The sequence below is a fragment of the Oncorhynchus kisutch genome, linkage group LG1 (genome assembly GCF_002021735.2).
Source record: "Oncorhynchus kisutch isolate 150728-3 linkage group LG1, Okis_V2, whole genome shotgun sequence".
In the NCBI taxonomy this organism is placed as follows: domain Eukaryota; kingdom Metazoa; phylum Chordata; class Actinopteri; order Salmoniformes; family Salmonidae; genus Oncorhynchus; species Oncorhynchus kisutch.
The window spans coordinates 42,306,717-42,378,805 of NC_034174.2; the positions used below are offsets into that span (position 1 = coordinate 42,306,717).

The window sequence follows — 72,089 nt, forward strand, 5'->3', positions numbered from 1 at the left end:
AGGCCCAAGAAGAAAATATAATAATAATAATTTAAAAAATAATTTAAAAAAAAAAAAAATAATAAAAAAAATTGTCCGATTGTCTATTCAGATAGCAGCCGGTAAGACAGCTAACGGTTAGCAGGCCGCAGATGGGCGTTCAGGTAACGTCGCGACGGAGGAGCCGGCCGAATAACTCCTTCGGGTAGATAACGTCGGCAGTCCAGTTGTGAAGGCCCGGTGGGGCTCCGCGAAGGCAGTAAAACGGGTCCGGATAGGTGACTGCAGCCCAGGTGTGATTGATGGAACTCAGGAGTGATTGACGGAGCTTGCTAGCTCCGATGGTCACACGGATAGCAGCTAGCTAGCTGTGAGATCCGGGTATGAATGTCCAGGGACATGGAGAGAAAAATTGGTCCGGTATGTTCCGTTCCGAGCCGCGCTGCGCCGTACAGAACTGGCGATAGATTTTCGAGCTAAAGGATAGCTGATGACCACAAAACGATTTGCCAGTAAAGGAGCTAACTAGCTTCTGAACTAGCTTCTGGATTAGCTTCTGGCTAGTTTCAGGCTAGCTTCTTGGAGTTTCTGGCTAGCTTCTTGGAGGATTACAGATCTGAGGTAAATAATACTTTTTTATAAATATACATTGGTGAGGCGGGTTGCAGGAGAGTGTTTTGAAGATGAGTTGATGGAAAATAAAAATAAAATGTATGTGAAAAAGTTGTAAATATATATATATACAGGACACGACAAGACGAGGACAAAAGACGTCTGAACTGCTATGCCACCTTGGAGTGGCTTGCAGCCCTAAGATTGCAGCCCTAAGCCTACCTCTTCCCCTTCATCTCCACTGCTTGAAGTGGATTTAATAAGTGACATCAATAAGGGATCATAGCTTTCACCTGGATTCACCTGGTCAGTCAATGTCATGGAAAGAGAAGGTGTCCTTAATGTTTTGAATACTCAGTGTATATTCCACCTGAGGACTACAAGAACACCAAGCTGGCACTCTGTATGAGGCTATAAAAATTATCAGGAAACAATGCACCTGGAGACTGCTTTTCTTGTTGCTGGTGAATGTAATTATGCGTCACTAAGACGTGATGCCAAACCCGGAGGCTATGGCTGAGGACACAAACACATACAAGAAGTTACACTACGACCATCAAACAGGCAAAAGGACAATATAGGAACGAGGTTGAATCCTATTAAACTGGCTCCAACGCTCGTCACATGTCGCATGGGCAACAATCCATTATGGATTACATAGGAAGACATAGTTTCAATCTATCCAATAATGCCTCTCTACCTGACAAACTCAATGAATTCTATTCATGCTTCGACAAAAACAACACAGAGCTGTGCATGGGGCCCCCCGTTGTCCCAGAGGACTGGGTGATGTGAGGCAAGTTTAATTAGGTCAACACTTGTACAGCCATGGGCCAGACAGTATTGCAGGGAACGTTCACAGAGCATGGGCAGACCAGCTGACAGGCGTCTTCACTGTAATTTTCAACCTCTCCCAGTCTGTAATCCCCACATATCTCAATCATTTATGTTCCCAAGAACTCTAAGGCTACCTGCCATAATTACTACCGCCCTGTAGCACTAACATCTGTAATTATGAAGTACTTTGAAAGGCTGGTCAGTGCACACATCACCTTTATCATCCCAGACACCCTAGACCCACTCCAATTTGCATACCGTCCCAACAGATCTACAGACGATGCAATCTCAATTGCACTCCACACTGTCCTCTCCCACCTGGACAAGAGGAATACCTTTGTGAGAATGCTGTTCATCGACTACAGCTCAGCGTTCAACATCTTAGTGCCCTCCAAGTTCAAGACCCTGGGACTGAACACCCCTCCATGTGGAATGGTCCCTCAGATGCTCAGGAACATTTACAGCTGTACCATAGAGAGCATTCTAACTGGTTGTATCACCATCTGGCAAGGCAACTGCACCGCCCACGTCCGGAAGGCCCTACACAGTGTGGTGCAGACGGCCCAGCGATTCACTGGGGGTGAGCCAGATGGTGTCTGACTCCAGCCAACCGAGACATGGGCTGTTCTCCATGCTCCCATACGACATAAGACTCAGACAAACAGAATACTAAATAGCTTCTTTACCCTGGCTAACAACTACTGCTCTCTCTCTCCCACAGATTATGCACACTGACTCTATGCTCATCCACAGGTCTCTGCCCACTCAGACACAACCTACGCTGCTGCTAAAATTATTATTGATTACATTTATTACTCCATTACGTTGCTGTCCATTGGTTATTGAGTGCCATTATCATTAGTATTTACCTATTTATCCTACTAACAGTCACTATTATGCATGTTTACGTGCATTTATTTCCATTACCATAAGTATTTATTTATTCCTGCCTCCAGTCACTTTTCAGCTCTGTTTACATGTATGTCCTACTACCAGTCACTTTTTATGTATAAACCCATCTCAACCACTCCAGTATCCATGCACATTGAATAAGGTACTGGCACTGACCTGTATATACTTGCATTCTCCTATTCTTTGACTCTCATCGTAGTTCTTGTGTGGTTTTTATTCATACTTAATTTTTTTACTTGATGAATCTAGGGGTAATTTTTTTATTTTTGGAAAAATAACGTTCCCGACGTAAACGGGCTATTTTTCAGGAGCAGAAAATAGAATATGCATATAATTGACAGCTTATGATAGAAAACACTCTAAAGTTTCCAAAACTGTAAAGATATTGTCTGTGAGTATAACAGAACTGATATTGCAGGCAGAAGAATGAGAAAAATCCAATCAGGAACGCAGCAGTTTCTAAATAAGAGTCCCTTCCTATGATTCCCTATTGAGCAGTGAATGGGATATCAATGAAATTCATTTTTCTATGGTAACCTTAATGTGTCTAGTATCACAAGACATAGTTTCAGGCTTTTATTTTGAAAAATGACCGTGTAACAACAACATTGCGTCAGTGTCCACCTGATGGCTCTTTTCTCGCGCAAAAGACAGAGGTAGCCATTTTTCCACCCGGTCTTACTGAAAAAAGCTTTGTCCCAGTTGATATATTATCAATAGATATTTGAAAAACACCTTGAGGATTGATTATAAACAACGTTTGCCATGTTTCTGTTGATATTATGGAGCTAATTTGGAATATTTTCCGGCCAGGTTGTTTTCTCAGCCAAACCTGAAGAACTAACGCTATTTTTGGCTACAAAAAAATAAATCTATAAACTTACACAAATGCTTGTCTTGCTTTGGCTGTAAAGCATATTTTCAAAACCTGAGATGACAGGGTCATTAACAAAAGGCTAAGCTGTGTTTGAATATATTTCACTTATGATTTCATGAATATGAATATTTTCTAGTAAGATTTTTTGTCCGTTGTGTTATGCTACTTAGTGTCAGTTGATGACAATTCTCCCGGATCCGGGATGGGTAGATCCAAGAGGTTTTAAATAATATTTTCTATTATTATCCATATTATTATTATTATCAGGGTATTGTTAGGAAAGAGCTCTCATGGTAAGAATTTCACTGTACTGTTTTAAACCTGTTGTATCCTGTGCACGTGACAAATATACTTTGAAACTTTGAGAATATGTCTCCACAATGAACACACATTTGGTTATCGGTTGGGTAACGCATTTAATACACATCTATAAGCGTTTCATGAATGTGTTATAGCAGGTCCCAACCACATTATTAAAGGTTAAGTAAATATAGCCATACCAAAACTCTAGAGCCTTCATGTCATGCAAGAGCTCCTATTTAGGTATCTTAATAGATGCATTATTACAATGACAGCACAGGGTTATCAATATGTCTGTTCTCAAAAGTGCTTCTGTTAGTGAATATGCCAAAAGGCCAAACCACCTTTGAAAATGATGCTGCTATATAGCCTGAACCATCCATATTTCCCCCACTGGCCAGTAAAGGCCCATGACTTACCTTCTTCTTCTCACTGAGGTCAATGGTGCATGAAAATCCCCACATGGTTGAATCTTCAGGGTAACTTTTACAGATCAAATTGTGTAGTTGAGGGTCATATCATAACTATTTCTCTCACATTAACAACCTCCCTCCACATCACAATTAAGTTGGTCAATACCAACTTATAACACACGGTCAAAGTAAAGTCAAATCTATTCATTCATAAAGCATTTATAGCTAAACACTTTATGGTAATTAACTGTGCAGTTTGCCAATGATCTATAACACCACATTAAATGTCGATGTTTGAATTCTATGCAGTCAATTTAATGTCATTTATATTTTCCCATTTTTAAAGCATTTTCCAGATGTAGTAAATAAAACAATTGCTGAGCACATCCCCGAAAAATCTAACTATTGACATTTTTCTGTTTGAATTTTCTTAAATAGATTTAACAAATGTTAATATTCAATGCATTCAAATTCAATTCCCAGTTTCAGACTCATAGCTAGTAAGAAATATTTTGGTGAGAAAAAATAAGAATCATGTATACATTTACATCAATAGATAGGTAGAGACTTCAACATTCTCTTCATTTGTACATTATATAATTCCAAAAAGACATAAAATGAAGGCATGGCACGTTGCACAAGCCCTGCACTTTTAAAATGGCTGTGTTCCAAAGGGAATTTTATGATGTGTAGAGCACAACCATCAGGTAAATGATCTGATTCCTCTTGGTAAAGGGGACATATTTGGGGACATTTTATTTCCAACCTAGACTTTCAAATCTCTTATTCCCCAACATGAAGAAAATTGTGACCCCAACCCTGAGAGACCAGAAGGTCATTGTTGGGCTGCAGCCTTTACACACTTTAGTTGACCCTTTTCTTCTTGGAGTATGGGCGATATTCATTTGGAACAAAACCAGGAGCAAACGGGACAAAACAGGGAGAGACTACTTGAACTTGTCAATTAAGAATGCTAGTTTTCATTTTCCGTTGCAAAGCGTTACGCTACGTATGCAATATTGAGTACGACCCTGAACTGGTTTACAATACCTTCCTGTGGGAACCGGGCCAGGTAAAGTTACCACTTCTAATAAGTCACAGAGTGCAGGGCGGGCTAATCACCACTTAGGTTACGCGTTCTTGTGATATCGTTGGCTATCTAAGTGTGTTTGTGAGATCCTGTTGCCATATCACTATGATATTCATATCACAATTTTGGCTCACTCTACAAAGCTTTGTGTGCTAATTGTTTCTTCTTTCTCCTTTCCATATCAAGTGGAAAGTGACTTTTTTTACTTCTGTTCATACATTTTTGCAAGTCAAAACCAGGACCCTATTGAGTTGTCATTGTCCTCTGTAATGTAAAGTCTCTATTGGATCAGATGAGTCGATCCGTCTATAATCATAGAAGCAGGCAGAACATAGTTTCCTCTCTAGGTATTTATATCCTGCAGCAGTGAGGGTCTCTCCCCTCTCCCTGGGCCTGAGCCTGGGTATGGGGAAGTGATCCACACACCAGAGCCCCTTTGAAAATTCCAGCCAGCCCAGTCTCACTTTCCCAATATAACCCACTTGCTGCTGACCACGCCCGTGTAAACAGCCTGGTTGGTCACCCTCTGCCTTAGAGTGTCACAGTTTGACAGTGTGTGTGAGTGTGTAGGTATTTTTGTGGGTGGAGCGAGTCTATTTCTGGCCCTGGGCTTGTGAGTCCTGTTGCTCTCTCGTGTTTGAATACTTTTTTTCTTCAGTTCAAATCAATTCGAAAAACCTTTTGTTTGTTCTTTTGAATGGGCACCATGATGAGGGAAACAGATCCAGTGGGGACAGAGATTGACCTAGGAGACTCTGATGATGAAGACCTTGCCGAAGACCTGGACGAGGACCGTGAGGAGCCTCAGCTGCTATGGAAGGCTGAACTGGGAGATGGAATGGATGAAGAGGAGGCTGTGTCCCCGTTAGTTGACGTTAGTGACACCAAGCCCCTGCTGAAAGAAAGAGACCCTAGAGGAGTCAACGACTGTCTGAAGGTATTTCACACAACCATGCATCAATGCATCCACGCAGGCGCTAACTGCTAACAAGACCGCATTTGTTGTGTTAATTTGCATGACTTCATGAATGAGTTCTTTGTGATTTCTGGATTGTCATCTGAAAGGAGTAATGCTGTCACAATAGTAATATTAGGTGATGTGGGGTCAAGCATATAATCTGTCTTAACCCAATTAGTCAAACCTAATTACTAAAACTAGCAAACAGATCTGAAACATGTTATAGTTCTACAGTAATACAGTCTGTGGTTTGTCACAGTTGGTTTTCTATGCTTGTACTGCCCTCTTGTGGGCATGTTATTGACTGCACTTATCCATATTTCTTTGAGTGGCTGAAATGTGCAGTAGTTTGAAAGGAAACTGTGGGAACGTCCACCCTGTGACTATGACTCTGCCTTTAGGTGACCTTTGAGGATGTGATAGCGGAGCCGGTGTCAGTGCGTAGCGGAGACAGAGTGTGGATCTGGAGTAATGCCCTGTTCGAGGTCACCAGGGTCTGGATCTACCGGATAGTAACTGTCTTGCTGGCCGTCCCTATATCCATCATCACTGCACTGCTCTTCGCCATCCTCAGCTTCCTACACATATGGTAGGTATATAATATCAGTTCAAGGCGCACTGATAGTATATGAACCATAAATGTTGAAACATGTTGAATTCTCTTCTCTTTTCTTCTCGTCTTCTCTTTTCTTCTGTTCCTCCATGTATTCTCTATCTAACCGTGATAGGTTCTTCAGCCCATGCGTCCATTACATCCTTATTATCACATACTGGCTGCAGAGCCTATGGAGCATCGTACTGGACATTGGTGTCCGCCCATTCCTCACTAGTGCTGCAAGGTGCCACAGTGGAATCAGACTTCGCCTGACACAGGAATGAAGGAATGATAGAACTTCACACAGGGATAATGGGGAAAAACAGGATTGGGAATATGGGATTGTTTATAACATTACCCTACTATGGAATGCCCTCTGGGGAGACTGTCAGTGCTGGACTAAGCTTTGTAGGATGCTCTAGGATCCGACCAGGGGCACAACTACAGGCCTTTTGGTGGATCATGGAACCTTACAGCTGAACTGAGATCAGTGTGATTGATCAAGACTGAAGAAAAGTGTTTATCAAGCTCCAACAAGAAGATTGGTTACCTATTTGAGAAGTTGTCACAAGTGAAGGTGAAAAGGAGAATGTGTAAAGGATGCACAATCATTTAGGGTCAAATTTATATCTAGTATAAACTGGAAGTGTGCTTTGAAGTGTACTTTTTCCGCATTATGTGATAGCGTTTAGATGATTCACTTGTTTGATGACAACATTTAATATAATTCAGATACGGAACTGGAATAATGTGTTGTCTTCATCAAATTTGACCACGCAGTTCAAAATCTGCCTCTGCTATTTTTGTTGTATTGCAGAAAATGTCAAGTTTGTCTTCATCTATTCTGATAAAAATGAAATATATCTTAAATAAAGTGTCATAGATTATGATCAACATATCAATATCAGACCTGTTTTCTTACACAAAATCAATCCATTGAAATATCGCTCCTCTTCAAAGAGACACACCCTTTTCTGAATATCAATGTTGTACTGAGTACAGAAACTAGATTCAAATAGATGGGTAAAAGAGGCTCTTGTTCATGAATGGTGGTTCAATCCAAATCTTGAATTTATTCATTCACACCCAATCTGCTTGCAGGTGACCTCATTACGTATGATTCGCCTTTCTCATGCTAACATCCAGTAGGATGAACTCCTTGGCCCTCCCTTCATCTTCACTTCACAGCTCAGGGTCTGGACGCATCTCTCTTCATCCTGGAAAGACATCTGCCTTCACCAAAATAGTACATGGGCAGTTCAATGAATTCAACAATAGCACAGGCAAACTCACTGTATTTGAAGTGAACCATGTTTCACAAATTCATAATTTTTTGTTGTATTTGTATCTATTACGGATCCCCGTTAGCTGCTACCAAGGTAGCTACTCTTCCTGGGGTCTGGCAAAATGAAGGCAGTTATGCAATTTTAAAAACATTACAATACATTCATAACAGATTTCACAACACACTAAGTGTGTACCCTCAGGCCCCTACTCCACTACTACATATCTACAACACAAAATCCATGTGTACGTGTGCGTATAGTGCGTATGTTATCATGTGTGTCAATGCATGTGTCTGTGCCTATGTTTGTTTTGCTTCGCAATCCCCGATGTTCCACAAGGTGTATTTTAATCAGTTTTTTAAAATCTGATTCTACTGCCTGCATCAGTTACCTGATGTGGAATAGAGTTCCATGAGGTCATCACTCTATGTAGTAGTCTGCGCCTCCCATGGTCTGTTCTGGACTTGGAAGAGACCTCTGGTGGCATGTCTTGTGGGGTATGCATGGGTGTCTGAGCTGTGTGCTTTCAACATGTAAATACCTCTCACAAATACAAGTAGTGATGAATTCAATCTCTCCTGCACTTTGAGCCAGGAGAGATTGACATGCATTTTATTAATGTTTGCTCTCTGTGTACATCCAAGGGCCAGCCGTGCTGCCCTGTTCTGAGCCAATTGCAATTTTCCTACGTCCCTCTTTGTGGCACCTGACCACACGACTGAACAGTAGTCCAGGTGCGACAAAACTAGAGCCTGTAGGACCTGCCTTGTTGTAGTGCTGTTAAGAAGGTAGAGCAGCGCTTTATTATGGACAGACTTCTCCCCAACTTAGCTCCTGTTGTATCAATATGTTTTGACCATCACAGTTTACAATCCAAGGTAACTCCAAGTAGTTTAGTCACCTGACCTTGCTCAATTTCCACATTATTTCTTACAATATTTAGTTGAGGTTTAGGGTTTAGTGAATGATTTGTCCCAAATTCAATGCTTTTAGTTTTTGAAATATTTAGGACTAACTTATTCCTTGCCACCCAATCTGAAACTAACTGCAGCTCTTTGTTAAGTGTTGCAGTCATTTCAGTCGTTGTAGTAGCTGATGTGTATAGTGTTGAGTCATCTGCATACATAGACACACTGGCTTTACTCAAAGCCAGTGGCATGTCATTAGTAAAGTTAGAAAAAAGTAAGACAGCTGCACTGGGGAATTCCTGTTTCTATTATGTTGGAGAGCCTTTCATTAAAGAACACCCTCTGTGTTCTGTTAGACAGGTAACTCTTTATCCACAATATAGCAGGTGGTGTAAAGCCGTAACACATACATTTTTCCAGCAGCAGACTATGATCAATAATGTCGAAGGCTGCACTGAAGTCTAAAAAAAACAGCCCCCACAATCTTTTTAGAATCAATTTCTCTCAGCTAATCATCTGCCATTGGTATAAATGCTGTGTATGTTGAATATCCATCCCTATAAGTGTACTGAAAGTCTTTTGTCAATTTGTTTACTGTAAAATAGATATGTAACTGGTCAAACTACATTTTTTCCAAAACTTTACTAAGGGTTGGTAACAGGCTGATTGGTTGTGCTATTCTTGGGTAGTGGAATGACTTTTGCTTCCCTCCAGGCCTTAGCGCACACCATTTCTAGCAGACCTAAATTTAAGATATTTCAAATAGGAGTGGCAATATTGTCTGCTATTATAATCAGTAATTTTCCATCCAAGTTGTCAGACCCCGGTGGCTTGTCATTATGGATAGACAACAATAATTTTTTCAACTCTTCCACACTCACTTTACAGAATTCAACATTACAATACTTGTCTTTCATAATTTGGTCAGATATACTTGGGTGTGTAGTGTCAGTGTTTGTTGCTGGCATGTCATGCCTAAGTTTGCTAATCTTGACAGTTGAAAAATGATTAAAGTAGTTGGCAAAATCAGTCAGTTTTATGATGAATGAGCCATCTGACTCAATGAATGTGTCACACCCTGACCTTAAAGATCCTTTATTCTCTATTTTGGTTAGGTCGGGGTGTGACTCGGGTGGGCATTCTAGTTGCTTTATTTCTAGGTTGGCTTGGTATGGTTCCCAATCAGAGGCAGCTGTCTATCGTTGTCTCTGATTGGGGATCATATTTAGGCAGCTTTTTCCCACCTGTTTGTTGTGGGATCTTGTTTGTGTATAGTTGCCTTGAGCACTGCACTGCACTGCACGTTCGTTTCTTTCTTCTTTATTATTTTCTTTGCCGGTTCACATTAACTTCTTTGGGGGAGGGGGCAGTATTTTCACGTCCGGATGAAAAGCATGCCCAGAGTAAAGTGCCTGCTACTCAGGCCCAGATGCTAGGATATGCATATTATTAGTAGATTTGGATAGAAAACACTCTGAATGTTCTACGACTGTTTGAATGATGTCTGTGAGTATAACAGAACTCATATGACAGGCAAAAACCATGTGGCCATGTGCTCAGTCAGGCGTGCGCCGGTGAGAGTTTTCAAGTCTACAGACAACGGAATTCTCCGGTTGAAACATTATTGAAGTTTATGATAAAAACATCCTAAAGATGTATTATATACGTTGTTTGACATGTTTCTACAAACTGTAATATAACTTTTTAGAATTTGTCTGGACCTAGTGCCTGCGCATTTGGATTACTGTACTAAATGCGTGAACAAAAAGAAGGTATTTGGACATAAATGATGGACTTTATCGAACAAAACTAACATTTATTGTGGAACTGGGATTACTGGGAGTGCATTCTGATGAAGATCATCAAAGGTAAGTGAATATTTATAATGCTATTTTTGACTTTTGTTGACTCCATAACATGGCAGGTATCTGTTTTGCTTGTTTTGGTCTCTGAGCGCTGTACTCGGATTACTCCATAGAGTGCTTTTTCCGTAAAGCTTTTTTGAAATCTGACACAAAAGGTTGCATTAAGGAGAAGTATGTCTTCAATCCCATGCATAACAGTTGTATTGTCATCAACATTTAGGATGAGTATTTCTTTAAATTGACGTAGCTCTCTGCACTTTCACCGGATGTTTTGGAGGCAAAACATAACAACGTGCCAATGTAAACAGAGATTGTTGGATATAAATATGAACTTTATCAAACAAAACATACATGTATTGTGTAACATGAAGTCCTATGAGTGCCATCTGATGAAGATCATCAAAGGTTAGTGATTCATTTTATCTCTATTTCTGCTTCTTGTGACTCCTCTCTTTAGCTAGAAAAATGGCTGTGTTTTTGTGACTAGGTACTGACCTAACATAATCGCAAGGTGTGCTTTTGTCGTAAAGCCTTTTTGAAATCGGACACTGTGGTGTGATTAACAAGAAGGTTATCTTTAAAATGGTGTATAATACATGTATGTTTGAGGAATTTTATTTATGAGATTTCTGTTTGAATTTGGCGCTCTGCACTTTCACTGGATGTTGGTCAGGTGGGACGTTAGCGTCCCACGTACCCTAGAGAGGTTAAATAAAGATGATGAACCCAAACCATGCTGCAGTTTGGACCGATTCTTACATCAACGATCGTGTCAGAAGATCCCACCACCCACGGACCAAGCAGTGTGCCCAGGGGGAGCAGGGATCCTGGGTCTGGGAGGAAAGCCAGGAGTGGAGGACATCCTGGACTTGGGATGAAATAATGGCAGGAGACAAAAGCCTGCCATGGAAGCAGGCGGAAGCAGCATAGGAGGGACAGCGGCGACACCAGGGTTCGCGGCCACGACGTAAGCCCAAGAAGCAGCCTCAAAACAACTTTCGGGGGGCACACGGGATGGTCGGGGCACAAGGGGTGGTCGGCGACGCTGAATCAGAGACCATGGAGGAAGCGTTGGATAGATTGAGGGAGGGTGAACAGAGGGGCGAGATAGAGACCTTTGAGGAGTGGTTGGAGAAATGTGAAGAGAGTGAAGCGGAAGAGCTGTTGGTTTGGCTGGAGAGGCAAGACAGTCGCCCTGAGGAGTGTGTTAGCCGTCCGACGCCTCCTGTGCCAGCTCTCCGCACTCGCTTTGAGGAGAGTGTCATTGTTGCGGTACAATGTGTGCCGGTTCTCCGCACCGTGTCTCCAGTGCGCCTCCACAGCCCGGTACATCCTGTGCCAGCTCCCTGCACTTGCCGTGCGATGGTTGTCATCTGTCCCGGACACGTTGTGCCAGCTCTACGCTCCAGACCTCCAGGACACCTCCATGGCCCAGTACGTCCTGCGCCGGTTCTAAGCACCATGTCTCCAGTGCGCCTCCACAGCCCGGTATGTCCTTTCCCAGCTCCCCGCACTTGCCGTGCGAAGGTTATCATCTTTCCAGGATGCTCCTCATTACACACCATGGACCAACAAATATTCTTTACATCAACAACATAGGAATCACTACAAAACTTATTGTATGACCTTTTATACACTAAATTAGGCCCAGCCTTTGGAACTTTGGTTTTCCTAAATATAGCTACTATATTGTGATCATTGCTTTCAAGAACATTTCTGCAGCATTAGTAAAGATGTGATCAATACATGTTGATTCCATTCCTGTCCTGTTTGTAACTACCCTGGTAGGTTGACTGATAACCTGGCACTGGTTACAGTTTTAATGTTTTTCTTAAGTGGGCAGCTTGATTAAAGCCAGTCAATATATAAATCACCCAGAAAATATACCTCTCTGTTGATATCACATACATTATCAAGCATTTCACACATGTTATCCAGATAGCACTTGGTGGTCTATAGCAGCCTACCACAAGAATGGGCTTTAGTTGAGGCAGATGAACCTGTAGCCATATTACTTCAGCAGTATTGAACACATGATCCTCTTTAATCTTCACAGGAATGTGGTTCTGAATATAAACAGCAACACCACCACCACTGGCATTTCTGTATTTTCTGTAAATGTTATAACGTTGTATTGCTACTACTTTCATCAAAGGTATTCTCTATGGGGGTCTCACAGATCTCACAGTCAGAATATGAATCTCATCTGTTACTAGCAAGTTATTAATTTCATGAACCTTGTTTCTTAAGCTACATATGATTACAACATAATGGTAGTGATTAACTGATCTGGGCTTGGGTCATTGATAAGTCATTGTCTCAACGCAGCCTTATAAGGCTGTGAAAGGATCCAGGGACCCAAATGATTTGGGTGGATCCCATCCTCATAAAACTTGTTTTGTTTCCAAAAGGTATCGAAATTGTCAACAAAAGTTACACCCGTTGAGCTGCAATAATCACGTAGGCAGTGAAGAAAGAGATTCCTGCTAAAACATACAAAGCCACGATTCAGAGAGGGCACAGGGCCAGATATGATGGGTATTTTATTAGTGTCTAGCAGAGAGTCAATCAGCTCTTTGAAATTCTGTTTTTCAGCTGTTGAGAGTTGCCCTTCATAATGTCATTAAAACTCACTACGATAGAATCGATGTCCATGTCTTGGTGTAGTACATTTGGAAGCAGCATAGTAATGTCATTTACTTGAGTTCTGGGAGAGGACATTGTTTTTGCACCAGGAACAGTCACATTTCTTACCATAGATCTGCCAAAATCAGAGCTGGAGAGAAGGACAAGGAAATCCACTCCCACGTTTCACAGGATGGTGCAGGCCTCAGACAGATGGAGAAACCCGCTCGATCCAGAGCAGGGACGGAAGGTTGCCGACATCGACTTCGAATTGGTGGAGAAGGAGTAGGAGTAGGCACAACTGTCACAGACACAGGTACCCCACAGCAACGAAGTTGCAAGCTCCAGGGCGGCAAAACTATTCGTTGTTTGTATCCGCTCCAGGACTCTCGTTTGGAGTCTAGACTGCTTTGCGTGAGGCCGCTGTCTTCAGCTTCCACAGCTCTTGACATGCGACCATCGTTGATCGCCAGGCTCCTCTTGCTGTGCTCCTTCGACTCCGCTATCAGATGGCGGAGGAGAGGCAGGAGATGGCTCCCCTGGCAAAACCAATTCCGGGCAACACCGGCCAGTCAGATAACGACAAACGACAAGACAGCGATGGGTCCAACATGCGTGAAAGGCATCGAGCTGCTGGTGTAGAAAAGGTAAACATTCCACTCTGCGTTTTCAAATATTTCTTACGTAGGCTGTCTACCTGCGTGATCAAGGAAGCCACCTCAAGCCTATAATCCTCGGCAAGCAATCAATTGCCGCGTTGGAACTCTGAGTGATCCAGTTTGTTCCCGAAACAAAGCATAGTAGATACAGCTCCTACAGTGCTGGAACTGTTAATTAACTTTTCCATTGGATAATTCATATGGGACTAACTTCGTGAGCATGATGGCTAATGTTAGCAGCTTGCCAAGGTTAGTGGCTCTTTCAAGCAGACTTTAACTTAACAACTAAGCGGGATTCCCGGACAAGCAATAGCAGTCTTTTTTTATTTTTTATTTCACCTTTATTTAACCAGGTAGGCCAGTTGAGAACAAGTTCTCATTTACAAGTGCGACCTGGCCAAGATAAAGCAAACCAATGCAACAAAAACAACAACACAGAGGTACTCATAAACAAAAGTACAGTCAATAACACAATAGAAAAATCTATGTACAGTGTGTGCAAATGTAGAAGAGTAGACCATAAAGGCAAAATAATTACAACGTAGCATTAACAATGGAATGATAGATGTGCAGATGATTATGTGGAAGTAGAGATACTGGGGTGCAAAAGATCAAGAGGGTAAGTAACAATATGGGAATGAGGTAGTTGGGTGTGCTATTTACAGATGGGCTGTGTACAGGTACAGTAATCGGTAAGCTGCTCTGACAGCTGATGCTTAAAGTTAGAGAGGGAGATATAAGACTCCAGCTTCAGTGATTTTTGCAATTCGCTCCAGTCATTGGCAGCAGAGAACTGGAAGGAAAGGCGGCAAAAGGTAGTGTTGGCTTTGGGGATGACCAGTGAAATATACCCGCTGGAGCGCGTGCTACGGGAGGTGCTGCTATGGTGACCAGTGAGCTGAGATAAGGTGGGGCTTTACCTAGCAAAGACTTATAGATGACCTGGGGCCAGTGGGTTTGGCAACGAATATGTAGTGAGGGTCAGCCAACGAGAGCATACAGGTCGCAGTGGTGGGTAGTATATGGGGCTTTGGTGACAAAACGGATGGCACTGTGTTAGACTACATCCAGTTTCCTGAGTAGAGTGTTGGAGGATATTTTGTAAACAACATCGACGAAGTCAAGGATTGGTAGGATAGTTAGTTTTACGAGGGTATGTTTGGCAGCATGAGTGGAGGAGGCTTTGTTGTGAGATGCTTAATGTGAGTCTGGAAGGGGAGTCTACAGTCTAACCAGACACCTAGGTATTTGTAGTTGTCCACATATTCCAAGTCAGAACCATCCAGAGTAGTGATGCTAGGCGGGCGGGAAGGTGCGGGCAGCAATAGGTTGGAGAGCATGCCCTTAGTTTTACTCACATTGTAAAGCAGTTCGAGGCAACGGAAGGAGTGTTGTATGGCATTGAAATTAGTTTGGAGGTTTGTTAGCACAGTGTCCAAAGAAGGGCCAGATGTATACAGAATGGTGTCGTCTACGTAGGTGTGGATCAGAGAATCAACAGCAGCAAGAGCGACTTCATTGATATATACAGAGAAAAGAGTCGGCCCGAGAATTGAACCCTGTGGCACCCCCATAGAGACTGCCAGAGGTCCGGACAAAAAGCCCTCCGATTTGACACACTGAACTCTATCTGTGAAGTAGTTGGTGAACCAGGCGAGACAGTCATTTGAGAAGCCAAGTCTGTTGAGTCTGCCGATAGGAATGTGGTGATTGACAGAGTAGAATGCCTTGGCCAGGTCGATGAAGACGACTGCACAGTACTGTCTTTTATCGATGGTGATTATCATATCGTTTAGGACCTCGAGCGTGGCTGAGATGCACTCATTACCAGCTTGGAAACCAGATTGCATAGTGGAGAAGGTACGGTGGGATTCAACATTTTCTGTGATTTGTTTGTTAACTTGGCTTTCGAAGATTTTAGAAAGGTAGGGCAGGATGGATATAGTTCTATAATGGTTTGGGTCTAGAATGTCCCCCCCTTTGAAGAGGGAGATGACCGCGGCAGCTTTAGAATCTTAGGGGATCTCAGACCATTTCGAAGATTGAACAGACTAGTAATGGGGGTTGCAACAATTTCGGCTGATAATTTTAGAAACACAGGGTCAAGATTGTCTAGCCCAGCTGATTTGTAGGGATCTTTCAGAATATCAGCTGTCTGGATTTGGCTGAAGAAGAAGCGGGGAGGAGGGGGGGACCTGGGCAAGTTGCAGGAGGGGGTGCTGAGATGTTGGCCGGGGTAGGGATAGCCAGGTGGAAAGCATGGCCAGCCTTAGGAAAATGCTTATTGAAATTATTGATTATCGTAGATTTATTGGTAGTGACAGTGTTTCCTAGCCTCAGTAAAATGGGCAGCTGGGGGGGGTGCTATTTTTCTCCATAGACTTTACAGTGTCCCAAAACATTTTGGAATTAGTGCTACGGGATGCAAATTTCTGTTTGAAAACGCTTTTCTTAGCTTTCCTAACTACCTGAGTATATTGGTTCCTGACTTACCTGAAAAGTTGCATATCACAAGAGCTATTCGTTGCTAATGCAGAACGCCCCAGGATGTCAAGGGCAGTCAAGTCTGGGGTGAACCCAGGGCTATACCTGTTCTTATTTCTACATTTTTTGAATGGGGCATGCTTATTTAAGATGGTGAGGAAAGCACTTTTAAAGAGCAACCAGGAATCCTCTACTGACGGAATGAGGTCAATATCCTTCCAGGATACCCGGGCCAGGTCGATTAGAAAGGCCTGCTCGCTGAAGTGTTTTAGGGAGCGTTTGACTGTGATGAGGGGTGGTCATTTGACCGCAGACCCATTACGCACACAGGCAATGAGGCAGTGATTGCTGAGATCCTGGTTGAAGACAGCAGAGGTGTATTTAGAGGGCAAGTTGGTCAGTATGATATCTAAGAGGGTGCCCATGGTTACGGATTTAGGGTGGTACCTGGTAGGTTCCTTGATAATTTGTGTGAGATTGATGGCATCTAGCTTAGATTGTAGGACGGCCGGGGTGTTAAGCATCTGCCATTTTAGGTCACCTAACAAACTCTGAAGATAGATGGGGGGCAATCAATTCACATATGGTGTCCAGGGCACAACTGGGGATGAAGGGGGTCTATAACAAGTGGCAACAGTGAGAGTCTTGTTTCTGGAAAGGTGAATTTTTAATAGTAGAAGCTTGAGTTGTTTGGGAACAGACCTGGATAGTATGACAGAATTCTGCAGACTATCTCTGCAGTAGATTGCCACTCCACCCCCTTTGGCAGTTGTATCTTGTGGGAAAATGTTTTAGTTAGTGATGGAAATTTCAGGATTTTTGGTGGCCTTCCTAAGCCAGGCTTCAGACAAGGCTAGGACGTCCGGGTTGGCAGAGTGTGCTAAAGCAGTGAATAAAGCAAACTTAGGGAGCAGGCTTCTATTGTTAACATGCATTAAATGAAGGATGTTATGGTTACAGAAGTCAACAAATGAGAGCGCCTGGGGAATGGGAGTGGTGATGGGGGCTGCAGGGCCCGGGTTAACCTTTACATCACCAGAGAAACAGTAGGATAAGGGTACGGCTAAAGGCTATAAGAACTGGTCGTCTAGTGCATTCGGAACAGAGAGTAAAAGAAGTAGATTTCTCTGCGCGGAAGAATAAATTCAAGGCATAATGTACAGACAAGGGTATGGTAGGATGTGAGTACAGTGGAGGTAAATATAGGTATTGAGTGACGATGAGAGAGGTTTTGTCTCTAGAGGCACCATTTAAGCCAGGTGAGGTATGTGTGGGGGGGTGGAACAAAAGGGCTAGCTTAGGCATATTGAGCAGGGCTGGAGGCTCTACAGTGAAATAATACAATAATCACTAACCAAAACAGCAATAGACAAGGCATATTGACATGTGGCATGTGTAGCTGAGTGATCATAGGGTCCGGTGAGTAGCAATAGATGAGTCAGGGAGCCAATTCAGTAGTCGCTAATATGCTAGGCGAGCTGGAGACCCGGCGATTCAGACAGCTAGCGGGCTGGGGCTAGCAGATGGGCCTCCGGGGACGTCGCAACGGAAGAGGCTGTTGAATCCACCTCGGACGGTTACGTCGGCCGACCAGTCGTGATGGATCGGTGGGGCTCCGTGTCGGCAGTAAAGGGTCCTGGCCAATTGGCAAAAGAGGTATTGTAGCCCAAGAATTGGCTGATGGACCTCTTCGGCTAGCCGGGAGATGGGCCTAGCTCGAGGCTAACTGGTGCTTGCTTCGGGACAGAGACATTAGCCAGGAGTAGCCACTCAGATAGCAGCTAGCTAGCTGTGATGATACTGTGTAATGGTTCAGCGCTTGCTGTAGGAATCCGGAGATGTGGTAGAGAAAAACCAGTCCAATATGCTCTGGGTTGATATCACGCTGTGCAGACTGGCAGGAATTGACTGGGCTGAGGCTGGCTGATGTCCGAGTTAACGGTGATGACCGCTAGCAGTGGCTAACTGACTACTAGCTAGTAGCTAGTTAGCTGACTAGCTCTGATGGGGGTTCCGGTTCTAAAGTATAACAAATAGCAGATCCGTACCACATTGGGTGAGGCGGATAGCAGGAGAGTATGTTCAGTCCGTTGATGGAAATTGAGATTACGTAGCCGGATTCCATGCAAAAACAAGTTTGAATGTGGCTGGTTTGAATGTGATTTGCTTGACAATACTGTTCCTGGTAGGCCGTCATTGTAAAATAAGCATTTGTTCTTAACTGGCTTGCCTAGTTAAATAAAGGTTAAATAAAAAAAATACCCAAATTAGCTGCAATACTCCAGACCTCCTCTATGAGGAGAGGAGGTTGTACTGTACTGATGTTAGCATAAAAAGGCTTGATTTTACATAATCAGATAAGCATGGGTGTGAAGGAATAAATCAAACATTTTGTTTATACGGTACCACTTTTAAAAAACAAAGCAAAATATCATGTTACCCAACCCCATGGATATTATAATCAAGCGAAAGGGGAAACTGTGATTGAAATAAAGCAGATATATTTTTGTTGTTGTTGTAAAGTCATCCTACCATTTTATAACTGTATACTGCAATGGCGATGAAAAGAGTGTCACTTAATTAATGACATGGTTGCTGTGGAAACACAGGTGTGAGTGACAAGAAAAAAACAGGCAGATATTCATGGTATATTCCATCATCAGCAGCATGCTACATCTCCTGCCAAGTTGTGTTTTAGATTAAGGTAAATAATTGTTATGTTGTTTATCACCACACTCTGCTCCCAACTGAAGGTGTAGGAGTCAATGTATCATACTGCATAGGCCTACATGTCAGTCTCAGATCATTGCACAGTTCTCTGTCCCAGCAGCAGATCCACCCGCTCAGACATATACTACAAGTCTCTCCATAGAGGGAATAACCAGAACATATCTTGGTAGTGTATCACAAGGCACTATGAATAGATCCCTCATAGAAAGTGTCAAGTTTCAAGTTTTCATAGTTGTATGGGATACGCATGGTATACACCGTCCACTGAAATGATTACTTGCAGGTTCTTTCGCATCAACGCAACAACAATAAGAAATAAGAAAAGACAAGAATATGAACAAGAATATGAGCATAGAGTAAATGGCACAGTAGAATTGAATAAACATTTTAGCATGAGTATAATACATTGAATGTCACACCGGTGTGTGTTTGTGTGTGTGTTTACAATATATTGTCAACACAGCATATGTAGGAAAGGGGACAGGGAATGCATTCAACCAAAATGTGTCTTCCACATTTAACCCAACCCCTCTGAATCAGAGAAGTGGGGCTGACTTAGTCAATGTTCACGGAGCAATTGTTGGGGATTAACTGCCTTGCTCAAGGGCAGAACGGCAGATTTCAGGGTTTCGAACCAGCGACCTTTCAGTTACTGGCCCAACACTCTTAACTGCTAGGCTACCTGCTGCCCCTGTAGTCTATGTGTGTTTGTGTGTTTATGCTATTCTATGGCTACAGTGGCTACAGTCTGACAGGACATCTAGGGGCTGTCAGTAGTTGCAGCTGCCTGCTGGGTGCTGCTGGAATTCCAGGAGTGACATCACGTGATTGGTGATCCAGAAGCCTGGGCACAGCCACTCCCTGTCCCACTCCCCACTCTGCCCCTTTGACTACTACATCTACTACTGCCCAGCTCCAGGATAGGTAACAGCCCTGCTCAGACCACTCTTCTCAGACCCCTGTACTCTTCCAGGACCTGGGCCCTGCCTTGTACCTCTCTGCCCCCCTCCTCTGACTATCCTATGACCGTGACCATGGCTGACATCAACAACGGTTATGAACAGAAGTTCCAGATGGACAGACATCATAAAGAGATTGACCTGATCAACAGAGACCCCAAGCAAGTCAACGAGGATGTAGTGAAGGTAGGCTACATTACATGTGTGCGTGCGTGTGTGCACCAGATAGCTAAGTATGGGCCCATTGAAGTATTGTCGCCCCGGACTGGACTTGGAAATACCTTTTTTTGTGTCAGTGACAGAGCTTCTGGTTTTGCAATTTGTTGTCTCATTGAATAGAGGGTTCCGAGTCAGGTTGGAAGGAGAAGGACTGGAATCACTGTTATATGCGCACATTGGTCTATGTTAATGATTTATTCAGTTATTATTTATTGCTCGTGCTATGGAGTAGCCAGGTGGATATCTTGAGCTGGCAGTGTATCCTTTGGGTTATGATTGTGCCCCATCAAAATGTTCCCTGAAATAGCCTGTATTCCTATAGCGTTTTACCAGCCCAGCTACAGATAGTAGCTCTATTTCTGGGAAGGCCAATGTAAGGGCGTGAGATGCAGTTAAACATGTTTATCTGCCAATACTGCCATCATTGAATTTGTTCTAATCTTGTTATTTTAACATAATGTCTTTGATGGTTTTCTGTGGTATTCTTTGATCTGCTCATTAAGCATTGGCCAGGTCGCAGTTGCAAATGGCAACTTGTTCTCAACTAGCCTACCTGGTTAAATAAAGGTGAAATAAAATAAAAAATTCAGCCTTTGTGGTTTTTAAAGCACACATGGGCCTCTGTAGAGATATACAGTAAGTGCATTCATAAGTACCGTTAGTGATATCAGATACGGTTCCATTAATTAGATCTGTGACTTTAAAATAGGCAGGATGTTAGAAAGAGAACATCTATGTGTTCATGCTGTGAGAATGTATCCAATTGGCCTGTCTTAAGTGATTTCTTAAAGAAACTGTTCAGTGTCTCTAGATTTTTATGAAATATGACCTAGAATGAATGACCATATAAGTGAAATAATTTTCCTTACAAAAATTGGCAAATATGTATATTAAAAAGCTTCTCCTGTGTTGGATTAGTCTGGGCGTACTTCAACAACAGAATGGTGTGGGCATATACTGGTCATTAAAATATTAATACGAGTAGACCGCTGATTGGCCAGCTCATCCTCCTCACGAGGATAACATCATCCTCTGAGGAAATAAAAGTTTGAGGTCAGGCTTTTAAAGTGGTTTTTTTTGTCCTCTAAAATGTATACTTTGGCCACAAATATGAGTATAGGATGAGAAAAAACTATTTTTGTTTGATATTTTCACTGGACAGTTACTTTAAGGTATTTGCTCATGATATAAGTATTTGCATTGGACAGTGAGAGGTATCACACAATATAATGATGGTTAAGCAACAGTTTTGCGCAAAAATGATTTATCTAAAAGAAGCTGTGGATGGCTGGAGCATGATGTACTACAATACCCATAATGCTTTGAGTAAGACATGAGGTTTTATTTTAGTACAGATGTGCCTGAAGCTAGCATAATGGTGTCTTGTCTAATTGGCATTTGTGTCAGAAGTGGAATCCTGATATCAATTACAAGGGCCTCTCATTCTCCAACTGCAGGTGGACTTTGAGGACGTGATCGCTGAGCCTGACGGGACTCACAGTCTGGACGGGGTGTGGAAGGCCAGTTACACCACCTTCACTGTGTCCAAATACTGGTGCTACCGTATCCTGTCTGCCATTTTGGGGATCCCCATGGCTCTACTGTGGGGCTTCCTATTTGCCTGCCTCTCCTTCTGCCACATCTGGGCTGTGGTGCCGTGCATTAAGAGTTGCATGATAGAGTCCCAGTGTTTCAGCCGTATCTACTCCCTGGCCATACACATCTTCTGCGACCCGCTATTTGAAGCCCTGGGAAAGATATTCTCAAGTGTTCGGGTGGTGCTACAGAAGGATGTGTAAGGTTCAGAAGCATGGGTCAGATTAATAATTGGATAGGGTAGTGATGGTGCTGCACTGTCTACTCTCCACTCTAAAGTAGGCCACTTCCCTGGCCACATGTCTGTTTGCTGATGCTGGGTCTGAGTCTGACTCATTTTCCAAAAAGAGCTTGTGATTGATAGAGATTAGTGTGTTCAATCGGAAGACAAAAAGAATAGTGCTCTTAATTTGACCTCTCTTTTCTTGCTGAGAATTGCAAATGTTTAGTGTATTCAAGTTTAAAATGCCTTCTAAAAATTTAATTGACTTTAAAAATGTTTCAAGTTCCTGTTGTTGCAGGATTATTTTCCTGCTGTGGCAAACTGCCTTAAAATAAGGTCCTACTGTACATTTGTACATGTAGATGGGGGGTCAATCATGGTCTATACAACATGGTACACTACAAAAAACACTCATCCATGATTGATTTAATGGTATTCCATACTTAATTTTACAAACTTTATAATAAAAAAATATATATATTGTGTTTTCTTTTTAGTCATTTTTCACACATTGATTCTACAACAAATGAATTGTTTATTGTTACAGTTAGCTGTTATGTCAGTCTTTAGTGCTAGTTGTGACTTGCCTACAGTACGTAATTGATATAGAAAATATTTAGTGAATGAATTCCCAGTATGTTCAGGCAAGGGTGAGGCCAGATGGATCTACACACTCATGTCTTAGTACCAATGGGAAACATTATATCTAATGTATCTATTTGTTGAATGATATGGAAATGCAATCTATAGGAACTGACAGCATGTTTAGCCATAACAGAAAAGAATCTTATGACCCAGAGATGAAATGTATAAAGACGCCACGTTTGGTCTTATTCAACCCAGGTAACCATCAACAAAGGATGAGGAATATTCTGTTATCTGATCCAACAATTCAACAAAACAAAACAATTCAATTCACATTTGCGCATAATCACAGAGGTGCATATGGTCATAACGGGTTATATACATACAAATCTGTACAAGTTCCCACACAACAGTAAACAAATGAGATTACATTGGAAACTGTTGGAATACCCGCCCATATGACCAATATGCGCATGACAAGTGGTGGCAGTAGATATAATTAGAGTGACCTATTTCAAAAAAAACTTGTGTACCTCTAATCATTTTATATGAATGAGATGGGCACATGTAGTAAATACAGAAAATCTAATATATACATATTTACAAAATCACCAAGTGGAGACATAGTGTCATCACTCCATGGTACGCTCCAAACATGGACCTGTAAGCACAGATTAAAGGTTATAACCGACCCCCGGGTCATGTTCATTAGGCATCAAATGGGAAAAAAGGATTGAAACACGGAGTGACTACCTGGACTTGTCCAATATGAAACAGTCATTTTAGTTTTTCATTGCAAAACATTTAGCATTGCGTGCCCCAAAGAACACTACCCAGCTTCAGAGTAAATCCACACTTTTTTTTGAAAGACATAAACCTTTTTGGCCACTAGGTAGAACTACATGGTACGTTTTCCAGCCACTACATGTTGTTCAATGCTATCTGGCAGGGAGTGACTTGATCTGAATCATAGAAATTGAGAGGACTTGAGTAAAACAAGACCTTTACAAACATGACACCTTATTCATTCATTCGTTCATTCATTCATTCATACTGACAACAATCTGACTACTTATTAACTTATTTAGTGTGGATGGACCAAGCTCCTCTATCCATGCATTAAGAAGAACAGAAAATTAAGCACACACAAATCCTTTATTTTTTTCTCATACATTAGTGATACATTTATTCTATTTACATTGAAATAAATAATTGATATAAAGGGAATCTTTACTTTCTGAATATATTGTGAACACTGTACGGCAGAGGTCTCCAACAGGTAGATCGCTAGCTACCAATTAGCTCTCAGCCCACCTATGAGTATCTCGCCAAGCAATTCTGAAAGTACATGCATTTTTTTTATGTGTTCCATCACAAACTTCCATCAACACAAAGCTACTATCCAATCAAAGCCAAATTGACATTATCCCACTACTGGTTAGCCTCTATTGCTTGTAAAGCCAATGGTAACACAATATCTACCACTTCATTTCCAGCAATATTTCCCGTCTGTCCATTTAGTGCTTGCATTTGGCTATCATCCTGTATGTAGCCAGTTATCGATGCTAATGATAACCATCTAGTGGGTAGTTAACTGCAAAGTAGGCTTACCGCTGCAACCTGGTCTCAGAGCATTTTGTTTTATTCTGTACTTAAATCCAGGACACCCCATTTAGTATGATATGTTATGTTTCGAATGGTATTTATTAATTTGTGGATGTATATCACCAATTTCGTATTGTATGTTACGAATTACAATTTGTATTATATGTTACTAATTTGCAAAACATATGATATGTTACGAATTCTAGCTAGGTGGTGAGGTGGCTATCGTCTGCTAGCTTGCTAACATTAGCTAGGCTAGGGGTTAGGGGTTAGGGTTAAGTTTATGAGTTATGAGTTAGGTTAAAGGGTTAAGGTTAGGGGAAGGGTTGGCTAAAAGAGTTAAGGTTAGGGTTAGGGGAAGAGTTAGCTAAAAGGGTTAAGGTTAGGGTTAGGGTTCGTGGGAAGGGTTGGCTAGCATGCTAAGTAATTGCAAAGTAGCTAAACAGTATTAAGTAGTTGATTCAAGCTCACAACCTTTGGGTTGCTAGACATTCGCTTTATACGCCTACCCCACTTTCGTTGTTGCCTTAAGTAACCATCTGTCTTATGTAACCATACCAAACGTAACATACGGATTTACATTTACTATGTTACCTCTAGTCTATAAGACCAGGCTGGCTTACCTGATATAAAGATAGTATGACAATTTGCATCAATTGGGTGGCCCTTGTTTTGAAAACTCCGCCATGACATGTGCTGCAGCACTACACTTAACAGGAGAAGATCGCTAGACCAACACATTCCTCTCCTACTTAAAAACAGATACATTGGACCTTTATCTCAAAATCAAATCATTTCTGAGTAACAATTAAGTACCTTGCTGTGATTGTTTCCGAATTAAATATTCAAAAATAAAATAAAATAGCTTCTTAACAAAGACCAGTTTCTCGAGCAATAATTTAACTAGGACTGTCTAGGAGTGGTCTGAGTGGGGAGGGGAAAACTGAAAATTTGCTGTTATTGACAGAAAGGTTTGGAAATATCTTTCTTATTGGTCTATTAACTAATTGCCTGCATGGTTATGTCACCATGGAAGGTCAAAATAGTCTGAAATTTCAGGCAGTCTTACAAATAATTTTCAACATTTTATCGGCCACCATTAGAGTTGTTTATTAACCATTATTTTTTAAGGTATATTGACAAAAAAAAACACATGTCTTGTACACCGAGGAGTAAAACGAATAGTCTATTTAAAAGCTATGAATTTCAATTGTAGCTCGCGACGTTTCATAAAAAAATAAAATAAAGTAGCTCTCACGCTAGAAAAAGTTGGCGAAACCTACTGGAAAGGTGAATGAGCAGATACATATATACACAAAATAACACCTGCGTTGATCTACTGTATTCACCCACACAACAATAAAGAACAAATATACATGTGTTGGAGCACATTTCAAAGCATATGCACGTTTATTATTTTACAATGCTACAGTGTAACTTACATTGCGTCAGAAATTGAGCCCTATTCCTCTACACTACATTTTTACCAGAACCCTATACGCCCAGGTCAAAAGTAGTGCAGTGTATAGGGAAAAAGGTGCAAATTGGGACACACAGCCTTAGATAAATAACAATAAAGTGTCTTTAATATCCCCTCCATGGTTTGAAGATATAGGCAATCTAATCTAACATCTCTCTGTGTAGAGATCAATAACAATGCAATATCCCTGGCTGAGCAGTAAGGTCACCAAGAGAACAGGTTTCATTCTATTTCCCATTTTGTTATTGTGGTGACTGAAAGGTCAGCTTGGTGTGTGAATAAGCTCTGCTGAGTTTCTCTACCTAGACCTGAGAAATACAGAGAGTAATAGAGCTGTGTGTAGAAACAAATCTTACGTCAAGTGAACATAATAAGAATTCAATGTAACCTTTTTGCTGAAGAAGAGTAGGAGGGGAAAGGTTTGCGCGGAACCACAGTCTCTTTTAAAAGTTTCCTTAAAAAGCCATACAGGTGGAGATGAAATCATTTGATTTATGGTACACATTGACTGACAGTCTGATCATCAGCTGTACAGTATATGGAAAACTAAAATGAAACAGGAATGAATATGTGTGCTACAAAGACATACCATAACTTGAACTATGGGCAACAACTTATGGGCAAAATACATTTCTTCCTCAGAAAATGTTCATGTTAGAGGGATTTCAGTAACGTGCTGGAGAGGTTTGTGAGACTAAAACACAGAGTAAATGTTATAACCGACGATAACAAGCATACACTACCCATAACATGATGCAGAACCACCATGTTTGAAATATGAAAAGTGGTACTAAGTGAGGTGTTGGATTTGCACCAAACATAACACTTCGTATTCAGGACATAGAGTTAATTTCTTGGCCAAAATTTTGCAGTTTTACTTTTAGTGCCATATAGCAATAAGGACACATGTTTTGGAATATTTTATTCTGTACATGCTTCCTTCTTTTCACTGTCATTTAAGTTAGTATTGTGGAGTAACTACAATGTGGTTGATCCATCCTCAGTTTTCTCGTATCACAGCCATTAAACTCTGTAACTGTTTTAAAATCACCATTGGCCTCATGGTGACATCCCTAAGTGGTTTCCTTCCTCTTCTGCAACTGAGTTATGAAGGATGCCTGTATCTTTGTAGTGACTGGTTGTATTGATACAGCATCCAAAGTGTAATTAATAACTTCATCATACTAAAAGGGATATTCAATGTCTGCTTTTTTTATTTTTTACCCATCTACCAATAGGTGTCCTTCTTTGCGAGGAATTGGAAAACCGCATGATCTCTGTGGTTGAATCTGTGTTTGAAATTCACTGCTCGACTGAGGGACTTTACAGATAATTGCACACAAAGTGGCTCGTTGCAAATTATTATGTGACTTATTAAGCACATTTTTACTCCTGAACTTATTTAGACTTGCCATAACAAAGTGGTTGAATACTTATTGACTCAAAACATTTTAGCTTTTCATTGTTTATGCATTTTCAAAAGCACAATTCCACTTTGATATTATGGGATATTTCAAATCTGGCTGTAGCACAACAAAATGTGGAAAAAAGTCAAGGGGTGTGAACATTTTCTGAAGGCACTGAATAGGCCCATGTAGCCTATTTATCTTTCAATTAAGTCATCTCAGTTTTAATTTGAAGCATTGTTTTATCCTCCACTTATAACAATGGCAAATACTTGGGCAACGTTATATCTGTATTGAACTTCGTTCAGAAGTTATCGGCGGTCACAGTCAGACAGAGAGCTGAACATAGAATCAAGATCTTTAGGCTAAGATATTCTGTGAATAAAAGGGCAATGCACACTAACGATGCACTTAGCTGTTCTATGAGTGGTCTGAGGCATTTGGAAACGAATGAGGGTTTTCAAGTGCAATTTTCGTAATGATGGTTTTGGGAAACAGCTTGGCTACTAAAGATACATCGTAAGATCATTCTAACGATGATCTTAACGCTACAAAGGCTCTGGGAAATGAGGCCCTGGTCTTACAGCGGTACCTGGCCCACACCAAGCCTCGGATGAAGGTCTTTCAGGTTTAGAGTACGCAGCTTAACCTCTCTTCATGGTCTTATGTGCTGGAGATCTGTGTGCTGCACCTCTTGCTGGTATCTGGCCCACCCCATCGATAAGCATTGCATGGTGAAGATCTAAGTCTTCACCATGCAACCCCCTCTTTGACTGATATGAAGAAGGGCTTTCGGGAGTAGTGAGTTCCTGTTTCACCCCAACTCATCTCCTCCATGGTCCTCACTCCTCATGTGCTGGTGGTCTGAGTGATGCTCCTCTGACTACTATGGTTCTTGATGACGAAGGTGGAGGTGGAGACGCTCCTGCGGCTCTGCTGGCGGTCACACCCTCCGCACTGTGAGGCCTTCAGGTACTGTGAGGAGCAGCAGATGAAGCACCTCATCAGGTCATGGAACAGGTGGCCAGCGAAGAACATATAGATCCACGGGTTACAGCAGCTGTTCAGACTGGCCAGCAGCATGGCAATGATGAACGCCATGTCTAGGATAAAGAGAGAGAGAAGGAAGGCTTTATAGATACCGTCATTTTCACCTGTCGACAGCTTTCAATACACAGGTCACTGCCAAAATAAAGGAAACACCAACATAAAGTGTCTTAAACACCTGCATTGCTTGCTGTTTGGGGTTTTAGGCTGGGTTTCTGTACAGCATTTTGAGATATCAGCTGATGTACGAAGGGCTATATAAATAAATTTGATTTGATTTGATTTGATCTTAATAGGGCGTTGGTCCACCACGAACCAGAACAGCTTCAATGCACTTTGGTATAGATTGTACAAGTGTCTGGAGCTCTATTCGACGGATGCGACACCATTCCTCCACAAGAAATTCCATCATGTCGTGTTTTATTGTTGGCAGAAATCGCACCAGAATTTCCCATGAGTGTTCAATAGGATTGAGATTTTGTGACTGAGACAGCCATTGCATATGGTTTACATTGTTTTCATGCAAACCATTCAGTGAACACTCGTGCCCTGTAGCCACGGTAGCCAAAATAATGGCCTGCCCAGCATCTTTATACATGACCCTACATGCTGACCACACCAGTCACGTCGCGTGCGTAAACTCTGCAAAATCAATTTACACATACATGTTATTCAATCATTGCACCCACACTGCTCGTGCGCACCAACGAGCGTCTGAGTTGCTAGGTGCTAAAATAATAAATTAGGAGAGTTGAGAGCTGAACAGCTGAACAGGTGTCAATTATAAGTCACCATGGGCGTACCCATGTATTAATAGTTTTCTCCTACTCATGTATTAATCATGCACAGAGAGAGACTCTTGTCAGGTGCACTCATTATTCCTGAAATCATCCAATTAATATTGTGTTGTGCTACCTCCACTAGGGGAGAGAGAGAGAGAGAGAGAGAGAGAGAGAGAGAGAGAGAGAGAGAGAGAGAGAGAGAGAGAGAGAGAGAGAGAGAGAGAGAGAGAGAGAGAGAGAGAGAGAGAGAGAGAGAGAGAGAGAGAGAGAGAGAGAGAGAGAGAGAGAGAGAGAGAGAGAGAGAGAGAGAGAGAGAGAGAGAGAGGCCATCTCGCTGGATGTTGTCATTAAGACTGTAGATCCTTCTCTGGTCTTGGATCTTAATTTGTGCAAAGACACAGGCCTTTTCTCAATTAGATTAGCTCAACTCTGCATCCTCCTCCTCTGTCCTCTCTGGCTTCCTTTTGAAAAAAGGTCAAAGGTAATCTCAGAGAGGCGGCCAGGAGAGGGAAAGTGAACGAAAATGCGCTTGTATGAAATGAGACTCCTTGTCGTGCTCCCTCAGGAAAATTACGTTTACAGGTTGGAATCCCAAAATAAATGTATAAAGTGATAAAAACAAATACAGTTTGTTGTGCAGACATCGTATAGATAAAGGGATAAGTAGCATATTGTTTTTAAATGTTTGCATGCTTTTCTCCTTCATGAAAACAATAGCTGATTCAACGTGGGTTTTGGCAGATTTAAAACTCTTCTGGGAAGGACTCGGTTTCCGGGTCATGGAGGAGAGAGCATGGAGGAGAGAGCACGGAGAATGGACTTTTGCCCAAATAAGGCCTTGAATTTTAGATTAGCTTGGCGCAGGAGGCCATGGCCATTATGAAGCATGGACCAGCTCATGATTCTCACCATCCAGAGAATGAATCACACGCCAAATGACATAGTCATACAGTATATCCACTGTTCTATTTCCTCAACATTAATGGCCTTGACAGGCGTTCAGAGCGAAGCTGACAAATAGGCTCACTGTGACAACTCAGGCAGACACCGGTGCAAATCATTGCCACAGACACCATCTGTATCACTTATGGACCGAAGGCCTAAGGAATGGCCATGACCACAAGACATCAGACCTAAGTTCAAAAAAGTGTTTAAATGTTTCTATTACATAGATGTTTTGCTTTAGCATGCCTGGAGTACCAGGTGGGCGGGGTTCGCATTTTGCTATTGGTTCATTACAACATGCAAGCTACATTAAATCAAGCATACTTTTACATTTATCAAAGGATCTTATCCAGATCAACTTACAGTACGTGCATTCATCTTAAGACAGCTAGGTGATACAATCACATATCACAGTCGAAGTATGTGAAAGTATTACAAATAGTATTTGAACCCAGACCGGTGGAAAATCCCATTTTACTGATGAATGGGTAAACAAAAGAGGGGGCTGAAGCTTTCAAACACTTTTTGGTTGGCTGAAGGAGACATTTTTACACTGATAGGCCATGTCAAGAACATACATTTCATTTTTATATTTGACTTTTCAAATTACAGTGCTCATTCACAACCTGAGTTGCTCCCAGCCTCCCCCACGTCCAGAGGTCCCAAGGCTGACACATTGATGTCACAGTACATTTACCCCCCCTTAACGCTCAACGGGCTCTGCAGGGCTATTGGAATGTATAACTGCTACTTTCTCCTCCTCATCCCCTAATTTGGTTGTTTCCATTTTGAGGTGTATCTATGGATTGTATTTAAAGCTTTTGTGCGGCTGCTCGGCCATTGAAACCCATTTCATCAAGCTCCCGACGAACAGTTATTTTGCTGACTTTGCTTCCAGAGGCTGTTTGGAACTCATTAGTGAGTGATGCAATCAAGGACAGATGATTTTTACGTGCTACGGGCTTCAGCACTTGGTGGTCCGGGTCTTTGTGCTTGTGTCCTACCACTTTGCGGCTCAGACGTTGTTGCTGCTAGACTTTCCGCTTCCCAAAAACAGCACTTACAGTTGATCGGAGCAGCTCTAGCAGGGCAGAAATTACACAAACTGACTACTTGGAAAGGTGGCATCCTATGACTGTGCCACGTTGAAAGTCACTGAGTTCTTCAGTAACGCCATTCTACTGCCAATGTTTGTTTATGGAGATTGCATGGCTGTGTGCTCGATTTTATACACCTCTCAGCTACGGATGTGGCTGAAATAGCTGAATCCTCTCATTTGAAAGGGTGTCCATATCCTTTACTATTATTATTTATGTATTACCTTTATTTAACTAGGCAAGTCAGGAACAAATTCTTATTTACAATGACAGCCTACACCGGCTAAACCTGGACGACGCTGGGCCAATTGTGCGCCGCCCTATGGGACTCCAAATCACTGCCGGTTGTGATTATATTATACATGTTGGCATTTGTGACTCATTTAAGAAAACTAGGCATATGTCGCGTGTCACTACTTTACAGGAGAGGCATTTGAACAAAAACGTAAATGTTTTATCAAAATGCGTTTTTTGGCAGAAATGCCTGGAACATGTGAACTTTCATGTGCCTTAATAACACAATTGTATGCCATGTGTTAATACAAATAAAATGGTTAAATTACGATCATAGTTGGTTTAGCCACTGAAAAAGACAGGAATCTTCCCTCTTGCCATGATTGGCTTAGATAATGGATGGGCTGGACATGCAGATAATGAGTTTGGATAGGTCTGACATGTAGCACGCTCCTGTCTATAATTTGAGCTGCTCAGTATGTGTAGGTAATCCCTCATAACACGGCTTTTGGAAATATATCACGAAGAACTGCAAAAGTGTTTGATTGCAAATATGGGAAGGGAGTCGAAAAAATTATGCACAAAAGGCTTTTGTAAAGAACACCTGTCTCCGGATTACATCTTCAAACTAAGGGCAACCATGGCATCTGTGACAGAGAGGGAGAAGTTTTTTTTCCATTTATTCGGGTAAGATAGTCTAGCTAGATTTTCAGATACTATACGTTTCTAAATTTGTCAGAAAGTAATTTTCATTGCAAGTTAAAGCATACTGTTAGCTAGCTAGATAACGTTAGCTGGCTGGCACGCTAGCTAACGTTATGTGTACGTTCTGTGTAGTAATATTATTGGTATCTCAGAACCATTTGCATTGCTAGTTATAGCCCAATGTTAGCTAGCTAGCTAACATTGAACCTAGTTGATTAGCTTTAGCTACAGATTCATGCAGGATAGTAACATTATGAGTTGGGATTATGGTTCATTGTTTAGCTAACTAGTTAATTACATTTCTAAACAAAAGACTATGCAAGTAACCATTTCACTGTACCATTTACACCTTCTATATCCTGTGCATGTGACAAATAAACTTTGATTTATTTGATACAGTGTGTGTGTTTACCAGAGACGGTTTTGTGAAGAACAACATGACCTGCACTAAAGTCAAATTGGGATATAACTTTAGCCCAACGAGACAGTGTCTAAGTTCAAAATTTTTCCAGTAGAATGCCCTGCTTTTATTTTGTCACACTCACAACCGTAAGCTATTTTCTGCAATTAGCTCGCCATTAACTTTTAAATAAGGATCTTGCTGTGAGTTTATTTTCCTGTAATAATGAATACAAATTAGCTAAAGTTAAGGTGTTGTAAGCTATATGATATGGTCATTATTTGAACTGGCTAGCCAGCTAACTTAACATTAGCTAGCTAGCTAACAAGCTAGAAACAAACAAAAACATGGTTAGAAAGTTGCTTTTATTTGCCTGGTTTTCAAGATTGACATATACTAAATTCATTTTTAAACAGATGGGTTTATTGGTGTTAAAATATACCTGCTTTCTTTGGACCACCAGGCTGTTGATGTCATGCAGCCCGTCATTTTTGTGTTCATACTTTTTCATAACGACAAAGACAAGTTTGATGTCGGACGACAATAGAATGGACAACAATAGAATGTTCATAATGTAACTGTATCAGTCATAATGTAACTGTTTACAGACGTAGTTAAAACCAGCTTTTAGTCTTGAAATCTTTGGTTGTTTAGTACACCACCGTACTCACTCTGTTTAGCACATGGCCTCACATGTGAATCCTTAAAGAGATGGGTGGGGATCGGGTTTAAGAGGGTGTGAATGGTTCTGAATGGGTGTAGAGAAAGAAGAGCTCTCTAAAACATTCAATGGCCATTTTCTCAAAAGTGGGGTTACAAGTTTATCAACTTTCAAAGCAGAATTACTTTTCCATTGTTCCTCAACTGTAGTGTATAATATACCATTTTCTAGCTCTGAGTCTCTACTTTTATCCAATGTAAAAAATAAAAAATAAATCAAATTTTGCTACATAAGACAGAATTGAGCCAGTCATTTGATCCGGATCAAAAAGCAAATCTGCTTATGAGCAAATCCATAACTCTCTTACTAAAACAACATTTGACTTGTTCAGATAGTGACAAATAGCACCAGGAGAGAGACAGGAGAAAAATAAATTCTCCAACTAATGACATGTCACTCTCTGTGCCTCCCTCCTTATAACCCCAACCATATATAAAGCAGTGTGTAATGCATGCATAAAGCCGTTTATAGTTTACCTTCTCTGGGTGCAGCAGGGTCCCATGCCGACCACATTTGTACGAAGAAAAAAGGAGTCCAACAAACAATATAAGCTACGACAATGACAAAAGTCATTTTGACAGTTCGGATCTTCGCTTTTGATATGAGCCTCACGCTGCTCACCCGAGAGAGCGCTGCACCTTTCGACGTCCGCGGTGTCAGAGACATACACTGATCCCGTCTGGTTTTCATTTTAAAGTTTTGCCATATTTTAAAACTTATCAGGCCATAGCAAATACTTAAAATAGCCACTGGAATGATGTAGATTGTAAGACTAATCCATGTAATGTACGCCTTGGCGCCCCAGGGTTCTACGAAGTCTCCCCAACAGTCATAAACTCCGTTGCCCACCTCCCTCAAGGAAAATATGTACACTTGTGGGGTACTGAAAACCAGACTAAGCATCCAACAAGCAATCACATAAAAACAGTCCTTCCTCTTGTGCAGAGAGCGGAGGGGCTGACATATCGCCAAGCATCTGTCTATGGACATTAGAACAAGCATGTAGGTGGACGCGAACATCCCGACAACCTGTAGGTACTTCACCAGCCTGCACAGTAAATCAGACCCGTAGAAGCGAAATGTAATGTCCCATATGAGCTGCGGGAGGACCTGGAATATTGCCACCACCAGGTCCGCAATACTGAGGTGCTTCATGAAGTAGTACATTCGAGAGTGGCTGTGCTTGCTCGTATGTATAGCCAAGAGGACGCAAAGGTTACCGGCCAACGCGAGCAGCAGGACGAGGACAAGAACGGTCACCTCCACTTTGGCCACCTCCTCGTTCCGCTTCAGGGGGTTAACGCCGGTCTGGTTCCTGGTACCCGTCTCGTTTCCACCGCGACTCGAGTTGGTCCATGAATCGTTCATCATCGCCCACAGGTCTTGGTCTCGCTGGTCCTCCATCATTCATTCGTTAACTGGCCACTAAAGCGTTTCACCCTGAGCGCAAAAACACTGCTTCCAGCACCAGAGATCAGTGAGGTGAGAGACTTACTGGATACTCATCTGTTCCTTGTTCATTTGTTTATAATTTCCCGTTTTTCAAAAGTTTAACAAGTTTGTTTTCCGTTTACATGTTTCGACGGTAGGCCTATAAAGGCTAAATTAATTCCAATCGTAAGGAGGTGTCCCAATTAGGCGTAGTCTATGAGAGATAGAACCACGTTCTAGGTAAACAAAAACAAAAATAATGTTTACCAGTCAAAGTGACAAAAAAAAATCGAACATGGATGAATTAATACATAAATATGATATGCGCAATGTGCAATTATACTTGCGAAATCAATTAATCAATCAATGTCGACAATATTAATAGGCTACAAATAATATACTAATTATAATAATCACAATAATCTTACTAATTATAATTTCAATCATACATGCTAATCATGATCAAAATGATAACTTTAGAATAATTAATATTCCTTTACATACCGTATTATAAAGTCTGAGACCTTCCAACCTTACACAACTCGTGTGCAGAGATTTTTTCAAGAAAGGCTTTTGCTTACCGCATCCCTATGTGTCTGTGCAGCGTGCATGAGGTCTAATGAAATGCTTCAAGCACAGTATACCAAGTTGAAGAAGCTTCGAACCGCCCTCTGCCCGCGCGCAATGTGTCCCGCATCCTTATTGGTAGCACTATCGTCTCGGCGGAGGAGCGGCTGAGATACTAACGGCCATCGCTAGATGGCTATGCAAGCCACGGTATGAATGATCTTCCAATCTGTAATTAACGCAGGACATGCATTTTTTGTTTTGACAGTAATTAAAACAAAATGCGTTATCAGTGGATTCACCAATAGATGTTTAACTGGGACACTGTTTTACGCATGAAAAGTATTTGCTCTATTCAGTATCAATTCATACAGAGAAGGTTACCTCGACATCTCTAGGCTACAATCAATCTCCAGACGCCACAATTTTATTTTCAACAGTGTTTTCTGGATGTGCGTTAGGGGTTTATCAGTGAGAAACGTAATTTGCATGCAGGGATAGCAACAATCACATGTATCCATTTATTGAACTGTAGTTCAATGAATAAAATCAAATAAATACACTTAAATGTTTTATTTGAACCTTTATTTAACTAGGCAAGTCAGTTAAGAACAAATTATTATTTACAATGATGGCGTACCCCGGCCAAACCCGAACGACGCTGAGCCAATTGTGTGCCGCCCTATGGGACTCCCAATAACGGCCGGATGTGATACAACCTGGATCCAAACCAGGGACTGTAGTGATGCTTTTTGCACTGAGATGCAGTGACTTAGAGCACTGCACCACTCAGGAGCCCTACTAGGCCTATGTACTCTATTACTAGGCCTATGTACTCTATTACTAGGCCTATGTACTCTATTACTAGGCCTATGTACTTTATGAAAGCCCTTAATCCAATCATTCCAGTGCATGCATACAGTATACCAACACATGGCTAATAACCTCAAATGTAACTTCAACCTGAAACTTAAACTGAGCAGATTTAATAGACAAACCATGTTAGGGGAATAGAATATGAATATGATAATTCAATCATTTTACATAACTCCTCTTCCCCTGCCTCCATTTGTCCTTATTTTAACAAATAAAAGGCCACACCCATTGACCTCTTGTTTAGTCTGATTCTAACTGTTTTTAATGTACTGCCATGAAAGTCCCGAGGGTGTGAAACTCAATTATCCCTGGTATTGTTAATGAGGGACAATTCAATTCACAACCTCAGAATAGGAAAAGTACTCTCACATCTCCATCGGCTTGCGTGGGTATCAAACAAATATTAACTCCAGCACCATACCTGTGTCAATATACTTTATTTATACAATGGGTGGGTCTAATCCTGAATGCTGATTGGTTAAAACCTCATTCCAGCCTGTGTCTATTCCACAAGTTACCACCAGCTAAATGTATTACGTTAACATTTATTCTGTTCCATCTGACTGCGCAATCCACTGTCTCATCAGCCCAGCAACTTTGTGAACTTCATCTCCACCATAAAAATCATCTAGACATTATCTTACATTTCTTTTAGACTAACATTTAGTTTTCAACAGTGGAGATTTGTATAAACCTTACGAACAACACCCATGACAATATATTCGCTAAACACCAGCTTCTCTGCCAATGTCACTTAAATAAATAAAAACAGCGTTTTTTTATGTTTTCTAGTCAAACACATAAGAACATTTCCTAAGAAAACTACCCCCTATGATGTTCTAGGATGTTATATGCTATCCATGAACTGATTAACTTAATGTGATTACTGTATATTGTGCCAATTCCAAACAGTAAGATTTTGTTCCAAATAGCAACCTATTCCCTACATAGTGCACTACTTTTGGCCAGTGCCCTATGGGCCCCATAAAGGGAAAAGGAGTGCCCTATAGGGAAACTGGTGCTATTTGGGATGCTTTCTCAACTTCTACTTCATGGAAACACTCCGACCATTTAATTTCAATTTGAGAGGGTTGCATAGCACCTTATTATTACTTATGCATTTTCATACCAATGTATTCTAAATCATTATTTGCTCAATGTTCCAAGTGTCTAAGAGTCAATGTCCTGTGTTACTGTTGAAAAGTTTGTAAGGTACTCTTTGAAAACTGGCACAGAATGTAGAACTGCACTACACACGGAGTGCACTCCACTCCCAGAGCTGAGAAAGTGCAATTTATTTGAGTGGTGGAGGTACAACATGCCTAAAAGCCTTATACTTACAGCAAAAGAAAATAGTGCAATTTAATGGCAAATTGGGTGAAATGGATGTGTTGATTCCATTAAAACAAAGCACAGCTACTATACAGGATCAGTGGGACTACTGAATGTGTCAGTCAGCCTGTGTCTGAAAATAGATATTTACTTTGTGCTGTTGTGAGAAGAACTCCAGGTGACTCACAGTCCTCTCTAGTTTTCCTCCTTCAATTGACCACAACAAGTCTGCTTTGTGTCTGATTAAACATTTTGTTTCCTATCCCTCACGCTCTCTCACATTTGGCTCTTAAGCATAATCAGGATGCAGAGAACATCATAGAAAATGCTGCCAATCTTTCCCCTCAAAAATAAACATAAAAAATATTAGATTAGATTTAGTCCCACAGGTGGATGGAGAGTTAAGGGGGAGTGGGGACGTGACAAGGTTTACCATCTGGGCTTGGATCACAATCACATTCTCACTGGACGTGTGCCAAGGTTTTAAAGTTGTAGAACTGTAAAACATTATCACAGTAAACCTCCACCCTGGAGAATATGTAAATCAAAGCACTATCAAACATTATATTTGGCTGTTACAAATTCCAGGAAAAAACATATCGATGAGCAATATTCGAAGAGTTTATTTCCGAAACGCTATATACACCAGTTTTTCCACATTTGTGTCTTTTCATCAGAAATGATTGCTTATGGGTACATTCATGTGTGTGAAAAGTAGATTTTTATTCATGGATATATCTCCATTGTTAAGCTGGAATGGGATGTTTGTATAATGTATAGTTGACTGTGGTTGTCGCACCTAGCTATCTTAAGATGAATGCACAAATTGTAAGTCGCTCTGGATAAGAGCATCTGCTCTGTGTCAAATGTAGATGTTTTACATTCAAATCTAATATTACTGTATCGATTCTCTTAATTAAAAAATATTTTCACTTGTATCATATTATGTACAGTTCTTTATTAAAAAATGTAGTTACTTGTTACATTTGCCTGTGTAAAACCTAGCTGTACTAATTATTTATCTGAGAGGGAGGTGGATATATAGCATATAGTCTCTCTGCAATGAAACCATCAAATGATAGATTTCAAACTAATATAATATGCCACGATTAGATAGTGAAACAATGATAATCATTTTAGTGTGTGAAATTTAGCAAAATGGTGTGTCTGGTACCAAAATCCCTGTCATGTCTGCTCTTAGGAGTGTGTGGAGATATCACACAGTGGCTCCTTTCCTTGCTCCTCACATCTCGCTCAAATTCAAGGCTTCTCTCTGAGGTAAAAAAAAAAACAAGACAGATTATAGATAACTTTTAGATAACATTCTGTGTCAATTATAGCTCCTACTTTGTTTACACCACAATCAATGTCCATCATACATATACAACCACAAAGCACCAATATTTACATACAACCACAAAGCACCAACCCTCATATTCAGTATGACCTTTCAAATTAATCTATGCTCTTATCTTGTATCTTCTCTTTTCATCTCTCTTTTCCTCTCTTTGGTTTATTTGTTCTGTCTCCTCTAACGATGCTCTGAACATCCATTAGAGCCAATGTTTTGATGTACTTTTCTGTGGTCAGTCATCCTCTCTTATGATCTGATGGTCTTTGCTGTGATTACTTTGGTACAGAGTGTTGTAGAAAAAGGTTATTTGGTCTTTGTTCTGATGATTTTGGTACAGCGTGCTGCGGAAAAAACATCTGTTGGTCTTTGCTGTGATGATTTTAGTACAGAGTGGTGTCATTGGCAAAATCCAATTGCTAAATAGTACCTCTAGAAATATGGAATTATAGTTCCTGATGACAGTACAGTAGTAGCATGATAGGGGATTGTGTGTGTGTGTGTGTGTGTGTGTGTGTGTGTGTGTGTGTGTGTGTGTGTGTGTGTGTGTGTGTGTGTGTGTGTGTGTGTGTGTGTGTGTGTGTGTGTGTGTGTGTGTGTGTGTGTGTGTGTGTGTGTGTGTGTGTGCGTGTGTGTGTGAGAGTGTGTGAGAGCTTTCCACATCTGGATTGTGCAACATTTGCCCAATATTATTTTCAAAATTCTTCCAACACTGTCAAATTGGTTGTTGATCATTGCTAGACAACCATTTTCAGGTCTTGCCATATATTTTCAAGTAGATTTAAGTGAAGACTGTAACTAGGCCACTTGGCCCTGGAGAATATGGAGTAGCATGATAGGGGATTGTGTGTGTGTGTGTGTGTGTGTGTGTGTGTGTGTGTGTGTGTGTGTGTGTGTGTGTGTGTGTGTGTGTGTGTGTGTGTGTGTGTGTGTGTGTGTGTGTGCGTGTGTGTGTGAGAGTGTGTGAGAGCTTTCCACATCTGGATTGTGCAACATTTGCCCAATATTATTTTCAAAATTCTTCCAACACTGTCAAATTGGTTGTTGATCATTGCTAGACAACCATTTTCAGGTCTTGCCATATATTTTCAAGTAGATTTAAGTGAAGACTGTAACTAGGCCACTTGGCCACATTCACTGTCTACTTGGCAAGCAACTCCGGCATAAATGTGGCCTTGTGTTTTAGGTTATCGTCTTGCTGAAAGGTGAATTCATCTTTCAGTCTCTGGTGGAAAGCACACTCAAACAGGTTTTCCTCTAGGATTTTGCCTGTGCTTAGCTCCATTCAGTTTTATGCTGACAAACTCCCCAGTCCTTAACAATCATAAGTATATACATAACATGATGCAGCCACCACCATGCTTGAAAATATGAAGAGTGGTACTCAGTGATGTGTTGTATTGCCCCAAACATAACACTTTGTATTCAGGACCAAAAAATAATTGATTTTCCACGTTCTTTGCAGTATTACTTCAGTGCCTTGTTGCAAATAGAATGCAAAAATTTTGGATTTTTTAAATTCTCTACAGGTTTCCTTCTTTTCATCTGTCAATTAAGTTAGCATTGTGGCGCAACTACAATGTTGTTGAACCATTCTCAGTTTTCTCCTATCACTGCCATTAAACTCTGTAATTGTTTTAAAATCACCATTGGCCTCATGGTGAAATCCCTATGCGGTGTCCTTCCTCTTCTGTAACTGAGTTAAGAAGGATGCCTGTATCTTTGTAGTGACTGTAGTATTGATATACCATCCAAAGTGTAATGAATAACATCACCATGTGCAAAAGGATATTCAATGTCGGGGTGGGGGGGGTCTTTGTTGTTGAATCTGTTTTTGAAATTCATAATAGATAATAGATAATTTTATGTATGGGGTACAGAGATGAGGTAGTCATTCATGTTAAACACTATTATTGCACACAGAGTGAGCCCATGCAACTTATTTTTACTCCTGAATTTATTTAGGCTTAATTGCCAACAAATGGGTTGAATTGACTTTAGGCATGTTAGCTTTTCATTTGTAATTCATTTGTAAAAAATGTCTAAAACCTAATACCGATTTGACATTATGGGTTATTATGTGTAGGCCAGTGACAAACAATCTCAATTTAATCGATTTTAAATTTAGTAATGCAACAAAATGCGGAAAATGTCAAGGGATGTGAATATTTTCTGAAGGCACTGTATAGGACCTTCCAACCCACGGGATCATTTTTGTATTTTGCACTGACTCTATGCACACTCACAAGACTACACACACACACACACACACACACACACACACACACACACACACACACACACACACACACACACACACACACACACACACACACACACACACACACACACACACACACACACACACACACACACACACACACACACACACCTTTATATATCCACCTCTACCACTCCAGTATCCCTGCACATTGTAAATATGGTATTGGAACTGACCCTGGATATAGCTAACTTACTTTCTTGTGTTCTTCTCATTTCTTATATTTATTTGTCGTGTTTTTTTCTACCTTATGTTATATTTAGTACTACATTGATATTGATTACTGCACTGTTGGGAAATAGCTTGCAAGAAAATAATTTCACTGTACTTGTGCACGTGACAATAAAAACTTGAAACTTGATATCAATGGATACCAAATTAATAATGTTCTATATCAAATCACAGTCTAATAATGATCATATACAGTAAAATCATAAGGTTCCAATTGGTCATGACAAATCCTTTCCTCATTAGCGTGTTCTCTCTTTACAGTTTTTTCTGAATGCTTAAACACTAACAGTGATTCTTGAAGCACTATTTCTGAAACCATTAACACTTGTAGCCAATACATTTACCAAGTGTGCCAAACTCTGCTTTACACTCAGTTTGTAATTTTATTACACACTTTTTACAAAACTGTAAACACAACTCATTGCTTTACACTCAGTTTGCAATTTAATAACACACTGCGAGAAAAACTGTAAACATTGGTCTCTACATTGCTACACTATTTCGCCAATTGCCTTTCCACATTGACACATGTGAAAACACTTTTAGATCATGAGTTCACTTACAAATCAGAGCTTGAGCAATATAAATAGGCCACAGGTAAACATTTGGTTTGGACAACAATAGAGGCCAATATTGGACAGAGAGGAAGAGGGGTGAGAACTAGAGGAGGAAGAGGAGGACGAGGAGGAGAAGATGAAGAAGTAAGAGGAGGAGGAGGTGAAGTAGGATGGGGGAGAAGGAGAGGACTGGGCAGTTGAAGAGGAAGGGGAGTCAGGAACAAAATAACTGATGAAATCAGAGTGACCGTGGTTGACCATGTTGGGTTCAACAAATTCTGAGCCGCTATACTGTTGCATTTATCATCCAGATATTTTGAAATGAGAACCGGTAAGTAACTGTAAGTGCTGTAGTCTTACTGGTACAGTAATATATACTGTACTTTCATAATGAGAAGGATCTATCACTAAAACCATTCAAATGTTTTAACAGAACTGCAAGAAAACCAGTATCTGGTGGAAGAGGTCGACTGTTCACCCCAATAGGAGGAGACCCATATTGTAAATATGGTCATTGCAAATAGCTGCATCAGACTCAGAGAACTGCAGGACCACATAATGGCAGATAACACCATATTCCAAAGCGTCAACAGAGTGAGTCTCTCTGCACTGTCTCGTCTACTGAAACACAACAGAATTAGGATGAGGCAGCTGTACAGAGTCCCTTTCAAAAGAAACGCAGATCTTGTAAAACAACTGAGATATGAATCTGTGCAGGTAAGCTATACTACCCTATCATTGGTACTGGATCTGGAAATGGATGGTGCTACATCATATTGACAGATCCCTGTCTTTTCATACTGTGCTACATTGTTTTGTCTTGTCTCTTTCAGAGAATCATGGAGCTAGAAGCAGATGCAGTGCATCATGAGCTAATACAGTGCCTTGCGAAAGTATTCGGCCCCCTTGAACTTTGCGACCTTTTGCCACATTTCAGGCTTCAAACATAAAGATATAAAACTGTATTTTTTTGTGAAGAATCAACAACAAGTGGGACACAATCATGAAGTGGAACGACATTTATTGGATATTTCAAACTTTTTTAACAAATCAAAAACTGAAAAATTGGGCGTGCAAAATTATTCAGCCCCCTTAAGTTAATACTTTGTAGCGCCGCCTTTTGTTGCGATTACAGCTGTAAGTCGCTTGGGGTATGTCTCTATCAGTTTTGCACATCGAGAGACTGACATTTTTTTCCATTCCTCCTTGCAAAACAGCTCGAGCTCAGTGAGGTTGGATGGAGAGCATTTGTGATTGGATTCAGGTCTGGACTTTGACTTGGCCATTCTAACACCTGGATATGTTTATTTTTTAACCATTCCATTGTAGATTTTGCTTTATGTTTTGGATCATTGTCTTGTTGGAAGACAAATCTCCGTCCCAGTCTCAGGTTTTTTGCAGACTCCATCAGGTTTTCTTCCAGAATGGTCCTGTATTTGGCTCCATCCATCTTCCCATCAATTTTAACCATCTTCCCTGACCCTGCTGAAGAAAAGCAGGCCCAAACCATGATGCTGCCACCACCATGTTTGACAGTGGGGATGGTGTGTTCAGGGTGATGAGCTGTGTTGCTTTTACGCCAAACATAACGTTTTGCATTGTTGCCAAAAAGTTCCATTTTGGTTTAATCTGACCAGAGCACCTTCTTCCACATGTTTGGTGTGTCTCCCAGGTGGATTGTGGCAAACTTTAAACAACACTTTTTATGGATATCTTTAAGAAATGGCTTTCTTCTTGCCAGTCTTCCATAAAGGCCAGATTTGTGCAATATACGACTGATTGTTGTCCTATGGACAGAGTCTCCCACCTCAGCTGTAGATCTCTGCAGTTCATCCAGAGTGATCATGGGCCTCTTGGCTGCATCTCTGATCAGTCTTCTCCTTGTATGAGCTGAAAGTTTAGAGGGACGTCCAGGTCTTGGTAGATTTGCAGTGGTCTGATACTCCTTCCATTTCAATATTATCGCTTGCACAGTGCTCCTTGGGATGTTTAAAGCTTGGGAAATCTTTTTGTATCCAAATCCGGCTTTAAACTTCTTCACAACAGTATCTCGGACCTGCCTGGTGTGTTCCTTGTTCTTCATGATGCTCTCTGCGCTTTTAACGGACCTCTGAGACTATCACAGTGCAGGTGCATTTATACGGAGACTTGATTACACACAGGTGGATTGTATTTATCATCATTAGTCATTTAGGTCAACATTGGATCATTCAGAGATCCTCACTGAACTTCTGGAGAGAGTTTGATGCACTGAAAGTAAAGGGGCTGAATAATTTTGCACGCCCAATTTTTCAGTTTTTGATTTGTTAAAAAAGTTTGAAATATCCAATAAATGTCGTTCCACTTCATGATTGTGTCCCACTTATTGTTGATTCTTCACAAAAAAATACAGTTTTATATCTTTATGTTTGAAGCCTGAAATGTGGCAAAAGGTCGCAAAGTTCAAGGGGGCCGAATACTTTCGCAAGGCACTGTATATGTGGACGAGGCAGGTTTCAACCTTGCAAAAACAAGGAGCTGCGGCAGAAATATCTTCGGACACCATGCCATCATCAATGTCCCGGGAATACGTGGTTGCAACATAACAATGTGTGCGGCTATTAGTCAAAACGGCGTCCTTCACCATCATGCAATCCTAGGCCCATACAACACTGCACACATTATCACATTTCTGGACATCCTCCACAACAGACTAATCCCTAATGACCAGGGCCTGGGTACAAGGGTGAATGGTGGGACTTGCGGCAGACACACTCCATGGAAACGTAGGCTCCCCTCTCGAGTGTGCTCTCCTTCTCCCTCTTCCCCTCCCTCTTCCTCTACCTTTGCTTCCTCTACTCCCTCTGCTTCGTCATCTCCCTCAGCTTCTTCCTCCTCCTCCTCTCCTTCCTCATATCCCTCTTTCTCCCCATCTCCACTTTCCTCTCCCTCCATTCTCCTCTCCCCCCTCTTCTCTCTCCTCCTCTACTTTCCTCTCACAGCACATCTCTATCCCTCCAATCATCTCTTACTCCTCTTCCTCCCTGCATTTTGCTGCTGAACCCTGACTCTCCATGTCACTTCCTTCACTTTCACTGACCTAGAGGAAGAGAGTAACAGAGGGAGAGGATAGGAGCAACAAATAGGATACAATTGTGGTCAGGAACATAATCTCCCTCTCACACTCTCTCTCTTCCTTCCTCTCTTTCTTTTTCTCAACCATACACCAGTGGAGGCTCCTCAGAGGAGGAAGGGGAGGACCATCCTCCTCAGTGAATTTCATAAACATTTAAATTGCAAAACATGTACAAGTTATCATTTTTATATAAAACCACACTAAATATAACCACATCACCAAATAATTGATTAAAAGAAGGAAGTCTTTTTTCACTTTTAGGTTCACTTACTTTGCAAATGTAACAAGCTAGTTCATACTACTGAAACACCCTGCTCAAAGAGAGGGATGCTATGTTAGCTAGCTGGCTATGACTTTCCAACACAAAACTGGAACTCTTCCAAGTCAAGGTAAGCTTTGGTATTACTAATATATTGCCACCGGGGCCTGCCGCTGTATCTGCTTACTGACTGTACACTAACATTACTGCATGATTGTAGAGGGTTTACTAATGCATTCGTTCTATTAGCTATACTGACTTTGACCTTACTTTAAGGTTTTTTGCATGAAGTCCTTAACGAGCGATTGGATTCTTGAGCTCGACCCCCATTCAGAATAAGAAAATAGTAAATTGACTGTTGAGTAAGATTAATTATTAAACTGTCAATCAAATGCCGACCGCATTACCTCCTGAGAAAATTCTCTCCGGTTACAGCTGTGTATATTCCCCCTAAAGCCAATACCACGATGGCTCTCAACATGGAAAACGCATATCCTGAGGCCGCATTTATTGTAGCTTGGGACTTTAATACCTCCCCGACCCTCCCTTCGGCAAATCAGATCATGCCTCCATTCTGCTCTTCCCTTCCTATAGGCAGAAACTCAAACAGGAAGTTCCTGTGGTAAGGACTGTTCAAAACTGGTCTGACCAATTGGAATCCATGCTTCAAGATTGTTTTGATCACACAGACAGGGATCTGTTCCGGGTTGCCTCTGAGAATAACATTGACGTGTACACTGACACAGTGACTGATTTAATCAGGAAGTGTATAGGGGAAGTTGTTCCCACTGTGACGATAAAAACATATCCAAATCAAAAACCGTGGATAGATGGCAGGATTCGCTCAAAACTGAAAGGTCAAACCATCGCATTTAACCATGGCAATGTGACTAGGAATATGGTTGAGTACAAACAGTCTAGTTATGCCCTCCGTAAGGCAATCAAAGAGACAAAACGTCAGTACAGAGACAAAGTGGAGTCGAAATTCAACGTCTTAGATACGAAAATATAGTGCTGTGAAAAGTATTTGCCACCTTTCTAATCTTCTCTACTTTGCATATTTTTGATATTGAATGTTATCAGATCTTCAACCAAACCTAATATTAGATCAAGGGAACCTGAGTAAACAAATAACACAACAATTATATACTTATTTCATTTATTTCAGATACAAAGTTATGCAACACCCAATGCCCCTGTGTGAAAAAGTAATTGCCCCCTTACACTCAATAGCTGGTTGTGCCACATTTAGCTGCAACAACTCCAACCAAACGCTTGCTGTAGTTGTTGATCAGTCTCTCACGTCGCTGTGGAGGAACTTTGGCTGACTCTTCCATGCAGAACTGCTTTAACATTGACATTTGTGGGTTTTCAAGTATGAATTGCTCATTTTAAGTCCTGCCACAACATCTCAATTGGGATTAGGTCTGGACTTTAACTAGGCCATTCCAAAACTTCAAATGTGTTGCTTTTTAGCTATTTTCATGTAGACTTGATTGTGTGTTTTGGATCATTGTCTTGCTGCATGACCCAGCTGGGATTCAGCTTCAGAGCAGACTTCATTGTTCCTTTAATTAAGGCAAAACGTCCAGGTCCTGAGGCAGCAAAGCATCCCGAAACCAGCACACTACAACCACCATGCTTGACCGTTGGTAAATGGTTCTTACTGCTGAATGCAGTGTTTGGTTTTCGGCAGGCATAATGGGACCCGTGTCATCCAAAAAGTTAGACATTTGACTCATCTGTCCATAGAACATTCTTTCAAGAGTCTTGATGATCACCTAGGTGCTTTTTGACAAACTTGAGTCAACTTTTTGGACAAGATGGGAGGGAGCTTTTCTGGAATCTCATCGTCTTAGGCCAAGCTTGGATTGAATGTGTTCAACCATAATAATAACAGGGCCAGCTGTCACACCCTGATCTGTTCACTTGTTCTCGTTATTGTCTCCACCCCCTCCAGGTGTCGCTTGTTTTCCCCAGTGTATTTATCCCTGTGTTTCCTGTCTCTCTGTGCCAGTTCGTCTTACAGTATATGTCCAAGCCTACCAGCGGTTTTTCCCATTTTCCTGCTTTACCTTTTCTCCTTTGTCTAGTCCTTCGGGTTTTGACCATTGCTTGTTCTGGACTCTGTACCCGCCTGCCTGACCTTTCTGCCTGCCCTGACCTCGAGCCAGCCTGCCACTCTGTACCTCTTGGACTCTGATCTGGTTATGACTTTTTGCCTGTCCATGACCATTCTCTTGCCTATTCCCTTTGGATTTATTAAACATCTTAAACTCCAACCATCTGCCTCCTGTGTCTGCATTTCGGTCTCGCCTAGTGTCATGATACCAGCTGCCATAAAAGACAATGTAACACATTTTTATTAATGTGAAAGACAAATGTATCCTCCTGAGATAGGATTTTATCTCAGATTTGCTACAATAGAGTTCGGAAATAACTTCTGCTGCCAGATCTTGGTTTATAATTTATTTCTAATAACCATATAAACTATCCGTCTTGTAAAAAAATAACACTTGCATGCTTTTAGACAGTCAAAACCTAGATACTGTATGCATCACTTCTATATTGAGTTGGAAATCTTACAACCATATAAACTGATTGATGAAAAGATAACAAAGCTAAGAAAAGGTATAATTGATTCTGACATGGAATGGCTTGTAGAGTTGAGGAGTAATCACCTGTTTTTACGCCCTGGCTAGCTAGTGCTCGGCTGTTGACTTGCTTGCTCCACAAATCAAATTACTCTCTCCCCTGTGGTGATTGGATAAAAAAATAAAGCAGAGTGACACTCTTTTAATTAATCCTTAAATGTCAATCTAAGTAACATAATAAAAGAATCCCCATCAAAATCTGTCAGTTTAAGCTAGAGATATCAGTGCATCTGCGGTGAAAGGTAGCCCAGCTCCAGCAATGTTTGTCAGACCATGAGACATCCTGAAAATCGGTCTTCTCACGAAAAACGTCTGTAACGTCTGAACGGTTTGGCCTAGAAACTATTAGGACCACTCTATGGAACCCAAACAAACGAATGGAAATATGGAGGTAGTTTTGTGTCAACAAAAATAAGGGGTTAAATATGTGTCCTGAACTTTCTTATATCACCTAGATATAAGACAGACTCTTCAAAACAGTAATGAATGTGTTATTCAAAGTGTTTCTATGGGCTATAGTAGTAAAGGCCAAATTCAATATTTTATCCCCAGAAAATCCTATATTTTATTGGATACCTAAAGGGATCCTAAAATTTGAAATCAAATAGCTAAATTGTTGAAGTTATGACCATCTTAAAGCAATTTCATATGTTAGCTTAGTAGTCAGACATGACATGAATTACTACCATAGCTGGATCCTTCATTTATTTTTGCACCCCACAATAAACTGTAATGAGAACAGTCAGCCCTCGAATGCTAGCTACCTAACGTTAGCTAGCAAATCAGAGTTGAAACAAACTAGCTAGCTAACAGGAATTTTATCTGGCCAGGTCGTTTTGAAAGCTAGCTAGCAGCTACATCATATCAAACCTGTATTCTGGTTTGCATGGTTAGCTAGCTAGCTAATAGCCAATGCCATGGCAAGCAAGTTAGGAATTAAGCTAGCTAGATAGCCAGTTAGCGTAGTGACAATGCCAATCATTTAGCTAGCTAGCTAACATCAACAAGCTAAATACATGGCTCTGAGTCAGGGGAATGGGGTAACGTGGTGAGGGTGAATTAAATCCTCACGGGAGGAATTTCCTGTTCCATGTAGAACCCTGTTAGTTCCTGGTGCTTGACAAGGTCCCCGTGCTCAAGTCATGGGATCTTCAGGGCTGTGTCCCAAATGGCACCCTATTCCTTATATAGAGCCATGGGCTCTTGTCAAAAGTAGTGCACTATAAAAGGAATAGGGTGCCATTTCGGATGCAACCCCAGCTGTGACAGGGACAATAGCGGAAAGGATGTGTTCCATAAAAGGTTCCATAATATCAAATCCAGTCCAAATGGATTCTGGCAGTTCCCTTGTATGTTGTTTTACATTCTTTCTGGGGCTTTAATAGTGAGATAGAATTACAGAAGTGGTTTCAGTGAGTTGGCATGTGGGATTTGATGATACGGATATTGAGAGGCTTGTTGCATGAAGTTCAAGCGCCTTTTAATTATTCCGTGCAGAGACAGTGAGTTTCCCATGGACTGACAATGGGAAGAATAGTATACAAAGTGGTGACAACTAACCACATAAACAAACTGATTGGAAGAGATGGGAATTTAGTTAAGACTTTTGATGAGAAGTTTCAGTCAATTGGACACAGATTTCTCCAGTTGGAATGAAATTGGATTAGAAAAATGATCACATTTTAATCCCATTTATTTCTGCTTATTACTCTGTGGGAAGATTATATGGAGAATGGAGCCTTTCCCACGATAATGAGGCTATAGTCTGTACTCTTGTGGGAACTTATCATATCCAAATCCATGTGAACCTACACACTGGACACAGACGTCATTCCAACGTCTAGTTTTGATTTACATTTGGTTGAGTTGTCAACTAAAGTGAATTCAAAGTGAAATCAACAAAGAATTGCGCCTTGTCACTGGATTTAGGTAAAACGTTGGGTGAAATAAAATGAAATCTCCCTAACGTTGATGACTTTTTAAAATCCAATCAGTTTTCCACGTTGATTCAATGTCATCACATTGGTATTCTTTTTTTGAATTACGTGGAAACTAAATTGATTCAACCAGGTTTTGCCTGGTGGGTATACTGTACTATTCCACTACTTAATATGTGACCAACCTGCTCGATTCGGTCTTACGTAGCAAAATTTGAAATGGTGTTTTTTACATTGGACTCAGAGCAAAAAATGGTATATCGTACACTACAGATGAGGAATAATGGGAAAGTAATTCTGCTTTGAAAGTTGAAAAACTTGTAACCTTACTTTTGAGAAAATGGCCCTTGCATATTTTGGTACCTACTGGAGAGCTCTTCTTTGTTAACACCCATTCAGCATCATTCACACCCTCTTAAACTGTAGCCCCTCTCTTTAAGGATTCACATGTCTAAAGACCAGACTAAAGGCTTGTTTATATTACGGGTGTGTTCGTAAATTTAATCTGGTGTGCCAGAGTGTGCTCTGGGCGTTTGTAAACTCAGAGCGTTGTCAGATTGTCTGTTTGTAAATTCAGAGCGTTTCGCTCTCAGAGTGTTCAGAGCCCACACTAGGCGCTCTGGCTGAGGGGTAGGGTTGATCCGAGCGTTCTGACCCAGCAACAACAGTCAAGCACCCAAGCTAACTGTCTAACATTGGCTAGCTTGCTAGCTACTTCCAGACACAAGTGAGAGAACAGCTCACTCTGACCATTTTACTCGCCCTAGCAGAGCTGGTGAGGCTGTTTTTATGTTATCCAGAGCGTTGGTGACTGCAACTGTGCTGCTGGCAACAATTTAATTATGTTTTTTGTCAGCGTTTACTGACACCGGACACATTCAACGGGTGTTGAGAGTTTGTACATTTGTCAGTTATTCTGCGCTCTGGCACACCCAGATGAGAGTGCTCTGAAATCGGAGTAGATTTACAAGCTACGTCTATCGACAGTTGTCGTGGTGACATCATAAACATTCAATTGAAATATTTACTTGTGGAGTCTTTTGTTTAGACATGTAGCTAGCTGGCTAAACAACAGGGCTAGGTAGGTTACTTTCTAAATGTAATCCATTACAGTTGCTAGTTACTTGTCCAAAATTGTTATCAGTAACGTAACTTTTGGATTACCCAAACTCAGTAACGTAATCTGATTACATTCAGTTCCCTTTAGATTACTTTCCCCTTAAGAGGCATTAGAAGAAAGCAAACATGTATGTTACCAATTGAACCACATCTATTGCAGGATAAATCAATGTTAAAGTTTACATAGCTGGCCACATATGGATGTAAAATGTTACTTTATGAATTGGTTATGTAGGCTTCTTCTAAGCTATCGCTTTCTACGACATATAATAATACAATTCAATTATATTTTTACAATAAAAACCAAAGTCTATCAGAATTCCAGTCATTCCAGTAAATGTTATACCCCTTGATCTTCAAGAATAGGACTTCGAAATATGGAAGTATAGATTAGCCAAATTATTTTACCCGAGTTTAACCCCGAAACTAAGGATTTATTAACTACAGAGTAGTTGTTTAGGACTTATTAACTACAGAGTAGTTGTTTATGATTTTGTCGTCATGGAATACTGATTGGGCTCATTGATTCCAGTTGAAAAATAAATGCTGCGCTCATGGAATGGCATGCTTTTTTTTTGAAAAGTGCTATTTACATGTGGAAAATGAATGCCATATGCTGCATTTGCTATAGGCCTATTGTTTACCTTTTTGTTGGTGACACTTTGATATCTTGATAATATGCAGCTGTTTAAAGGGCAAATCCACAGATGAAACAATAACAAAACAGCTGCCCCGCCTCTGTTTTGGTAAAAAGCTGATGGATGGGCCTGGAGAAATGTTACCACTCTCAGATTAATAGACAGAGCTATGGATGCAAGGACTGACCATCCATGATATCAAAAGTATTGTTTTAACCATGTTATGAGGCTATACAGTGTTTATTTACATTTACAATAGAGAAAAACAAGCTTATATTTTGGGTTCTCATGGAGTCCATCAAGAATCAGTGGATATATACATGAATCCAAAAATGGATGTAGCAACTACAGGTTGCCTCTTTAAGTCTATCAAAAGTGTACGAGTTTGAGCATGTGTCCGTTAGGCCGATGGATTTCTTTTTCATCAGCATGAATTAGATTGAACAATAATTAGATTATTAGAAAATTAAATAATTAGATCAATATATCAAATCAAATCAAATTTATTTATATAGCCCTTCGTACATCAGCTGATATCTCAAAGTGCTGTACAGAAACCCAGCCTAAAACCCCAAACAGCAAGCAATGCAGGTGTAGAAGCACGGTGGCTAGGAAAAACTCCCTAGAAAGGCCAATACCTAGGAAGAAACCTAGAGAGGAACCAGGCTATGTGGGGTGGCCAGTCCTCTTCTGGCTGTGCCGGGTGGAGATTATAACAGAACATGGCCAAGATGTTCAAATGTTCATAAATGACCAGCATGGTCGAATAATAATAAGGCAGAACAGTTGAAACTAGAGCAGCAGCACAGTCAGGTGGAAGTTGAAACTGGAGCAGCAGCATGGCCAGGTGGACTGGGGACAGCAAGGAGTCATCATGTCAGGTAGTCCTGGGGCATGGTCCTAGGGCTCAGGTCCTCCGAGAGAGAGAAAGAAAGAGAGAAGGAGAGAATTAGAGAACGCACACTTAGATTCACACAGGACACCGAATAGGACAGGAGAAGTACTCCAGATATAACAAACTGACCCCAGCCCCCCGACACATAAACTACTGCAGCATAAATACTGGAGGCTGAGACAGGAGGGGTCAGGAGACACTGTGGCCCCATCCGAGGACACCCCCGGACAGGGCCAAACAGGAAGGATATAACAGGAACCGGACAGGGCCAAACAGGAAGGATATAACAGGAACAGGAAGGATATATATTGATCCCCACTTTTATTCCACAGGCTGGGATCGCACTATGCAGCTGTTGCAAGAGCCCATTTTTCACTGGCTGTCCACTGGTTTCAAAAACAATGATTGATAGGCAGCTTAAACGTCTTGAATTCAACCATTATTGGGTTCAAATACACATTTAGATTTGTGAACAGCCATCCACAACAACCACAATCCGTAGGCGCAAATAGCTAAATGAGAGAGCAGCAGTGTGATTCACATCAATGCGCCGTGTAGATATCAATAATAAGTTATATCCGTATGGCCATAGAATTCAGCACTGCTGTCATCCTTACCTCCAAGCGTTTATTCAACTTGGATAATCTTTGGAATGCCGACAGCAGTTGCACCATTGGAAGACAAAAGTCTATTCCTGCTCTTTTCCTGTGATCCATCAAACACATTTGGTGGTGTCATCATAGTGGCATCTGACTTGGGCTCCCGAGTGGCACATTGATCTAAGGCACTGCATCTCAGTGCAAGAGGCATCACTACAGTCCCTGGTTCAAATCAAGGCTGTATCACATCTGGCTGTGATTGGGAGTCCCATAGGGTGGTGCACAATTAGGTTAACATTGTCTGGGTTTGGCCAGAGTAGGTTGTCATTGTAAATAAGAATTCTGACTTTCCTGGTTAAATAAATGGTGGTTAGAAAATGTTTAAACTTTTTTCAATGCTGATTTGAATGACATGTTTTTCCAAAAACATCCTTTCTGAATTTAAAAGTAATTCTCAAAGTAATCTAGTTTTTCAAAAGTATCTGTAGTCTGAATACAATATTTTATCATACTCTAATTCCACTGATTTCAAAACTCGGAGAGTGGAGAGCAACACTTACACAGTTCTACTATCTGATATCTTTAAAAAAAAGCCTTGTTAGAAAGGAATACCTACACATTCAGACCAGCTCATGTTATAGACAGACTCATTATCTCAGCCTATCATGGTTAGCTGGAAGGTTGCTCCCTTTTCCGTGGCTAAACCAACTAGGCTCGTAATTTAACAAGTGTATTCGTTTGTTATTAAGGCACATGAACGTTCACATGTTCCAGAAGGCATTTCAAATGGCACTCCAGTGAAGTAGTGAAGTAGCAAACAAAAGCCCTCTATATTCACAGATTTCAGTCTAAGCCTAACACTAACACACAGATCTCTGGTAATGCTGTTATAAAAAAAACAGCAGTGTTAATATGCTAAACAGTATGTCAAGACTGTTCGATTTCTCAGTTGTTTAATACCACTGTCCTACGGGTCACTGCAAACGTAACAGGTGTCAGAAGGAAAAAAACAGAGCTTTTAGCGGTCCTTTAGAAGGTTACATATACATTTAAGTCATTTACCAGACACTCTTTTCCAGAGTGACTTACAGCACAGGGAGTGCATACATAATTTGTCCTTTTTCGAACTGGAACCCACAACCCTGGCGTTGCAAGCGAAATGCTTTACCAACGGAGCCACACCGGACCCCAGGAGCCCAGGTTGATTAATGGTCTCTTTCCTACACCTACTGGTGGCTTAAAGCTTTTCAACACCTTATGGGAACAGATGTGAAAGTGAGTGATCACTGGATAGAGAGCGAGAGAGAGAAAGAGAGGGCATCACTGAATGTCCCTTTGCTGTTTGACTGAGATTTTATTCAGGGTTCTTAACATTCAGATGAGCACCTCTCTCTCATACATCTGAAGTGATGACCTCCTCTTCAGTAGCCGTAACACTCGTCAGAGCTCTGGCTCTGTGCTTCACAGTGCTATATGGATTTTGACTGACAGATGTTCTGAACATGAGCACCACGGGTGACAAGAAGTTGCCCACATCCCTCGTGGTAATTGGGCAACTTTTGAACTTTTTCTGGGTTCTGAGTGAGGTAAATGCTGTAAATTAAGATGACTCCTAGCATTTTGAAAGATGTTGAGTATTATAATACGCACTGATTTAATGTCATACAAGCAAGCACTTCAAATTTACAAATCATAAAACTCATGTCATATACAGTGTCAACATTTATGATCAGTAAGTTTGAAGTACAGTTACAAGATGACATGGTGTCATACACTGGGTTGTTTTGAACAGAATGAGCCTGTTTGTTTATTGTGAAGAAAATTTGCCAGTCACATGAGCACTAAAATTACGATCTGTTTCTCTGAATTGCCTTGTGAAAGCCTAACGCTGTAAGATCGAATTTTATAGTGTAACTTAGCTAGTCATGTTGACAATAGAACAAGCTTTCAAATCATGCCCAGCTGACACAGATTGCAATTTATAATGGATCGCTTTTGGATAAACAGCAACAGTAATTGTGTGATGGTGGGGATGCAGCGTTGTGTTCCAAATTAAATAACTACTAGCACACTAAGTGTGCTTGCTCTAGTTCCTCAACGGCACAGCTAGGAAAGCTTAAATAATGACCTTATTGATGAAGACTCTTCTTTGAAGAAAGTGCATTGAAATTGCTTAGGAACCGTGCACACTTTGGAGAGGTGTGTGGCTACTTGGAGACATCAGTTAGTCCTCTCTGTCAAACTCATGTACTTTTTTTTGTCTTACTGTCTGTCGTACCCACCCAAGAATTATTAGAGCTGTCATGTAGTTAGCTAGCTAGCTACCTAGGCTAATCACCATATTTTAATTAGTTGGGCTGCAAAATTAGCCCTCAACAATCACAGGCAGCTAGCTAAGGTAGCTAGCAGATAAACTACAGTCAAATAAGGAGCCTGGTGTCATGATAGAATAAGTTGAGGTAACAGTTGTTAGTGAGTTGAGACGTGCTGCCATAATATAAATAATAGCGTAGCTATAAATTCACATGGATGCCATGTCATTTGTCATAGCCACAAAATGGCATGAATATTTGTTGTCAGCTCTATTCTTGCCATTTAAAGACATGAATCATGAAGTACGCAAACTGATACATGAATCTTAAATACAGCAGTGGAGGCTCCTCAGAGGAGGAAGGGGAGGACAAGACTCCTCACTGAATACCTCCTCAGTGAATGTGATCATTTTTAAATTTGATTTAAACATTTAAAAAGTTATCCTTTTTTGATAAAACTATAAAAAATATATTAATCACCAAATAATTGATTAAAACACACTGTTTTTCAAAAAAGGTCTACTGCAGCCTCAACAGTACTCTGTAGGGTAGCACCATGGTGTAGCCGGAGGACAGCTAGCTTCCAGCCTCCTCTGGGTACATTGACTTCAATACAAAACTGATGAGGCTCATGGTTCTCACCCACTTCCATAGACTTACACAGTAATTATGACAACTTCCGGAAGGACATCCTCCAACCTATCAGAGCTCTTGCAGCATGTACTGACATGTAGTCCACCCAATCAAAGGATCAGAGAATGAATCTAGTACTGAAAGGATAAGCTACATTTAGCTAGCACTGTGGTGCATAACATGTGGTGAGTAGATGACTCAAAGAGAGAGAAAGACAATTTTTTAACAAATAGATTTCTTCCAAATTGAAGGAGGAGCAAGAGAGCGAGTGCTACACTATATATATGCAGAAGTATGTGGACACCTTCAAATGAGTGGATTCGGCTATTTCAGCCACACCCGTTGCTGACAGATGTATAAAATCGAGCACACAGCCATGCAATCTCCTTAGACAAACATTGGCAGTAGAATGGCCTTACTGAAAAGCTCAGTGACTTTCAATGTGGCACTGTCATAGGGTGGTCAACTGCAGCCACGGTCAACTGTAAGTGCTGCTTTCTGTGAAGTGGAAACATCTAGGAGCAACAAAGGTTCAGCTCACAGAATGGGACCGCCGAGTGTTGAAGCGTGTAAGCCTGTAAAAATCATCTGTCCTCGGTTGCAACACTCACTACCAAGTTCCAAACTGACTCTGCAAGCAACATCAGCACAATAACTGTTTGTCAGGAGCATCATGAAATGTATTTCCATGGCCCAGCAGCCGCAAACAAGCCTAAGATCACCATGCACAAGGCCAGCGTCGGCTGGAGTGGTGTAAAGCTCACCGCCATTGGACTCTGGAGCAGAAATGCGTTCTCTCGAGTGATGAATTACGCTTCACCATCTGGCAGTCCCACGGACAAGAAGTTCAGGCTGGGCCCAGCATACCATGACATTCTAGACAATGCTGTGTTTCCAACTATCTGGCAACAGTATGGGGAAGTCCCTTTCCTGTTTCAGCATGACAATGCCCCTGTGTACAAAGCAAGGTCCTTGCAGAAATGGTTTTTCGAGATTGGTGTGGAAGAACCTGCACAGAGCCCTGGCCTCAACCCCATCAAACCCCTATGGGATGAATTGGAATGCCAACTGCGAGCCAGGCCTAATCGGACAACATCAGTGCCCGACCTTACTAATGCTCTTGTGTCTGAACGGATGCAAGTCCCAACTCCATAGGTGCCCAAGATTTTGGATTGAGATGTTTGACGAGCAGGTGTACACATACTTTTGGCCATGTAGTGTAGCTATATTTCTTTCTTTTTTTTCACTTTAATTTACTTAGCTAGCAAATGCAGCTAGCTAGTTTAGCCTACTCAAACACCCAGGTCAAATAGAGGGATGATATGTTAGCTAGCTGGCTATGACTATCCAACACTGGAACTCTTCCAAGTCAAGGAAAGCTTTTGGTTTTACTCATTTGGGGTGGCAGGGTAGCCTAGTGGTTAGAGCGTTAGACTAGTAACCGGAAGGTTGCAAGTTCAAAACCCCAAGCTGTACAAGGTACAAAATCTGTTGTTCTGCCCCTGAACAGGCAGTTAACCCACTGTTCCTAGGCTGTCATTGAAAATAAGAATTTGTTCTTAACTGACTTGCCTAGTAAAATAAAGGTAAAAAAATAAAATTTATTGCCACCAGGGCCCGTCGGTGTAACTGCTAAACTGCTTATTGGCTGTACACTGTATTGCATGATTGTGGCGGGTTTACTAACACGTTAGTTCTATTAGCTATGTTGATTATGATGTTACTTTAGCTAATATGGTGACAACAATGTGGGCTGTGAGTAGAGGTTATCATATGAAGGTTTGGCTTGGAAAGGTTTTTTCGCCTGGTCACAGACAGCTGATATGTTGTGCTTTGAAGTCCACAAGCAAAGGGACAAGGTGAGAGGAGGAGAGTGCATAGACGCGAGAAGGAATACAACGAGCTGTTTATATGTGGCTATGAAAGTTGATTCTGTTGAAAAACTTTTATAAGGAAGCAAACAGAACGAAACGGTTATAAACATATCGGAATTAGTCCAATATAAATTATTGTTTGCAACTGTTGGACTAATGATTTCACCCTAGATCAGCTAGATGCAGGCAAGAATGTGCAAGGCGGTATTGAATGTGTCACTGTCTGCCCATGTCTCACTACGTTGTAAACTTTCATTCATAGGGTAGGTTGTAGCAACCTTTTGTACTGACTGCCACTGAAATACAGGTAACATTTTCTTTAGTTCGTCTCTGCAGGTTGGAGCCTGGTGGAGGTAGATGCAACCATACTCTAATAGGCTGACCACACTACTCGCGTCCTGTGCGTGAGTGTTACAAAATAAATGTAGAAATCTATTTTATTCAATTATTGCACCCACACTGATCTGGCGCGTCAACAAGCGTCTGCTCTATTTCGAGAGTCTGCGTCTATTTCTGAAGCAGATGGCACTGCAAGTCCTGCCTGCCTCTCCCATCTCCTCATTGGTTAATAGAACCAGGTACCCACGTGCCATCTCCTCATTGGTTATGAGGAGATGAAAGACAAACTGTGTTGCCGGTCGGTGTAGTAATACTATGAAAGTTTAGATACCAATCACCATATAAATTCAAATATTAAAAAGCATGGAAGGAGGAGAGATGACTAGAAACGATTCGTTTGTGTGTTTTATGTGTGGATTAATTGTCGGAGTAGAGGACCTTGTGCATTTCAGGTAAAATAACAACTCAATGTTTATAACGCTTATCGACCTGTTCCCAAATGAACGTAATTGTTTCAGAGTTTGTTTTGATATTTTAACCTGCGTGTTGTGATCACGTTTGGTGTAGGGGGATAAAATGGCGCACGCACACAGCCCGTTTGGGTTCCATGTAAGACAGGACATTTATCTGCATCCAGGTTGAAGCTTGCTACCAGCAGGAACATGGAGCACTCTGTGTCAGTAAGTCATGATATTATTTTTTCCATTACATTTCATGATACCATTTCAGGAGCTAATATTCTACTCATATGAGTGGAGAAGCCCTATGCACCATACACCTGTCCAATCCTTGAGCAATGTCCTGTCTGTGAGACTGTGATTAGAGGGATAGGCAGGAGACCCTGGGCCAGCGCTAGGTCAGGGCTGAGGCTCTTCCTCTTTCGAATAGAAGACTTGTTGCACTATTTAAACCACTTTCACTCTGTCAGTCTGTCTGTGTGATGATGACATAGCATGTTATCTAGGGCCTATGATTGTATTGTATTTACTGTACTCACTCCAACACTCATGCCCTCTCCTCCCTGTGCATGTCTCCCTTTAATAAAAACTAACATGTCATATCCACAGGTGAGTCTGCTGGGCTATGCAACTATCTAGGTTTTTTCAATGGCCACATTTTGGGGTACCCAAATGCAATAAAGTGTTGCTAAAAACAAATAATTTTCATTTTATTATGGTAATATTACAAAACAAGAACTTTTTCATAGCATGTTTGTCACGTTGGTTTTCAAATTCGTAACTTAAACATCAAGACAAATACACCTAGAGCCTTTGACTGAAAAGGTGCAGAGTAAATACATTTTTATTCATGTATATCAGACACATCACAGCTGTATCAACTGAAATATACACAGAGTTTACAAAACTTTAGGAACACCTTCCTAATATTGACTTGCAACCCTGTTTTGCCTTATGAACAGCCTCAAATTGTTGGGGAATGGACTACAAGGTGTCAACGGCATCCACAGAGATGCTGGCCCATGTTGATTCCAATGCTTCCCGAAACTGTTGAGTGTGAAAATCCCAGCAGCGTTGCAGTTCTTGACACTCTCAAACCAGAGTTCCTGGTACCTACTACCATATCCCGTTCAAAGGCATTTAAATCTATTGTCTTGCCTATTCACCCTCTGAATGGCACACAGTCACAATCCATGTCTCAATTGTCTCAAGGCATACATTTGTTTTCACCTGCCTCCTCCCCTTCATCACTGATTGAAGTGGATTTAACATGCGACATCAATAAGGGATCATAGCTTTCACCTGGATTCACCGAGTCAGTTAATGTCATGGAACGAGCAGGAGTTCCTAATGTTTAGACAAAGTGAAAATAAGTCAGTGTTTGCATACGTAGCAGTTTGTATGAATTTGAGTGGTTACATACAATGCATGTTGACAGAATGTCTGAGAGACAGAGACTGTTGCTGTGTTCCCAGGTAAGGCACTTGCTTCCCGTACCCACTGAAGGCCCCAGTATTCAGCTTGAAGAAGATGTGTGTCACCATCCAGGCCTATGTCACACTTCTATTCCATTCCAGCTATTACAACAAGCCCGTCCTCCTATAGCTCCTCCGACAAGCCTCCAGTGTATCACAAATTTCTATTTTATTTAACCTTTATTTAACTAGGCAAGTCAGTTAAGAACTCATTCTAATTTACAATGATGGCCTACCATGGCCAAACACTAACCCGGACAACACTGGGCCAATTGTGCGCCGCCCTATGGGACTCCCAATACAGCCTGGATACAAATCAGGGTCTGTAGTTGTGATACAGCCTGGAATCGAATCAGGGTCTGTAGTGATGCCTCTAGCACTGAGATGCAGTGCCTTAGACTGCTGCCCCACTCGGGAGCCCAAAAATCCAATGATTTTGATCATAAAGAAACATCACATAAAGCAACATGTTCCTGTGCCTTTAGGTCACATTCTCATCTCAACGACAGAATAAGATCAACCTATAGAGAGTGTGACTGAGACAAATGCTGGGACACTGGTGTCCATCAAAACACCAGAAGACATCCAGTGTGACGTTAGCCTGGTCTCAGATTGTTTCTGCGTAAATAGTCAACTCCTATAGTTGTTGTTAGAATGGCTGACCATAAGGGGTGTGATGTTAACATTCTGAAACTTTTGGAGGACAATTGAAGTCGATAAAACTGCTTCTTTATTTTCAAAATAAAAACAAACACCAGTGGGACAAGACAGCACAAATGGATCTGGGATTAGGCTATACTGGAGTCAAGTGGAGTCAATTTAAAAAATCAAGGCAACCAGCTGCAATATGATTTCTAGTTCACTCAACTTTGGAGCAGAAAAGGTCTGCTAACATACATTGCTGAATTGTCTCAACACATTTGCCAAATTGAAGTCTTACCGATGGTTGCCTTGATTTTTTAGGTTGACTCAACTTTTGATTGCAAGTCCTCTCAATTTAAGGATTTTGTCAGCCTAATTCAACTCCATGGACCAACATAGTGAATCTGGGGAAAAACCCCAACCGGGACTCAAACCCAGGTCCAGCACCTGTCAACCCAACACCTGAGCCATTATGCCAAGAGTTCTAAAGTTGGATGAACTGTAATATAGATGTTTGCTTAAATACAGAAGTTCTTATTTATTTATTGGTTCAGACAAGTAGATTAATGTTGGACTTAGTCAGTCCCATTTGACTCCTTTCCAGTTTCATTGATGATCCAATTAATGGACCAGACAGTGGATTCTTTCAAATCTGGTCTGACTAACCACAGACCAGACCAGGTAAAACAATATGACTAATTGGTAGAACAAATCCACTTACTTTTCTTGCTATATCTGGTTTAATGCATTATACAGTATTTCAGCCTCTGAAATAAATGTTTTTAGTTGTAAACTGGTCCCTGACAAGTAAATTGACTCAAATAAATTAAAATACAACTTGCCAAAAGGCACACTGGGTAATATGTTAATGAGACACATGTATTTAAGCCAACACAGTATTTTACATTGCAGCAAACGACTAAACTTGTGTGATCTTCTCAGCTATTTGTGTGGCAAAGGTAAACTTCAACATTTCAGTTCACTCAACATTGTTTTTCAAATTCAACTCACGTTGAGCAAAAATCACTGGGTTCATGGAGTATTCCATATCTGTTCAACAATTTCCCAAAGTCGGACTCCAGCCAACTTGGATATTAGCTAAGGACATTTTATAAGTTGCATTTTTACAGTGTGTTGTTTATTGATGTATACCAATAAAATGTGATCTCCATAGTACCTTGGATGATGAGGAAGCTAGTGTGAGGCAACTGTCATGCCCTGACCTTACAGAGCCGTTTTATTTCTCTATTTGGTTAGGTCAGGGTTTGATGTGGGGTGGGCATTCTATGTTTTGTATTTCTGTGTATTTGGCCAAGTGTGGTTCCCAATAAGAGGCAGCTGTCTATCGTTGTCTCTGATTGGGAATCATACTTAGGCAGCCTGTTTGTCCACCTTAGTTGTGGGTAGTTGTCTTTGTTAGTGGCCTGTATAGCCTTAGTAAGCTGCATGGTCAGTTTTTGGTGTTTCTTGTTTTGTAGGCGACATTCTAAATAAAGGAAAATGTGCGCTCTCCACTCTGCACCTTGGTCCGGTCATTTCCCTGACAAAAATTTGTGACACCAACACTGTCAAGGTATATTGCAACATAAAATGTCAAACAATTTGGTAGATAGAGTGCCTCGTCTGGTGGAAATTACCCACATCTAAAGGCTACTCGCAATGGATACAGAGCATGTCATACACAGTGTTCATCTCTAGCGTGTGTGAATGTGAGCCAGAGTTCAGTGGTAAGACACTGTTACTCCTCTGGAGAACGATGAGAGTGTTTCATACGATAAACAGCTCAGATGTTGAACCGGTGTTCCAGTGTCAGTTGATTGTTAGAGTGGGGAAGACTGCATGAAGAGAATAACAAAAACAACTGAGGAAGAGAGAACAGATCTGTCTGTACAAATTGATGGGAGGGACGGTGGTGACCTGATCAGGACTAGTCTGTAATATAGCACACATTTATAGGAACTAGCCAGAAAACACCATGCCACTTCTCTCTGTCCCTAACTCTCTCTGGCTCCTAAAAATACCATTCAAAACATCTAGTATAATGGCATTCACTTTAACACTCTTAATTTATTGATGTGCTTTTTAATTCATTCCTAAACACACACACCGTATGTGGGGCGGCAGGGTAGCCTAGTGGTTAGAGTGTTGGACTAGTAACCAGAAGGTTGCAAGTTCAAACCCCCGATCTGACAAGGTACAAATCTGTTGTTCTGCCCCTGAACAGGCAGTTAACCCACTGTTCCTAGGCTGTCATTGAAAATAAGAATTTCTTCTTAACTGACTTGCCTAGTTAAATAAAGGTATGAATCTGAAGTGTTGTGAAGATCTCCTTCCAGAGACATGAAAAACAGTCAGTTGATGTCCTCTCTTAGTACCTCATTGAAATGCCAATGGCCTGTTACCCCTCAAATCCCCTTCAGTCTTCTGGTACATATAGAGGTATATAATGGATATGATATCCCAGGCATTAAACTCCAAATGTTTGATCCTTCTCCATGCAATCTACCAACCCATAAATCCCTAAATTACTCTCTTCTTCTGGTTCCAAAAACACCTTTCTAGAATAATCAGGCAGCTTGAGTCAACCATCTGTCCTTGTACTTCTTCACCCATTTCCAAGTTGTTTGTAATGACTGAGTTTTTGTGTGCTTGGCCAGCTGCTGGGATAATAAACAGGATATGGTTAATGGCTCTTGGTCCATCTTGAGACAGGTTTCTAACAGCTCTTAGCTGGTCTGGCAAACAATGGTAATCAGTTGAGGAGTTTTTCCATAGAGCCACAGTGATTTATCAACAGGTTTAGCACTTTTGGCAACAGAAGTTATATTTTAGTCAGAAAGGTGCAGACGTGGGTCACATCCAGGTATATATATATATATATATATATATATATATATATATATAGAGAGAGAGAGAGAGAGAGAGAAAGAAAAGGAAGAGAGAGAGAGAGAGAGTCTAGGAATGGTAGGGTCAATTAAATCACAGAGATACTGTTGAAACAAATATTGTCTATCCTTTGTTCTAAAACAAATGGCAGCGTATAAATCTTGGATACTTTACGTTGTTGCTCATTAATCTAGGGAATGGAAGCCTCACTTAAGATGTACGGTCTCAACCAATTTGTTATCTGGATTTTGTCAGAGACAGAACTTGTGGGGATATTTGGTGGCAATGAATCAAAGACGATGTATCCAGTCAGACAATGTCTGTGTAGCTAGCAGCCGTTAGACTATGCCCATTCAGCTATCATCATTTAAAGGCCATGTTACAAGTTACATTTACCAATAAAGCTAGAATATACACCCCTTGTAGATGGCAATAACCCCCCCCCCCCCCCCCCCCCCCCACCACCACCATTTGTATATATACACAGTGGGGCAAACATTTATTTAGTCAGCCACCAATTGTGCAAGTTCTCCCACTTAAAAAGATGAGAGGGGCCTGTAATGTTCATCATAAGTACACTTCAACTATGACAGACAAAATGAGAAAACAAATCCAGAAAATCACATTGTAGGATTTTTAATGAATTTATTTGCAAATTATGGTGGAAAATAAGTATTTGGTCAATAAGTTTATCTCAATACTTTGTTATATACCCTTTGTTGGCAATGACAGAGGTCAAACGTTTTCTGTAAGTCTTCACAAGGTTTTCACACACTGTTGCTGATATTTTGGCCCATTCCTCCATGCAGATCTCCTCTAGAGCAGTGATGTTTTGGGGCTGTTGCTGGGCAACACCGACTTTCAACTCCCTCCAAAGATTTTCTATGGGGTTGAGATCTGGAGACTGGCTAGGCCACTCCAGGACCTTAAAATGCTTCTTACGAAGCCACTCCTTCGTTGCCCGGGCGGTGTGTTTGTGATCATTGTCATGCTGAAAGACCCAGCCACATTTCATCTTCAATGACCTTGCTGATGGAAGGAGGTTTTCACTCAAAATCTCATGATACATGGCCCCTTTCATTCTTTCCTTTACACGGATCAGTCGTCCTGGTCCCTTTGCAGAAAAACAGCCCCAAATCATGATGTTTCCACCCCCATGCTTCACAGTAGGTATGGTGTTCTTTGGATGCAACTCAGCATTCTTTGTCCTCCAAACACGACGAGATTCTCCCAATCTTCTTCTGGATCATCCAAACGCTGTCTAGCAAACTTCAGACGGGCCTGGACATGTACTGGCTTAAGCAGGGGGACACGTCTGGCACTGCAGGATTTGAGTCCGTGGCGGCGTAGTGTGTTACTGATGGTAGGCTTTGTTACTTTGGTCCCAGCTCTCTGCAGGTCATTCACTAGGTCCCCCCGTGTGGTTCTGGGATATTTGCTCACCGTTCTTGTGATCATTTTGACCCCACGGGGTGAGATCTTGCGTGGAGCCCCAGATCGAGGGAGATTATCAGTGGTCTTGTATGTCTTCCATTTCCTAATAATTGCTCCCACAGTTGATTTCTATCAAACCAAGCTGCTTACCTATTGCAGATTCAGTCTTCCCAGCCTGGTGCAGGTCTACAATTTTGTTTCTGGTGTCCTTTGACAGCTCTTTGGCCATAGTGGAGTTTGTAGTGTGACTGTTTGAGGTTGTGGACAAGTGTCTTTTATACTGATAACAAGTTCAAACAGGTGCCATTAATACAGAGTGGAGGACAGATGAGCCTCTTAAAGAAGAAGTTACAGGTCTGTGAGAGCCAGAAATCTTGCTTGTTTGTAGGTGACCAAATACTTATTTTCCACCATAATTTGCAAATAAATTCATAAAAAATCCTACAATGTGATTTTCAGGATTTTTTTTTCATTTTGTCTGTCATAGTTGAAGTGATGATGAAAATTACAGGCCTCTCTAAGCTATTTAAGTAGGAGAACTTGCACAATTGGTGGCTGACTAAATACTTTTTTGCCCCACAGTATATATAGCTAGCTAGATTTCAACTGCTGGGGGAAAGCTAGCTAACTCCTACCATCAGTCTCTGAGTTCACCATCTTACCTAGCTAGCTAAGTGGACTGTAGCTAGGTTTCTAGAAAATAACAACTATATACTTGCAGTTCCTATATTTTCTCTATATTTTTAAAGACTGGTTACTGACTATTGAATATTTTTTGTGAAAATATTTTGTTCCCCTGCCTGTTTATTGATGCATTGGTGACTAAAATAGTTGTCATGCCCCTCTCAAACATGCCCCTCTTGATTTTTACAGCAAATACTGTAGCTTTTGTTGTTTTGGTCAAATTTGTCTGAGTAGGCTTGTGCACATTTACATTAGTGTTTCATTAGTTACTCAGTTAGTGACTGACTAGGATCATTCTTATTATTCATGTTTTTGGTGTTGTTGCATTTCAGATGGACAGACCAGGGCCCGTATTTACAAAGCATATCAGCAGTCGTTTCACCACAGGACCCGAGAGGTATTATAGTCAATGTTTATGAACTGAATATTGTATGTGAATTTCCATATATCAATGACAGTAACAAAATGGTTGAATTGTTCAGCAATATGTGCAGTGCATGCTTGCATGGCTTTGGTGATAAAAGGCATATAATGCATGTATTGTCATCTAGATGTGTTAGATGTGTTTGATACCATTCCATTTATTCCATTCCAGCCATTACAATGAGCCTGTCCTCCTATAGCTCCTACCACCAGCCTCCACTGATGTGATCATATGCTACTCATACGCAATCCTGTGTTATTATCCAATGACTTCACAAAGCACAATCACCTCGTGGTATAGTTGAACAGTTCTATGAAATAAGTTCCTGGACTTTTAGAACTATGTCCAGGTCTTGCTGATTGCTTTGAAATAGTGGTCTGTCAGTTGAATCTGTTATTGTCAAATTCCCTCACTTGCCAGGTGAACAGTTATAGAATGTCTACAGTAGAAATGGTACAGTACTGTCATATGAATCATCCAAGACACCACATTTAAAAGCTAAACCCACGTTTTATTGAGCAATTGGTAAACCTGTTATGATATTTCCGCTTTGACATTGAAGCTCCAGTATTTTTCTACAGTACAGTCTGGTATTCTCTGAGCTCCAATTTTCTCTGTATGTTTATACAGGGTTAAGAGAGCTCAAAGGCATCCCTAGCCCTGTAACTGGCTACACATTTAGGTCTGGATTCAATTTGTATCGCAAAAGTGTTGTGAAAGATCAAGGTTAAAATGTAAAAGTCATTTCTGATTGAGCCGACATATGCAGCGTTTACCGTGTATGCAGTCTCCACGAATGCGGAAACATTGCATTTACATTTCAATCGAGCTATAACACAGATCTTCAGCGATACTTCTGCGACACGGATTGAATCCAGCCCTTAGGCAACCCAATTCTGATCTATGTTGCACTAATTTGAACAATCAGATCAGGTTCTGAAAAAGATCTGATGTGAAAAGATCTGATGTGATTGGTCAAAGACCAATTAGGGGAAAAAATATCAGCATTGAGCTGCCTGTCTAAATGCAGCCTTAGTCTGCCTGTTCTTTCGGCACAGCACTCAGCATTACCTTGCATGCAAACCTAATTGGCCTCAGCTGCTACGCTATCGACCGGGGCATACATTCACAATGTTTTGTAACTATTTCCAAGGTAGTTGCTGTAAATGAGAATGTGTTCTCAGTCAACTTACCTGGTAAAATAAGGGTAAAAAAAAAACACTGGAACCTGCTGCTCACCAATACTGTGTGTTCCATTTACTGCAGAAAAACTTTGTAAGGATGAGACCCTCACCTCTCACACACAGAGACACAGGCTAATGCTGTTAATTTAAAGTCATCCCACAAATTTGGCCTGCTGATTAAATGCAGGTGGATAAATGTTTGGGGAGGTACATTGTTTCAGGGAATACAAGGATTAAAGTAGTGTTTGCACATTTTTACACCTATTCGTTTAACCTTTTATTCTTGTTTTAGCTATTATAACGTGCATGTTTTATGTCTGAGTATTTATTGGTACTAAAACTCAGGATTTTGAGTCTACTTTTGAAAAATGACAAGAAACAGCCAGCTTCATCACACACTATCACAGGTTTGTACTGTTCTGACATTCTTTTTTCTTATGTGGTGTCCTCCCATGAACACCTTTCTTGTTTAATGTTTTACGAATCGTAGACTCGTCAGATATGTTACCATGTTCCTGAGATTTCTGTAAGTCTTTAGCTGACACTCTAGGATTCTTCTTAACCTCATTCAGCATTCTGAGCTGTGCTCTTACAATCATCTTTGCAGGATGGCCACTCCTATGAAGAGTAGCAACCGTGCTGAACTTTCTCCATTTATAGACAATTTGTCTTACCATGGACTGATGAACATCATGGCATTTAGAGAATTGTGTAACCCTTTCCAGTGTCATGCAAGTCAACAATTCTTAATATTAGGTATTCTGCGATCTCTTTTGTTCAAGGCATGGTTCACATCAGGCAATGCTTCTTGTGATTAGCAAACTCAAATCTTGTGAGTGTTATTTATAGGGCAACGCAGCTCTAACCAATATCTCTAATCTCGCCTCATTGATTGGACTCCAGGTTAGCTGACTCCAATTAGTTTTTGGAGAGGTCATTAGCCTAGAGGTTCACATACTTTTTCCAATATACACTGTAGATGATGTATTGAATATAGATGAGAAAAATACAATAATGTGTGTTATTAGTTTAGGCACACTGTGTTTGTCTATTGTTGTGACTTATACGAAGATCAGATTACATTTTATGACCAATTTATGCAGAAATTCAGGTCATTCCAAAGGGTTCACATTCTTTTTCTTGCCAGTGTATGTTCTATTGGAGCTCTATTGTGATGGAACATTGCTGTGTGCTGCACTCTCTTACTGCATTTTAGTACAATTTTTCTAAAGGCAATTCAACCTTGAGCTGGTTACTTCAATCTTTGATCATCCTGGAATGTTGGATCCTCAAGCTGCCTAGGACAAGAGTGGGTATGTTTCGTACATAATTATTTGCAGGTTTTTTTTTGTGTGCGTTTTTCCAAATAAAACAATTCTATCAGAGTTTTGACCACATATAACCTGCGATCTCGACTAATTCAGTTGCAGGACAGTGATGGCAGGTCTGTTTGTTGGGCCGGTTAACTAGCTGGCTAATGTTTTTATTCAAATTTCACCTGGACAACCCCTGGTTTTTGGTTTCCCCTGCCGGTTCCTGGAAGGATAAGGACTGTGTGCGGAGAAGTGATGGCTGAGGCTGCTGGGGACTTTCCTGGACCATGGCTGATGTGTGACAGGTGGGTGCTACGCTTAGGCCATGGTGGACTATATACTTATGGAGGAGCACCTACTACAGAGGAACTGTGAATGACCAAAACAGCAAGGTGAGCTCCTGGGCACCTGTCTGTCAGACTGAGTTTCTCTTGGCCGTAACAATGACCTTGTCCACTCAAGCAAACTGCCTAACAGAAAGTTCTGCTCAAGCCCTGCTCCACAGCTCTGCTCAAGCCAACTTCCCACAGATGATGAACATTCCGAGATACTTTCATCTTTCATTAATTGGCAATGACCTGTTTTTGTTTATTGTGCTTTAGTGTAATATTTTCTTTAGTGCTTCAGTTTAACATTGTACTTCCATTTCAGGTTGTTTCTGCCAGTTGTACAATGCCTAGTTTAAGTTGAAACCATAACTTACAGTGCCTTGCGAAAGTATTCGGCCCCCTTGAACTTTGCAACCTTTTGCCACATTTCAGGCTTCAAACATAAAGATATAAAACTGTATTTTTTTGTGAAGAATCAACAAGTGGGACACAATCATGAAGTGGAACGACATTTATTGGATATTTCAAACTTTTTTAACAAATCAAAAACTGAAATATTGGGCGTGCAAAATTATTCAGCCCCTTTACTTTCAGTGCAGCAAACTCTCTCCAGAAGTTCAGTGAGGATCTCTGAATGATCCAATGTTGACCTAAATGACTAATGATGATAAATACAATCCACCTGTGTGTAATCAAGTCTCCGTATAAATGCACCTGCACTGTGATAGTCTCAGAGGTCCGTTAAAAGCGCAGAGAGCATCATGAAGAACAAGGAACACACCAGGCAGGTCCGAGATACTGCTGTGAAGAGGTTTAAAGCCGGATTTGGATACAAAAAGATTTCCCAAGCTTTAAACATCCCAAGGAGCACTGTGCAAGCGATAATATTGAAATGGAAGGAGTGTCAGACCACTGCAAATCTACCAAGACCTGGCCGTCCCTCTAAACTTTCAGCTCATACAAGGAGAAGACTGATCAGAGATGCAGCCAAGAGGCCCATGATCACTCTGGATGAACTGCAGAGATCTACAGCTGAGGTGGGAGACTCTGTCCATAGGACAACAATCAGTCGTATATTGCACAAATCTGGCCTTTATGGAAGAGTGGCAAGAAGAAAGCCATTTCTTAAAGATATCCATAAAGAGTGTCGTTTAAAGTTTGCCACAAGCCACCTGGGAGACACACCAAACATGTGGAAGAAGGTGCTCTGGTCAGATGAAACCAAAATTGAACTTTTTGGCAACAATGCAAAACGTTATGTTTGGCGTAAAAGCAACACAGCTCATCACCCTGAACACACCATCCCCACTGTCAAACATGGTGGTAGCAGCATCATGGTTTGGGCCTGCTTTTCTTCAGCAGGGACAGGGAAGATGGTTAAAATTTATGGGAAGATGGATGGAGCCAAATACAGGACCATTCTGGAAGAAAACCTGATGGAGTCTGCAAAAGACCTGAGACTGGGACGGAGATTTGTCTTCCAACAAGACAATGATCCAAAACATAAAGCAAAATCTACAATGGAATGGTTCAAAAATAAACATATACAGGTGTTAGGATGGCCAAAGTCAAAAATAAACATATCCAGGTGTTAGAATGGCCAAAGTCAAAGTCCAGACCTGAATCCAATCGAGAATCTGTGGAAAGAACTGAAAACTGCTGTTCACAAATGCTCTCCATCCAACCTCACTGAGCTCGAGCTGTTTTGCAAGGAGGAATGGGAAAAAATGTCAGTCTCTCGATGTGCAAAACTGATAGAGACATACCCCAAGCGACTTACAGCTGTAATCGCAGCAAAAGGTGGCGCTACAAAGTATTAACTTAAGGGGGCTGAATAATTTTGCACGCCCAATTTTTCAGTTTTTGATTTGTTAAAAAAGTTTGAAATATCCAATAAATGTCGTTCCACTTCATGATTGTGTCCCACTTGTTGTTGATTCTTCACAAAAAAATACAGTTTTATATCTTTATGTTTGAAGCCTGAAATGTGGCAAAAGGTCAAGGGGGCCGAAAACTTTCGCAAGGCACTGTAGTTTAACTCTCACCCTTTTTACATGCATACACAAATATTTAAAGTTCGTAGACACATTTTTATTTTATTTAAAGAAATAGTATCTATAATGAAAATATAATATTTAATTCAAGATTCTTACCACATGCCATATCTTGCAGTCAAGGTGAAATTGTAGGAAAGTGGAGATGTTGGATAACTCACAGTGGAGTAGTTAATTGAATTTGGTTGAGTTTTATTAAGCCTAACAGTAGATTCTCCCCCGATTGCTCAGTTTGGCCGGGTGGCCAGCTCTAGGAAGAGTCTTTCCAAACTTCTTCCATTTAAGAATGTTGGAGACCACTGTGTTCTTGGGGACCTTCAATGCTGCAGACAAGTTTTGGTACCCTTCCCCAGATCTGTGGCTTGACACAATCCTGTCTAGGAGCTCTACGGAAAATTAATTCGACCTCATGGCTTGGTTTTTGCTCTGACATTAATTGAATTTACCACAGGTGTACTCTAATCAAGTTGTAGAAACATCTCAAAGATGATCAATGGAAACAGGATGCATCGGAGGTCAATTTCGAGTCTCATAACAAATGGTCTGAATACTTGTGTAAATAAGGTATGTTATTTGTATGAAATTTGCAAACATTTCTTAAAACCTGTTTTCTCTTTGTCATTATGCGGTATGTGTAGATTGATAAAAAAAAAGATTTAATCAATTTTAGAATAAGGCTGTAATGTAACAAAATGTGGAGAAGGGGAAGGGGTCTGAATACTTTCTGAATGGCCTATATATAGGAATGTTGTGTTAATATTTTCACACTCCTTTTCTCAGCCTGCCAATACTAAATCACTGCTTATCACAACTCTTTCCCTATCAATCAATCAAACGTATTTTTAAAGCCCTTTTTTTTTACATCAGTAGATGTCACAAAGTGCTTATACAGAAACCCAGCCTAGGACCCCAAACAGCAAGCAATGCAAATGTAGAAGCATGGAGGCAAGGAAAAACTCCCTAGAAACGCAGGAATTTAGGAAGAACCCTAGAGAGGAACCAGGCTCTGAGGGGTTGCCAGTCCTCTTCTGGCTGTGCCGGGTGGAGATAAGAGTACTGTACATGGCCATTA

At 41.0% G+C, this 72,089-nt stretch overlaps 3 protein-coding genes across 3 annotated transcripts; 2 read left to right on the forward strand and 1 right to left on the reverse strand.

Moving 5' to 3' along the window:
• Nucleotides 1–5,558: 5,558 nt before the first annotated feature.
• Nucleotides 5,559–7,475, forward strand: LOC109901109 (caveolin-2). The gene is made up of 3 exons (XM_020497176.2): nt 5,559–5,957; nt 6,380–6,567; nt 6,707–7,475. The coding sequence occupies exons 1-3, from the start codon at nt 5,718–5,720 to the stop codon at nt 6,855–6,857; spliced, it is 579 nt and encodes a 192-aa protein (XP_020352765.1). The 5' UTR covers nt 5,559–5,717; the 3' UTR covers nt 6,858–7,475.
• Nucleotides 7,476–19,981: 12,506 nt separating this feature from the next.
• On the forward strand, nt 19,982–22,610 carry LOC109901035 (caveolin-3). Its single transcript, XM_020497057.2, has 2 exons — nt 19,982–20,275; nt 21,766–22,610. Exons 1-2 carry the CDS (start codon nt 20,153–20,155, stop codon nt 22,105–22,107), a joined length of 465 nt encoding a protein of 154 aa, XP_020352646.1. The 5' UTR covers nt 19,982–20,152; the 3' UTR covers nt 22,108–22,610.
• Nucleotides 22,611–25,694: 3,084 nt separating this feature from the next.
• On the reverse strand, nt 25,695–34,789 carry LOC109900964 (isotocin receptor-like). The gene is made up of 2 exons (XM_020496936.2): nt 33,611–34,789; nt 25,695–28,306 (listed from the first exon to the last, which is right to left on the reverse strand). Exons 1-2 carry the CDS (start codon nt 34,539–34,541, stop codon nt 28,053–28,055), a joined length of 1,185 nt encoding a protein of 394 aa, XP_020352525.1. The 5' UTR covers nt 34,542–34,789; the 3' UTR covers nt 25,695–28,052.
• Between the last annotated feature and the right edge of the window lie 37,300 nt (nt 34,790–72,089).

Coding starts and splice junctions, on each gene's coding strand:
- LOC109901035 (XM_020497057.2), top strand. CDS start 20,153: ATGACCGTGACCATGGCTGACATCAACAACGGTTATGAACAGAAGTTC. Junction 20,276..21,765: donor TCAACGAGGATGTAGTGAAG/GTAGGCTACATT, acceptor CTCCAACTGCAG/GTGGACTTTGAGGACGTGAT.
- LOC109901109 (XM_020497176.2), top strand. CDS start 5,718: ATGGGCACCATGATGAGGGAAACAGATCCAGTGGGGACAGAGATTGAC. Junction 5,958..6,379: donor GAGTCAACGACTGTCTGAAG/GTATTTCACACA, acceptor CTCTGCCTTTAG/GTGACCTTTGAGGATGTGAT. Junction 6,568..6,706: donor CTCAGCTTCCTACACATATG/GTAGGTATATAA, acceptor TAACCGTGATAG/GTTCTTCAGCCCATGCGTCC.
- LOC109900964 (XM_020496936.2), bottom strand. CDS start 34,541: ATGATGGAGGACCAGCGAGACCAAGACCTGTGGGCGATGATGAACGAT. Junction 28,307..33,610: donor CCCTGCTGCACCCAGAGAAG/GTAAACTATAAA, acceptor TCTTTATCCTAG/ACATGGCGTTCATCATTGCC.